This window comes from Adiantum capillus-veneris, chromosome 3 (assembly GCF_014529385.1).
Source record: "Adiantum capillus-veneris isolate H3 chromosome 3, ASM1452938v2, whole genome shotgun sequence".
In the NCBI taxonomy this organism is placed as follows: domain Eukaryota; kingdom Viridiplantae; phylum Streptophyta; class Polypodiopsida; order Polypodiales; family Pteridaceae; genus Adiantum; species Adiantum capillus-veneris.
The window spans coordinates 118366872-118438960 of record NC_140933.1 but is presented as its reverse complement, the minus strand read 5'-3'; the positions used below and the strand labels follow the sequence as shown (position 1 = coordinate 118438960).

General features: G+C 41.9%; 1 protein-coding gene and 3 pseudogenes across 3 annotated transcripts; all 4 read left to right on the top strand.

Moving 5' to 3' along the window:
- Nucleotides 1-32498: 32498 nt before the first annotated feature.
- LOC147461578 (uncharacterized) lies at nt 32499-62874 on the top strand. Of its 3 annotated transcripts, none has more exons than XR_015187621.1 (2): nt 32499-32860; nt 62688-62874. XR_015187621.1 is itself a non-coding variant. In XM_086509083.1 (2 exons), the coding sequence occupies exons 1-2, from the start codon at nt 32812-32814 to the stop codon at nt 59717-59719; spliced, it is 312 nt and encodes a 103-aa protein (XP_086365209.1). In that variant the 5' UTR covers nt 32499-32811; the 3' UTR covers nt 59720-60111. The 3 variants fall into 3 exon arrangements, 1 of the variants encoding a protein (XP_086365209.1); XR_015187620.1 differs by lacking the exon at nt 62688-62874 and adding an exon at nt 56143-56278; XM_086509083.1 differs by lacking the exon at nt 62688-62874 and adding an exon at nt 59457-60111.
- Nucleotides 50772-53834, top strand: LOC147461579 (uncharacterized; annotated as a pseudogene).
- Nucleotides 62875-69208: 6334 nt separating the features above from the next.
- Nucleotides 69209-72089, top strand: part of LOC147461576 (uncharacterized) — a 10788-nt pseudogene continuing 7907 nt past the window's right edge.
- LOC147461577 (uncharacterized) overlaps nt 71055-72089 on the top strand; it is a 5352-nt pseudogene continuing 4317 nt past the window's right edge.

Sequence of the window (72089 nt, the reverse complement as noted above, 5' to 3'; positions counted from 1 at the left end):
TGCGCCTCTAGAGCTTCCCGTATCTTCAAGGCCTCAGCTTCTGCACACATCCACTCAAGTAAATCCTTCGGAACCTCTGGGACTTTCTTTGTAGGATTCTTGGTCCTTGGACCCCTGATCTTCCTCGGACTCCATTGATTTCGAGTTTTCTCCTATAGCTTGGCGGATTCTTTCATGCGATTGTTTCTCTCTTTTCAAACCTGGCCCTTTTTTGCTGAGGTTCTTCTTGATGGGTTGCCATTGCTTTCTTCTTCATTTCTTCTCTTCTTGCCCTCGTTTATTCATTGTATGCTATGGGCTTTAGGCGAGCTTTTTGTTGATTCCTCATCTGATTTATATACCCTTTTCTTCATCGATCTAGTGGTTCCTGGAGAAGGTTGAGCTGATACTATCCATGTATTCTAATCTGGAACTGGCGACAAGTTATCTGCCATTCCAATAGCATGGTATGCAATTTGTTGTTAGAACTTCTGGAGCGCCCAAATAAGTTATCTTTCCTTCCTTCTTTGTGCTCTTGAGTGTTGTAAGCACGTATTGCACGTGATCTATTGCCTACTGTGTTGTTGACTTCAACACTTGCGTGAAAGTAGTTGCGGCTGCATGATTCGGAGTTGTGTATCTTGGTGGTCTCTTTGAGAGGAAATGGAAGTGTTGGTGATAAAGACGAGTTGTATCCTCCACTTGCCTTAGAATGAGATCAGACAAGGTGGCGGCAGATGCATCCTTGGTGAATGTACCTACTGCTTTCCTATCCCTGTCCCTCATTATCATATCTTATGTTGGCAGCTTCAATGCCTCGGCCACTATGTCTTTGTTGATAACCACTCCCACTTTTTGCCCCTGCTAATCCGTGATCTGAGCAGATCCATCTTCTTTGATTGTGGACAACAGTTCATAGGCTCTTTGGAAATCCACTCCACATGGCTCCTGGTCGTAGAATTCCCGAAGTCCAAGTCTTCTCTTGGCTTCTTTAGTTTTGGCCTTGCAGCTACATCATAAACTTCCTTGGGTAGCAGTTGTAACTCCACCTGGTGTCCATCTTCACTCTTGAACCTGTCGGTGAAGACTGTAGTGTTGTTTTCTTCAAGTTGTTCTTTGGATAGGTAGGTTTCCTTTGCTGTTTTCACAAAGCTTGGCTCCAACTTGTATGGTGGCAATTCTTGCATCTTTTCTTTCTGATACATCCTCTTCTTTGCCTTCTTAGCCAATAAGAGAATGCAGTTTTAAAGTTAGAAAATTCCACGAATTCCGCTCTAAAATGCCTTGAGTCTGAATTGCTGGCAAATGATGTCCATTTTGCTTCAAATCAAATTTGGAGCATACATAGATGCATAAAAACATGTAGGGATTAAATCATGCAATCCAGGTAAAATTTGCAACTAAAGTAAATAATCGCAATTATTTACAGCTGGGGAAATTTTCCAACTTTTTGCATTTTTGACATCATAGGCTTGAAACATGTGGCATTTGAAGTGTGGGCTCATTTGAGTGCACAGAGTGAAAATGGTGCTAGATTTAGGCTTCAAAATCTGAAACAGTAGATATAAAGGGATTTTAAGTTTTTGTGATCCAAATGTGATCAAACTTGGTTTGTAGGCTTGTCACATCATGTACTTTGGTCCCATAAGGTCAAAGTTGAAATTTGAGCTCATGTTGGTGAAAAGTAAATAATCATGATTATTAACTTTTTAATAAAATTGGACATTTTTTGTTGCAAGTTTTTTCTAGAAGTGATATAGAGCCTCTATGAGAGATATGGGGTGATTTGGATCAAAAAATATTAATGTTAACTCAAAATTTGCACAGAAGCGCCTTTAGTGCGTTTTTGACAAAATTAGAGATTTTCTTGATCTTTTGGGCTCATACTTGACATGTGGCATGTAGTAGATGTGTACAAGTAATAGGTGAAGTGACAAAATAATTTTCATGCCAAATGTGCAAAAAAGTAAATAATCGCGATTATTAACTACAATCACATTTTTGCATGAAAAGATACTTTTTTGACCTACACATCTTCATTACACCTAAAACAAGTCCTAAAATGAATTTGGTAAGGTTTGGTTGTGTCGGTATCACTTCATGCTGTTGTCGGCTCTGAAATCACCGGTTTTTGTTACTACTTGGTGTGTAGAGTGGTTTGGTCACTTTTGAAGCCATAGACTTGTCCACTACTAGTCCTGATGTTGCTCATTCAGTTTTACCTCATTCGGAGTCAGTTTGACTTCATAAGTCAAATTTGACACTTTGTAGTCTTCGAGTTGTTTCCTTCTGTTTGAGAACTTTCCTTGACTGTTTCCTTGAAGCCATCTATGTACATTGTGTATAGACCTTGTCTATAAGATGCCCATGGAGTCAGAATCCAATTCTGGTCATGTGGCAAAAACCTAGATTATTTACTTGGGACCCCCTCGACCCCTACCAAATGGTTATCTAATGATATGGAAGTGTTCTACTATCTAGGGGCATGCTACAGTTCAAGTCCTGTCCGACTCGGTTGAGGTGACAGGCCGCTATGATCATTTTTTGTGTCTAGGAGTTCGTGCACAGCTAGGATTCTATGGTTTTTTCCTGAGCCTAGACTTGCTACCCGACCGTATAGAAACGTACTTTGATGAGTTTAGAACTTACCCCTCATGTCTTATGTGAAACGACGCTGAAAACAGGCGACTGTGGACTCCAAAAATCGCGCGCGAAGAAGGTAGAAAGCTCTCTCCTCTAAGAGTGACTAGTGGAAATGAGGTGATTTTGGGCTACCTTGGATATCTATACTCGGATCTCCCAAACTATTTTTTTCCCAGATTCCCTTGTAAGTCCTACCAAGCCATGAAATCTACATTAGACTCAAAAATTTCCTCGATCGGATTCCATTAGCTCATTCTATCAAAATTTGCAAAAGTAAGCCTTGACGGCCTAATTTAGGCTTTCCACTTCTGTTTGTCGTTCTGATTGGTGTTTTTTGTGCCTATCCGCTTGTTCTTCTGATCATCAAAGTATCTTCAGTTTCTCCATCAGAGCTCATTGCTATTTATTATTAATTTTTGACCTGTTTATTGCAAAAATTAGAGAAATAAAAAATGCACTAAAAAAGCAATTGAAAAATCAACAATTAAGAAAATCCAGTAAGAAACATTGCTTTATTACTTTTTGGTGGATTTCTCTATTTTTAAGCTCCAATATCAAGAAAAATGATGAAAACACTGCTTTATTACTTTTTGGTAGATTTCTCTATTTTTAAGCTCCAATATCAAGAAAAATGATAAAAATAAGCAAAAAAGACACATACACTATTTAAACTCGTCAAGGAGATGTTATCAGCTGAAATTACCCTGTTGGTTATTTTTAAGGGCATTATTAGGTATTTTTTTGCAAAAAACCACACGTTAACATTCAACTTTTTCCTCCCTTTTCAAACATTGTCCTTAATTACTGAAGTTCCCTTCTACCCCTTCTAGATGGAGTACTCCAGGACGACTATGTGCATGGGTTGAACAATAGTGTCTTATGCATAGCCGTGGGTGTCTCTATCATGCTTTGAAGGTCAATGCATTTCAAACCAGCATGTTGTGCAAGAGTTGGGTCTTGAGTAGTTAACTCAAGGATTTCCATTGTCTAGGTTTCTAGTTGATGTTTTTTAAATAGCAAATTCTGTGATTTGTGTGCACTTTGTCTGATTGTACCATCTGGATGTTTTGGCACACCGATTTCTTAAGCTGTAGGTATCAATGATGAAGGTTGTTGAGCTTTAACTTTCGATTGGTATTTTGGTTTTCCATTGATGAGCTATTGTGGGTGAGTTCTTTGAGATTTAACTTTCCATTGCTTCATCGGCCTTACAGTTAGTGGAGAAGATAATTGCTTCTTTTTCCTCCAAACCCATCTTGTACTAGTTTCCCTTCTTGAAGATATTCTTCTCTGAGTCGTTAGATGTGAAACTTTCTTTGGTATGGTAGATGAGTTTTTAGGCACCCAAATTTGAGACGGCTTGTCCTTGAATTGTGCTTTTGGTACCCAAGTTTTCCTGACTCCTTGCATGCTACTTGTAGCATTTGCTTGTCTAGAGGATGAAGAACATTGCTCGTTTCTTTTGTGTGTAACCTCTTTGCTCAGTGCAATTGGAACGATGAGTTATCCTCTTTTAGGTGGTAGCTTGAGTTGATTGGTGTCCCAATTTGGTACTGCCTTGTACATCCGCATACATGAGATTCCAAGAATCATTGTTTCATTCATATGTTCATCTGGTATGCATACAAATTGATGAGGGCATGAACATCCATGTACTATCACATTCAAGTGGACTACTCCCAATGCCGGTGTTGGGTTTTTGTTGCATCCTTTGATAGCAGATATTCCCAATGCTAAAGACTGATTCATCGCTTTCTTGTAAGTGGAATAACTGACTGCATTCATTCGAGCTTTGGTATCTACCAATGCATTTGTGCTATGATTGTTCAGTTGTACTTTGATGCGAAGGTCTATTCCATCCAACCATTCATCATCCGTTGACACTCCATCATTCCTTAATTCCCATAGTCTTTCATCTGGTTCTAAAATGTTGATGGGAATAGGTGCATGTTAATTTTTGAAATCAGCTTTCATCTTGAGTACTCAAAGTCGATCTGGGCTTCATAAATAATCTGCTGTCATTTCATCTTTCTTTGCTTTACTGCATGCATCGTATCTAGCAAATCATTGGTTAGTGGCAAATGGTACTTCTTGAAGAGACATCCACTAATCTAGTTAGCCATTGGTTCACCATCTAGAGTAGACGACTTAATTGCTCCACTTGGAGATATGTCTTTAATGATAAACAGTTCTTTTTCCTTTTTCTTGAACTTGGGAATGTGTTGCTTAAGGGAATATACTAAAACTAGGTCCCCTTTTTTGAAGATTTTTGTGACTAGATGTGAATCAAAAAATTATTTTTGTTTTTTTTTTTGTGCATAGATGTGAGCTATAGCTGTTAGCCTTTGCTCATCAAGATTTTCTAAATCTTTGAGCCTCTCTGACAATTCATGTCCAGTCCACTTAAGATCTTTAGCTACCCTAAGTGTTGGCAATAGAAAATCTATTGGCAATATGGCATCAAGACCATAAGCAAGATTGAAGGGTGTAGCATTTAAAGCTATCTTGAATGAAGCTCTATAAGGTCAAAGAGTGGCATGCAGATTCATTTTCCAATCAGTTCGTCCACCACTTTACTCAATACTGAGATAAGAATTTTAATTGTGTGCCCAGCTTGTCCATTTTCTTGTGGATGATAGGGAGAAGATTTGTTATGGATGACCATAAATTCATTCAGCAGATACTCAATTACCTATTTGAGGAAATGAGTTCCCCTATCACTAACAATTTCTATTGGAAGTCCATATCTTATGAATACATTCTCATACAAGAATGCGTCTGTGGTTCTAGCATCATTCTTTTTGGTTGCCTTAGTCTCTACCCACTTGGTCAAATAGTCAGTAGCTATAATGATATATTGAGCTTGAGTTCTATGAGCAGGTGGTTGTATTGGCCCGACAAAATCTATGCCCCATTTTGCAAAAGCTCTAACCCCCCATCATTGGTCTTAAAGGCATGCTATCTACCCTAGTTACCATTTTTTCTTGTTGGCATGCATCACGCCTTCTACCATATCTTTGGCATCTACAAAAAGTGTTGGCCACCATATGCATGCCATTAAAATTGCTCTAGTGGTGGTTTCACTAGAAAAGTGACCTCCAGCATGTGCTTGTTCTAGAGTGAGGATGTATTCATCTTCATTTGTACAAAGACGCAAATGTTAATCCTTTCCTTTCCAATACAATTGGTTTTCAATAAGAGGATAGTCTCTTGCTTCAGTTTCAATAGCTCTTTGGTGGTGTTTACTTATATCCTCCAAAAATGTTATGCTTGATAAATAAGTAACTAGATAGTTACTCCACTTAGGAACAAGTGGAATTTGAAATAATTTTACATGAGGTATGGGTGCTTGTTTTGGCATTCAAGACAGTTTTTTAAAAATGCGTGAATATCACTTCTCACGGTTGGCCAAAAATACTCCAAATCTCAAGATCCGTTGCATAGTTTGGTCTTTCGCGAAGTGAAGTCCTACTATGGTAATGTGCGCTTGACTTAGGTATTGGGTTTTCTCTTCAAGCTTAGTACACAAAATCAATACTCCATCTCGATTTCTTTTGTATAGCCATCCATTTAGTAATTGATACATAGCTGATTGTCCAATTAATCCAGGTGTGATAGGAAGTGGTATTTGAGAATCCACTTGAGCTATGGTCATCAATGAAACCATATTTTCTGACCAACGGGCTATCATTTCCACATAGAACAGATATGCATGGGGTAGATCATTGTCTACCCCTTTTGGTGGTTCTCCTAAAATAATCTTGATAAATGATTTGCTCTTTGGTGTGTGGTGACCTTTTTTACAACTACAGTGAAATCAAATTCCAAAAAAATGATGAACCATCTCACTATTCTTCCTGTGTTGGATGGCTTGTTGACCAAGTACAATAAAGCTTGGTGGTCCACAAAGGACACAAATTTGTTGGCTAGTAGGTAATGTCTATACTTTTTTATGGCATAGATCATTCCTAATCCTTCCTTTTCAGTGGTTGTATATTCTTCTCTGCCACATTCAACTGTCTACTAGCATAAGAAATAGGAAAAGAAAAATTTTCGTCTCCTGATTGAGCTAATATACATCCAATGGAAAAATTGGAAGCATCAACATGTGTATGGAATATCTTATTCCAATCTAGTGCCTTCAATATTGGGGCTGAAACCCGGGGGATTCACTCTATATACAAAACGGGATGCCACCTGCGAGCGGACAGCTTTGATAAAACCCCTATATACGACTCATTTTAGGGAATATGACCCCCCTTTCTACGCTTATACAACAATCAATGAAGAAAACTATCATACCCCTATCTTACATATAAAATTTAGGTCTCAAATTATCTAACTGAGTAAAACTAGTCAAAGAGTGTGTAGCATAGTGACTGGAAACGTACTAAGGTACCACTTCTATTGATAACTAGATGTACCCTCAATGTGTCTTAGTTTGAATTTCAAACTATGTGCAAAATCAGCCTGCACTCTGGCTACTCGTCCAATTCTGACCTATACAAAGCTGGTGTAAATCAACCCTTGAACTGCTCCAAATCAGCCCTTATCTATAACCGGATTGATGCAAAATTTGATGTGGGACCTGATAAAAACACTTCCCCAAAATTCATCTGAGTTCTATTTTACACCCGTGAACAATCCTTAAAAGTAATCAACTTGGGTGAGGTCCCCCCCCCCCCCCCCCCCATAAATATGATACCCCCTCCCTTATTTTTTAGCTTGGGAGATAAATTATTGGGGGCCTGCCCCTAACTTATACGCTTATGTAACTTGTAAATAAACCCCCCTCCCCTGCACTTACGTGGTGCGGTAATTTTTCCATGGTGAACCCCCCGGGGGCTGAAATGAGAGCTTGATTAAGCTTCATGAAGGATTCTTCACACTCATCAATCCATACAAAGAGTGTAATCAGGCCATACATAGGTTTTGTGATTATAGCATACATGTAAATGAATCGTCTATAATATCCACAATGTCCCATGAAAGCTTGAACCCCTTTGACAGTTGTCGGTCTAGGCAGTTCAACAATTACATGAATTTTATCCATATCGATCACTATGCCATTTTTAGACACTATATGTCCAAGAATTTTTCCTTGTCTACCCATAAAGGTACACTTTTCACGATTTAAGCAAATTATATAAAGTCTACATTTCTCGAATACCTTTTTGAGATGTTCAAAATGATCAACCCGAATTGATGAATGTACACATAAACCATCCATATATACTTCCAAGAAATTCCTCAGATATTCTTTGAAGGCATGGCTCATCAATCTTTGAAAGGTGGTAGGAGCATTAGTTAACCCAAAAGGCATAACCCTATAGGGGAAAATACCCCATTCACTTGCAAAAGAAGTTTTATCTTATCTTTAGGATCAACCAAAAGTTGATTCTACCTACCCTGAAAAACCGTCTAAAAAGATGTACGCTTCTTTTCTCAACAACTCGTTCTAAAACATGCTTGGTGATTAGAAGAGGGTAGATATCTCTAATGGTGGCTGAATTCACTTTTTTGAGATTGACACATACTTTTAATTTTCCATTTTTCTTGTGTACCACCACAATCGAAGACACCCAATCTGTGTGTTCAATTTCATAGATGAATTTAGCTTCCTTGAGCTTTTCCATCTCTTCTTTGATCTTTTTGACAAATGTTTCATTATAAGTATATGGCCTTTGTCTACTTGGTTTCACATCATCTCTCATAGGTATGGTATGTTGACAGATTTTTGTTGAGCTTATATATTGAAACAAACTCCAAGGCTACCATTGGGACTCCCTGAGATCCCCTCTTTTGTTTCTTTGTTGCCTCAACATCCTCCTTTAGGTGTTTGCTGACTTCCTTAGTTGAGCATTGCTTGGCCGTGACATTGTAAGGAATTCTAAGGACATGTCCCAGGATTGTTGTTGTAGCTTGGATTTCTTGACTGTTGATTTTTGTGGATCTATTGTCAGGCTCAATGGTATCCACTACTTGTTGAATAATTTCTGCATCAAATTCCATCATGGTGGCCTCTAACGCCATCTATAGATCCCAGAGCTTTAGCAATGCACGTTCACTCTGACGGAAAACATATTTTCCAATATTGGTATGGGGCACATAGCAAACCTACTACGTCTGCTCTATCTGTTTCTCAATGAACTATGTGGCCTCATCTACACTTTCCTGCATTTTCTCTAACAACTTCTTTGTCTTATCCATAAATGTATCTTCTGAGTAATCCTATGAGGGTGACAATGCACCTATGGTAGTGGAGATAGAGGAGCCCGAGATCTTTGAAGTGTCAAATTTAGAATGAAAAGGTGTAGCAATAGAAGGTGAAGGAAAAGGTGTAGAACTTATTGTAGGTTGTGGAGTTGATGAAGGTGTAGAAGGCTCTGTATGTGGAGAGGTGAGTCACACGATATCTTGAGGAAGAAGTGCAAGATTTTTCACCCTGTGCATAGTTATCTTTATACACGCCATGAATTCTCCACGCTCTTGCCCTCTTGATTTTAGGGCCACTGTCAATGTGGCAGTCATGCATTGGTCTAGCCACATACTCATTGCCTAGGAGATTTTGGCTTTGATTGTGGATTGTGTGTGACCATTAAGGTTGTCGAGCTAGACTAGTTTTGACTTTATGCGAGTCTAAAGTGAAAGCAAGGCGTCTGCTGATTTCACCAATTCCTTGCAACTTTTCTTAACTAGACTCATGCAAAATAAATCCAATGGTTCACTTTCTAAATCTGCATGATTTACGATGTTGGTTCTACTGGGATTTCTTTTGATCTAGCATAATATAGTTTAATCTTGGCCCCATTGTAAAATCCAAGCAACAATAATCTAGATAAATATCTTAACCATATTTGTTCCATTAGAGAATACCCAGTCAACCTCATACGGTCACCCGTGTTTTGATTGATATAGCAATACCAAATCACCCGTGTTGAACTCTCTAATCTTGATTTTTCTATCATGTGAGCATTTCCTTCTTTGGTAAACAACCTCCTGTTCAGCATGGCTTGTTGCCTAAGTTCACCCAGCTGTTTAAGATTGTGATTGAAATCCATGTTGTGTCTACTGCCAGTTTGAAGCTTGGAAATGCAAACTCCATTAGAACTACTACCTATGTTGCATACACCATTCTAAATGGTGTCATACCAGTAGTAACCTTGTAGGCAGTCCTATAGGTCCATAATGTTGTTTGGAGTTTGGCATCCCACTGATGTGGCTCTTTCTAGATGATCTCCGTGAGAATGGTCTTGGTGGTCTTGTTGCTACTTTATGCTTGACCATTGCACCTTGGATAATATGGAATTGATTTCTTGTGCTTGATTGAGAAGATCTCAGAAAATACTTGAATTGTTTCGTTTATGAAGTGTGTTCCCTAATCTGAGACAATCTCAATTGGACATCCATATTTGCAGATGATATTCTCATATAAGAAAACAAATGTTGATATGGAAATGTTATCTAATAAAGCTTTAGCTTCCACCTACTTGCTCACATTGCAATCTGACATTATGATGTAGCTATTCTTTGGAGGAGTGACTTTCTTAAATGGACCCATAAAGTCTAACCCCCACTTCATAAATACTCTGAGTAGCTAAATTGGAGTCAGAGGTGTCATGTCAGCTATTGTTGGCCTACCCATACGCTGACAAATGTCACAAGTCTTGCAAAGTTGTTTGACATCTATCATCATAGTCTACCATTATAGGCATGCTTGTAAAATTTTATTATAAGTGATGTCAGTGGAGAAATGCCCACCTGCATCTCCACTATGAGCCTCAGTGATGACTTGCATCCTTCCTTGTACACACCATCAATACCCAATCTCTAAAAGGCTCCTCCAAGAATGGTAATTTTCAGACTCTTTAAAATGAGTGCCTTTTTCTTTGCTTTAGACCAGTCCTCTGGCTTGTTGAACACACTTAACCTTGTCACTGGCCATTTCAATACCATTTTTGAAAACAATGTGTCCCAAAAGTTGTCCTTTCCACACCTCTCAAAGATTTAGGCCATTTGAAAGGATTTAGGTATATTATTTTCTCCCTACACCTCTCAAAGATTATCTCCAAGAATAATAAATGCATTTCCTCTATGGAGAAAATGGTATATCTCCATCATGCATCTCTCAAAGGTTGTTGGAGCATTACAGAGTCCAAATGGCATTACCGAAAACATAAATGCTCCCCACTTAGTGATGGATGTGGTTTTGGCTCGATCTTCAGGTGCAATCTTAAGTTGGTTGTAGGCATAAAACTGTACACTTTGTGGCTTGCAATCTCATTCAATAACATATTTGTAAAGAGTCAAGGAAAAGGGTCCTTGATGGTCTAAGCATTTAACTTCCTGTAATCTACACATACCCTTAGCTTTCCATTCTTCTTGGGAACTACCACTATTGGAAATAGCCAGTCTCGCATTGGAGTCAGGGTGTCTGGATGATTGCCAAGAGTGGTTTTCTTAGCCAGATATGATTTGAGATGGTCAAGTTGGCAAAAATTGACAAGATTGCATCAGCATTCGGGAGTCTCATGTATGATACATTGATCTCAAGACCCGAGATTGCATTTGCAGTGGGAGTAGTCAGTTGTGTAGTGGTAGATACAGACTTTGAACATACGGGCACTTTGCGGTGTATGGTGAGATACCTGCGGATGTGTGCAGTTTTGGTGAGGAGTATGTGCTCAATCGCTCTATACTTCCTCTATAGTTAGAGCTAGATGCACACAGAGTTGGTGCGCTAGTGGGTGCTGGCTGAGGTCATACTTATGATGACCTTGTACATGTTTTGTATGTTTTCTCTCTCACGACCACATTGGCCTTTACGTGGGAGGTGTTGGGGTAAAGCCCTATAATGGAATTTGCCTATTAACTTGAGAGTAGCAAAAATTTATGAGAATACTTTTAAGAAATTACTTTTTGAGCATAGTGGGTGAACATAATTGAAGATAGCAACATAATCATAGCAATTAGTTAACTTGGCATAAACAATAATTGAGCATAGTGGGTGAACATAATTGAAGATAGCAACATAATCATAGAAATTAGTTAACTTGGCATAAACAATACTTTTGCAAGAGAGAGAATTTAGAGAACATGACAACGGTTGAGGACCGGATTTATGTGGAGCTGGTCCCCCCTCCAATAGGCATTTGTATTATGATTTCTCCCATCAAGAGAGACTTGTTACAGTACAATCTTTGTGTTCCTTATGACTTAGGTGATGCAATGAAGATGGAAAGATTCATGCATCACAAGCATTACATAAACTTTGAAGAAAGCTTTAACTATCCCAAGACCTCAAACACCTTCGAACGTGGAGAGAGCTAGCAGGGAATGAGGGTAGGGAAGAGGAAGAAGAAACATTTCATAGGAGAAAGAATTAGTTCTTCAATTATCATAGCTCTTCTTGCTAGCATACATAATAGCATAGTAATGAAGATGGAGAAGATGGAAACCTTAAGCATTGAAGCATGGCTCTTGGTTGGATTTGCACTCCATAGCCAAGAGTGTTGGTGTAGGCTCTCAACCTCTACTTGCGTGGAGAAGGAGAGGGAGCTCTTGCACTTTGCACTATGCATAATGAGAGTATGTTTGAGTGTGTGTGGAAGAGTATACCCCTTAAGAAACCCCCTAGATTGCTTTGGTTGACCCCCCCTTGTAGCTCATGCTTGAAGCTCATTGGACCCCTCCATGCCTAGCCAATCACAAGTAGCAAGCACTACAAGCAATAAGGGTAGCCTTGGGACAAGTGTCCCCCTTTCCCCTTTGAGAGAGAGGAATTGATGAATGCAAAGACAATTAATTAAACCTCCTAAATTATCATTGGACCCCTTGGGTGGCCAACCAATAAGCTTCAGGCATATCATGAGGGCAACATGAGGAGGAACTTGACAAGTGTCCCTTATGCTTTCTTTGTACCAAGTATGCCTTGTGTGAGTGTGTGGGTGTTCTCTCTCATCTACCCTCATGTAGGGCCTGCCCCCTCCTTGTAGGGATTGGATCTTTAACTTTTGACACCGCAAGCCCCTCAAGCTTAGGCCTAGTTCCCACTACAAGTTTGGCCCTTAAGCACTTTAAGCTTGGGTTGGGTTATCACCTCAAGTATAGCCCTAGCATCTCAAGCATGTCAAGCACCTCAAGCATCTCAAGCACCTCATTCATGAAGCACCTCAATCACCTTAATCTTGGGTCAGGTTCCCACCTCAAGCACCTCAAGCTTGGGCGGAGTTCCCACTACAAGCTCAGCCCTAGCTTACCTAAGGTCAAAGGACTTTTACACTAACTATTGGAGGTTTTCAATGAAGCTAACCCTAAGGTCTTATGCTCCATTGGTTAGCCTTGCTCTTTGATAGAACATCTCTCATTTGGGCCCCTTTACCATTGGCCCCGTGTTGAGATAGATCTATAAGCACATGTCTATATCTTAACCCTTTTTCCCGTTTATTCTCCCACATTAAATGATCAGTTTAATATGAAAAAATCATTTAAGTTGGTTAGATATTAGATTTTATGACAAGCCCCATGTGGCCGGTTAGGCTAGGTGCCTACCCACTACACTAGGGAGTTTTAGCCCCTGCAAACACATGTCTCCTCTTCTTCTTTCTTCCCCATTGATGCGCACACACACACACAAACACACACACATTGCTAGGGATAGTGTGTTAATTTCATTATACTGACACTGGTGCTGCTAATAATGGAGCTAGTTCTGGTACTGGTGCTACTTATGTACCGATACTGATACTGGTACTATATTATACTAGACTGATACTAGTGCTACATATGTACTAGTGCTAGTGCTACGTGTGTATTGGTACTATACTATACTGATACTGGTATTGTATTGTACTGAACTGGTATTGTTGCTACTTGTGTGATATACTGGTACTGTAACTGGTATTGGTGCTACTTGTGATACTGGTACTGGTACTGGTACTTCTTATGTACTAATACTGGTACTAGTACTGTTTGTGTACTGTAATATATTGGACTGGTGCTACGTGTGTACTGGTACTGGCGCTACTTGTGGACTTGTACTATACTGGTCTAGTACTGGTGATACTGGAACTAGTATTGTACTGAACTGGTATTGTTGCTACTTGTGTGATATACTGGTACTGTAACTGGTATTGGTGCTACTTGTGATACTGGTACTGGTACTGGTACTGGTACTGGTACTGGTACTGGTACTGGTACTGGTACTGGTACTGGTACTGGTACTGGTACTGGTACTGGTACTTCTTATGTACTAGTGCTAGTGCTACGTGTGTATTGGTACTATACTATACTGATACTGGTATTGTATTGTACTGAACTGGTATTGTTGCTACTTGTGTGATATACTGGTACTGTAACTGGTATTGGTGCTACTTGTGATACTGGTACTCGTACTGGTACTTCTTATGTACTAGTACTGGTACTGTACTGTTTGTGTACTGTAATATATTGGACTGGTGCTACGTGTGTACTGGTACTGGCGCTACTTGTGGACTTGTACTATACTGGTACTAGTACTGTTTGTGTACTGTAATATATTGGACTGGTGCTACGTGTGTATTGGTACTGGCGCTACTTGTGGACTTGTACTATACTGGTCTAGTACTGGTGATACTGGAACTAGTGAGAAAATAGGTTGACCCTTTACCCAACTAGGATAGTGTAAGGATAATGGGCCTTATGAACTGATACTATAATGCACTGGTATTGGTGTTGTATTGTACTGAACTAGGACTGCTGCTACTTATGTGATATACTAGTACTCAAACTAGTCTTGTTGTTGTACAATATTATACTGGACTAATATTGGTGCTACTTGTGATACTAGAACTGGTACTATACTAGTATTGGTACTAGTACGGTTTGTGTACTTTAATATATTGGACCGATGCTACTTGTGTACGGGTAATGGTGCTACTTGTGTATTAATACTGTAGTGGTAGTGGTAGTGGTACTGGGATACTAGAACTGGTGATTCTAGAAATGGTGTAAATATGGGTGGACCTTTTTCCCGACTAGGATAATGTAAGGATAATATGTTAAATTCCTTGTACATTATTTACAGGGGCTAATTGACCTAGGGAGTCCTGGGTGAAATATAGTAGGTAATTCAGTAGTTGATGTTTTGGAGGTTCCTTAAATGACACTTAATTGACACGTTAAATGCCACCACACACACACACACACACACATAGCTAGTTCTGGCATGATGGTATTTCTTTGGTATAATTTGATGGGACTATTGGTCGGGGGTGCCCTTGTTGTATAACCAGCTTGAATATTCGCTTGGTAAAATTATTTTTTAGTAAGGGGGTACCTTAATGGTATCTAACCCTCTGTGTGTACTTGAGAGTTGTTATCTGTACATTGGGATTGTGAAGGGGTTACCCGCAAGAGGTGTTGTGTTAAAGTTGTCATCTCTATGGCAAAAGGCAAGGATAAGCAGGCTATTGTGGAGCTAGTTGCTCCGACTCAATCTCATGTGACCTATGGCATTGATATGGACTACTTTTTGAACAATCTGGTTGTGATATGATTTACTTGTTGTTATGGTTATATACTTCATGCATATGCCAAAATATACATGAATGGCAACTTCTACTGTATCATTTACGGCATTGGTTTTTTTACCTTACAGGTTTAGGAAAGGCTCTCCAGTATATGATTAACTTATCATTGGCATATATATGTGCATCCTTTTGTCTGCGGCTGAGAAATTCCTTTTGAGGTTAGTGATAAATGGAAATACATATCTACGGGCTTTTTCATAGGCATGTTTTTAGGATAACTTAAAAAGTTGGTATCCTCTTGCAAACGCGGGATAAATGTTGCCTTGAGTTGTTGTTTTTGCTAAAATATAATGACAAAAGCTCTTGGGAATGGCGCTATATGATAGGGTTGAGGGGTTAATATATGGCCTGGTACACTCTGTTATGGCTAGCGTGGCTGGTATGATATTGATGTTGCGCCTCTGAGTTTGTTATCGAGCTTACCATTACCGCTCGGTTTCAATCTATATTGTTCTAGTGTTATGGATATAGAGCTTTAACATCTGCTCAATTGGCCATGAATGGGTGGTTGTGTACATTTTCTGCTCTTGGCTTGGAGGCCATGCCAAAGAACTTGTGTTAGCTCAGATGGCGTTTATTCAGTTTCACTCCCTTATGCTTTCTCTGCTCAAAGAACTGGCTGCAAAAAATCTTGGACTTCTTTTGACTACTTATGGTAACTACCTTGGTATTAAAAGTCTCCTAGGCTTGCTAAAACCTAATACGGATGTTGAGGATACCCCTACTCTTACAAGACCCAACTCGCTTATATCCCCCACTTCAAATTAGGGAAAATTTGGACTCACAAAGGGGCCTTATAAGGAGTTTGACTTCCTCTCTCATGTCCAAAACGGGCGTGCGGTAAATTTTTTGCAAATCAACTCTAAACTTGGTGGAGATTTGGCAGCTAGAACCTACTCTTCAAACTTTTTCTATTGATATATAGCACGGCACATGATTCCTCATATTTTGAAAGATTCTATTTTTGATTCTCTAGATTCTAGACGGAGTTGTCACATCACAAGAGAATAAAAAATAGAATCTTTCAAAATATGAGGAATCTCATGACATGCTATATATCAATAGAAAGAGCTTGAAGAGTAGATTCTAACTATCAAATCTCTGCCAAGTTTAGAGTTGATTTTCAAAAAAAATTACCGCATGCCCGTTTTGTACATGAGAGAGGAAGTCAAACTCCTTATAAGGCCCCTTTCTGAGTCCAAATTTTCCCTAATGAGGCTTTGTACACATCTTTTTGACCCCAACCTCTTCTTCTGCCGAGTCTTATGGAGGGAGAGGGAAAGCGAGAAGCATGATTAGAGGGAGAGGGAGAGGGTATCTTGTCAAACACTTGTTGGATTTGTAAATCCAGGTACATTGTACAATGAGTATTGAAGGCTTCGGTGATCCGTCCGCAAAATGAAAGGAGTCCCCAATAAATAGTGCTTCTACGAGTCTAAGGCATGTAAAATTACGAGGAGTTCCTTTTCATATATGCCTAGAGTTTGCTCAACAAGGTTGAGCCTTTGACTAGGCTATGGCGTGCCCTTCTTGGAGCAAAACAGCTTCAAGGCAATCACCACAGCGTCATATTGGACCTCAAATGGCTTTGAGAGAATTGGCAGTGTAAGCATAGGTTGAGAGATAAGCTTTTCTTTAAGCTTTTCGAAAGCACTGTTCTCCTTGGTAGACCATGTATACCTAGCATTTTTCTTTGTTAGGTCATGTAATGGTCCCGCGATTTGTGAGAACTTTTCTATGAAACATCTATAGTATGCACACATACCTATAAATCTTCTTAGTTCATGAAGATTCCTTGGATTCTCACTTTTCTTTCGGTTAATATAAAGTTTATTCTCCTGTAAGACTTGAAATATTACCTGAAGGTGTTTCTTGTGTTTGTCTAATGAATCAGAGTAGATGATAATATCATCAAAGAACACTCCAGTAAAGGTTCGGTGAGGCATGAATAGCTTCTTCAGTATAAGCGGTGAATGTGGATGGTGCATTGGTCAAGCCAAAAGGCATGACAATGTATTCGTAAAAACCAAACGTATTGCGAAATGCGGTCTTTACCGTATCTTGATCAACTATCCCTATTTGATGGTAGCCACTTTTTAGGTCAAACCTACTAAAGTAGGTCAACCCTTGCAGCTTATCAAATAGGTCTTCTACCTGTGGAATAGGAAACATATTCTTGATAGTGATCCTATTTAGTGCTCTATAGTCAACACACATACAATATGTGCCGTCTTTCTTTTGCACTAATAGCACATGTGAACAAAATGGAGATGAGCTAGGCCTAACCATGCCCTTCTCAACTAACTCATGCTCTTGCTACATAATCTCCTCTTGTTGAGCTTGAGAGACTTTATAAGGAGGTTTATTAGGCGGTGAACTTCCTGGAAGAAGTTCAATTGCATGGTCATCATTGCCTTGTTTAGGAGGTAGCTCAAAAGGAATGTCGTCAATAAAAACATCTCGAAATCCCTTGAAAAAATTGGATAACTCTAATTCCTTGTGATTTTTTATATTTTCTTTTGCTAAAGCATTAGGTTCATTTTGAGAATCTTTAACAAAAATCATGTACACGGAAATAGAGCTCTTTATTGACTTATTGAAAGCTTGCATATGTACAATGGGTATGGTGTTACCCAACTCCTTAGCATCTATGTACATATCTTTTTCCTTGAACCTAAACTAGATTTTCCTTTCAGGGAATTTAATGTTGGCAGCCATGCGATCAAACCATGGTGCTCCTAGGATTACATCCTAATGCTTGAGAGGAGAGATAAAGAAGTCCTCTTTGTCCACGTAACTCTGGACATGGAGCCTCAATTTCCCAATTAAGGGAGTGACTAAAGCTTCTTGCCCCTTGAAAGCACCATCAGCGGGTAGGACATCTCCCATCTCATAGGCTTGTATGCCTAGCTTGGTGGCCAACTCTTTGGATATAAAATTATGAGTAGAACCACGATCAAAGAGAATAAAAGCATCATGTTCTCTTACCTTTCCCCAAGCATGGCATAGAGGAGATCCTTTGTGGTGAGCTTCCTCTTCTTGGATTTTGACCAAGGTAGCTCTAGGAGGCTCGTTTCGTGTATTCTTGTGGGGGCAAGCACAATAAGCATGCCCTTGCTCCCGCACTTGAAACAACGGTTATCTTTACGATAACGCTCAAGCTCTTTAGGAGAGAGTTTATTTTTGCCTTTATAATCTCCCTTCTCCTTAGCTTTGTTGTTGTTGACGTTGCCTTTAGGAGACTTTTGGACATTGTCTTCCCCTTAGGCTCATTGTTACGGTCCTTGTTCTCCGTGGGCTTAATATTTCTCTTAGCCCCTGTTTGAAAATTGATTCGTGAAGCCACCATGGTATAATGTATGATCACAAATATGGTGCATGGCCTTTGGGAGTTGACATACTCCGCCATTTCTTCAGTTAAGCCCGCACAAAATTGTTGTTTTTGCTCTCCAAATTCCATCTTTTTGAAGACAATGGCTTTGAGATGTAAGTCCCAAAACTTGTCTACATATTTGTAAATAGATTTGTAAGGAGAGAGATTCAAGCTTCGCCATTTGGTGAGTACTTTGTCTTTGGCATCGGTCGCCAAAAACTGCTTCATGATGGAAGCTCTTAAAGCTTTCCATGTTCGTGCTAGACCACCATTGCCTAGCAGAATTTTGAAAATGCATAGCTACATGGCGTAGCTTAGAGGACTCCGTGAAGCCCTCATCTCCAAATGCCGCATTGAATTGTTGGATGAAAGCCAAGACTTTGTCCGTAGCACCAAAGGTGCCATTGTAGGTAAGAAAAGAAATGCTCTTTCCTCCCTCTTTAAACTTCGTGAGCTTGGACGATCTCTTCCATGCGGCATAGTATTTCCTATGGCCTCTTCTTTTTGGTGGTTCGAAAGTTACACCATTGCTTTCTTTAGAAGATGAAGAATCTGAGGAAGATGGAGAAGAGCGTGACCTCTTTCTCACCTTTTCTTGCCTTGTTCCTCCTCATCTACACCATCACTTTCTTCAGAAAAGGAAGAGGATGAAGAATATGGAGAAAAGGGTGACCTCTTTCTCGCCTTTTTCTTCTCTTTTTTTTTGTCATCCCTCTTTGAATTATGGCGTGGATAAGTGTACGTCCTTTAGGAAGTGATGGAGAGCGTTCTGGCTGTCGTTGAGGTGGTCCTGGGTGGGCAACAAGAAGAGCGGCCTCTAAACACCCTTTAAGGCTCCCATGCTGCTCAATTGGGGATGGGGCAAGCACAATCAAAGACAACAACAACCCACAGCCAGAAACCAAACAAGAAAAGGGGCACCACCTAGTTGTAGATGCGAACTAGGACGCACGCGATATCTCCTTATACTCAAACACACAAAGGGAGGGGAATGCAAGATAGCCACACACACCAAACACAAACATTCACCACACCAGAGAGAGGTAAAGAGCACAAATCAACTTGAGCAACTCAGTCTTAGCCTTAAAGACTAGATACACACAAAGCTTGGTGAAAAACAGAGAGACAACACAAAACTTGACCTTGTTGCCAATACATAAATTTTCTTAGGGTCACGGGAGCCCTCTCACCGAGCACCCTCTTACAATTGACTTTTAGGCAAACAATTCAACAAGCCTTCAAACCACCAAGCATGAAATGGCACAACAAACTTGAAGGACAATATACCTTCAACCACCCAATGAGCCAACTTATCAAGTCAATTTGGAGAGAAGAGTCATAGTTGATGCATACAATTGCACCCAAAAGTATAAATCTTATTTATGCACAAGAGTAGGCTACAAATGTGATGAAGAGTATGACATCACTCCACTCCTCTAGATGGCATAACTAACTTCAAGCTTCTCCATGCACCTATGTGTAGTGATGGAATATAGCACTCACAATGCACACACTCTACACAACTAAGCTTGAAGAGTGGTGTGTTATGTGTGGAGAATGGTGTGGTGTAGTGTGATCATGTGATCATTTACAAGGGAGAGAAGGGCTCATTTATAGGTTTTAGAAGCCTCGATTAGGATAAGACCTAATTAAGTTTATTTGAAAAAATCAAAGGTTATGCATATTTTTATTTTTTCAATGAGGGTGGGTCTCTCTTATCCTTTGAGTCACATGGATGTGGGCTCAAGGGAAGAGAACAATTGAGGATGAAAGGAGAGAGAATTGAGTGAATAATTTGGGAGTGCCTACTCTAATAGATAGTGGAGGGTGTATTTTTTACAATAAGGTTAGTGTTTAGTGGTTAGTACTAATCACTACAAAATATTTACAAAATCATTCACCAAATGGTGAGATATATGATGAGAAAATTTAGAGAAGGGATAAGCTTGTAAAGAGAGGTTGAAGCTTTGGAGAAGTTGAGATTCACCTCTTTACAGCACCGGTAGAAGAAGCGATCAGCATGGCGAAGTTGCACGTGTCGATGAAGCTATGTTATCTTGAAACCTTGGATAATTCATGATAAAAGCCTTCATTTGCAAAGGTTAAGCTTGGATTTTTGCCGATTTTTTGGAGTGCTTAGAAAGCTGAAGAGGATATTGTAATATGGACATATATATAGAGAGAAAGGGGAGCGCATAGGGGTGTAGAAATGGAGGATGAGGGCTATGGAGGTATGAGAGAAGTGGAAATGGTGAAGAGGTTGAAATAGGACATGGGAGTTGCAGGTTTGGGTGTGGGAAAGAGAGGGAGGAGTGTGTAAGAGTGAGTAGGTGTGTGGAAGGGTGAGAGGAAATAGGAAGATTTTTTGGTGTATGAGGTGGCAGTTTTGAAGTCGGCCATAAATTTCATGTAAAATCGTCCTTGACTTCAAAATTTTTGAAAAAATTATTAAAAATACTTCAGTTCATGAGCTATATTTTCTCTTTTGGAAGTATCCTCAGATTCGGATCAGAAAAAGGTGCCAACATTCGAGCAAAAAACTGTCTCTTCAGCACCTAATAAGGCTTTAAGTGGGCCACTATTTGATTCTTTTTCCTTTGTAGTCTTTCAAATGAGGCCCCCATACATCAACCATGACCTAATATTGCCAAGGAGCTTGCACACATGTATGGTATAGGATAAGTATCAAATATAATATATACTTGTGGGATAAGAAGATAGGCTAGCTAGTCATGAAAGAATGAACACATGGGATGTATGGTGGCAAAATATATAAAATAAAAGAAGGAAAATCATGAGGGAAGGGACCCTCAATTATTCTCTACTTTGAGTGATTTATGGAATTTATTTGAAGATGAAATTTATGTACTTGTGAATATTTAACTGGGAGGGATGGAAAAAAATATGACGGAGCCGATAAGGTTATTGGTGAATTTTTACGATGAAGTGACATAAAGGTTTTTCAAGGCTTGTGTGAGTAGAGCTTAAGGGATAGAATGATAGTAAAATATGTATAAGGAATGGCACGCGATGTAAGCTATCATACTTAGGCCTGATAACGCACACCTAGGAATATATATTTACATAATTATATTTTTTTTGAGAAAAACCCCTTTATACTTAGGTCCTTTATTTGATAGGAAATATTTACATGTAAAGAGGACCGTAATATTATAAATTTATTTTTTTGTCTCCTAGCCCAATGACTCGCTCAATGATTTGATTAAAAAATGTGATAAAAACCCTAAACACACGCACACTATTTACAATGAAAAAGCGAGCCTAGTCATTGTGCTAGGGTGTTTTTGTGGGGTGAAGTGGCTTCTGAAAACATTTTATGAGAGTCAAAAAATGGCTATCACCGTCTTCGTGGAGCCATCTCCGTCGAGGTGGCACGAGACTCACTTCTTTGTCGTTATTTTGGTGGGGGCTCTTAAGTTCTCCTTTGGGAAGGAGATGCGTCGTCAAGTAGTAAACTTTTGAGTCCTTCGTATGGATCCTCTTCTTCTTCCCGAATCGGAGAGAGGCCTCTTTTGGAAGTCTCACAAGGAGGCTTCCTAGGTACTCTCTCTTCTTGGTGGAGAGTTTGGAGAATTTTATGAGCATGAAGCTGCCATTGCACTTCACTTTGGAGAGATGGATTGCCCATGGCTTGTTGAAGCCTAGAAACAAGGTAGTTAACAAGCATAGGGGGATCATTAGTAGCCTGCTCATTAGCAAAGTCAAAGCTATCAACATTAATTTCACTCTCTTTACTATTGTCAGCCATTCTAACAACTTTTAGGTGTACTTTGGCACTTCAAGCCCTAGTTGCTACTCCTCTTTACCCCTTTAGAAAAGCACTCAAGCTCTTGTACCTGTGGCTCAAATATCATTACTTGCAAGGAAAAGAAGAGAGGGTCTTTCAACACCGAAACAATACTGGCTCCTGTCAAGATTTTAATAGCTCAATAGTGGTTAAGCCGTAGGCAAGCCCCGTAGGACTCCACTATTAAGACCATAGGTCTCGACGGTGATGCCCCGTTATCTACACGAAGCAGGCACACTGCAAGGCTGAAAAATCCCTATTCTACTTACTCAATTGCAATTAATAATACCAACCATTTATAGCTAGCTTTAGGACCTCCCTTCTTGAGCAAGAAAAGAAAAACCTTGTGCTCTGATACCAATGTAAACATTTAATGGCCTAGTAACTTGTGTGTAGCGGAAAATAGCATAAACATAGTGAGCATTTCACTAGATTAGATTCCTAATGAGCATAGCAAGAGTGCTTGGATGGAGAGAGCAACAAAAAGCATAACACATAGTTAGATAGGCATGAACAATACTTCAAAAGAGAGAGAAATTAAGCTATTGACAACAGTTGAGGACCGGATTTACATGGAGCCAGTCCCCCCTCCAAAAGGCTTTGTATCATAGGTTTCCCCGATCAAGGGAGACATTTTACAATACAATACTTTGTGTTCCTTCAATAACTAGCTAGTGCAATGAAGATGGAATCTTCAAGCCCTAAGCAAACACTTTAAAACACAACATCAATTCCCTCACGGTCTTAGACCCAAGACCTCGCACACCTTCGAAGATGGTGAGAGCTAGCGGAGTATGAGAGTAGATTGAGAGGAAGAAGGAGTTTTCTTACAAAAAAGAAGTGTATCTCCTCACATAATCACTCATAAAATCTTAGCATACCTTAGTAATTAGCATTGTAGAGAAGATGAGCATGCATTGAACCTTGGCTCTTGGTTGGATTTGCATCACAAAGCCAAGAGTTGTTGATGTAGGCCACCCTTCTCACAAACTTGGAGTAGATGATGAGCTTTCCGTTAAAGCTTGAGAAGGAGAGAGAGAGAGAGTCTTGTTTTCTTCACACATGAGATTGTGTGAGTGTATGTGGATTCATGCCTTGCCAAAATCAACCCCCCCCCTCTCTCTCTCTCTCTTGGTCGACCCCTCATGCATTTTATTCATGCTGGAACCCCATTGGCTCATGCCAGGCTTAGCCAATAAGAAATTAGAAGCATAATGGATAACCTTCTGACATGTGTCCCCCTTTTCCCTTTTGTGAGAGATTTAGGTAATTAAATAAATCAATTAATCTCTCATTGGACCCCTTAGTCTTCTGGCCAATAGGAATCAGGCTAGCCATTGGGCTGTTGTGGACCCCCTTGGGAGACTGTCCAATAGTCTTCTAGAGAGGTTAATTCTATTGGTTCTTTTATCAAGTGTTTTTAAATGAATGAAACTAAAAGTACTCTAGCCTAATTCTCATTGGTCCACCTCTATGGCCATCCAATAGGATTTGAATGCACCTTGGGGGCAACTGGGCTAGGGAGTTGACATGTGTCCCCTATTCCCTTTGTGTAAAGGGCTTGCAAGTGTGTGTGTGTGTGTGTGTGTTTCTCTCTCATCCCCTACTAAAAGGGCTCGCCCCCATCAAGATAGGGATGTGGGAAGACTTTTGAGTCTTCCCACAAGCATCCAAATTTACCTAGGGTTGGACCATTGGACAACCTTTGAATTTGGAACCTTAGCATTTTGGAAGTCTTAATGGGCTGAACCTCAGGGTCTTTGCAGCCCATTTTTTGCAAATTGCTCTTTTGCAGATGGCCCCCTCTTTGGATCCCTATTTTCCCTCCTTTGGATCCCTACTGTGGCCGGTTTTCCAGCTTAACCAATATTCTAGTTTTTTCTCCCCTGGTACTTTCCCATATTAAATGATCAATTTAACATGAGAAAATCATTTAGGAGAATTAGATATTAGTTATTTATGACATATCGAGCTTACCATTACCGCTCAATTTCAATCTAGCGGTAATGGATATAGAGCTTTAACATCTACTCACTTAGCCATGAATGGGTGGTTTTGTACATGGTTATGATTGATTGTGGGCACAATGTTTATTCTACTGATGTGTGCTTATGGGGTTGGTACCGAGCTTACCATTCTTGCTCGGATACGGTCTATGCCGACTTAGTGTTATGTATATTGATCCTTTGTAAAAGTGCTCAACTTGGCCGGATATGGTTATTAATGGTTGTGAACAAGGTTATGACTGATTGTGGCCGATTATGGTTAAGATAATGGTTATGAAAGGTTGTGGATTATGGTAAATAGGGTTGTAAATGGGCTGCTCATGAGGCTGTAAATGGCTATTTATTGGATCAAAGTTATGGACCTTGGCGACTCACTTTCCTAGCTTTTTGAACAAATGTGGAGCTATGGAATATCCGAGCTATATGTTGTATGTTTTAGGGGAGTAGCACTCATACTACTACCTTACATGTGGTTTCGACTCCGTCTAGGGAGGTGTAGGATTTAATTACTAACATCTTTTTATGTTACAAGTGTTTCCAAAGTATGGATTGATTGCACGTATGAGCACTGCCACCACTGACCCTGAAAAAATAGCGGCAATTAATGCCAAACTCTGTAAAGTCAAGAAATAGATATATGTGGCCCACTTCGAGGCTAAATTGCCTTATAAAACTCGTCTCTTGCTTTATCTCATGAGAGCCCCTTGCAAAGCTAAAGGGGCTCCAAATGTTTTTGTCCCTTGTAAAGGAAACCATCTCTGAATATATGAGTAGCTTCACATTTCTTATTATTTATCTTTGAAAACGTTTTAGTTGGGTGACATCTATAACATGTGCGATACCCATGCATCACCTACATACGATGCCAATGCTAACTGAAAGTTGTGTTGTTTCCATGGGTGCAGGTGAGGGTTACCTTCTCAACTACGATTTTCAACGTTCCTTGGAGCGAAGATGGTGGACTTTTATATCTTTAGGCTCTTAAATCTCTTGTACTTATGTATAAAGACCATTTTGTACTACGAATGGGAATTATACCACCTTTACACTAACATAGTTTCTAGTGTCTTTTGTAATTTGAAAGAATTCTTTGGTGTTTATGTTATTTTATTACTAGAACACACACACACACACACACACAAGCTCACACACACACACACACACACACACAAGCTCTCGCTCACATCTTCATTGGAAACCAGGCACCACAATCTTTTTATAACATATGAATTCACTCTTCACGTCTATTGACCGAGCAAGAAGTGCAGCCTCAAAACTTACAAATAGAGCTCCTAAATGGGACAACAAAAACTATTTTCTCCTTGTTGTCATGAAAGGGGAGATAGTTGTCAACAACATCAAAGACAATTGAGCCTATAATAGTGGGAGCAGAAACTAATGAGAGTGAAGATGCAAATGAGGAAGAGAAGACATTCAAAGGAGGTAAACAAGGTGAAAAATCACAATGGCCTACATAAGAGGATGAGAAGGAGTGTGTGTGACCCACTATTCAATGTCCCTCTTTATAGAAATAAGAAAACAAATGTCAACTATGTCTCCCATTGGCCTATATATACATAGGATAACACTTGGTTAATGCCCCTCTTAGAAGAAAAAGGTTCAACTCATAGAGCGCAGCTCAGCTGCTTGAACCTTTATGATGTAACCCCAAGGTTGCAGCATGTGATGGATGCCACCCACTTCCCCATAAGGGAAGTTGTTCAAACGGTATGGCCCCTTTGTGTTGGGGTATAAAGCCCAATGTGGTCGCCCAGGTAAGTGGGCGGGCCGCCAGGTATGTACACATATTCTTTTGTAAAAACCTAATAAGAACTCACTATGCTCTACACATTATAGTAGAGCGAGTTCACCATATCGTCGTGCTCTTCTTCTCGCACTCTCTCTCTCGCGTCACACTTCCGCTCGTACTCCTTCAACTGGTATCAGAGCTCAGATCGAGGCTCGGGGCAGCATTTGCAGGTAGCCAGAGTCACCTACTCAGATTGGAGTGAGATTCGACAGCGAAGACACGGCCCCAAATCTTGTGTTCTCAGAATTTCATTTTGAGGTCATCTCGGCCACCGTTCGGCTTTGACAAAGTTCTGCGCGGGCCATTTTCGACTACGTGGTCTCAGCGGGTGCAGATCTGACTCTGCAAATTTGGGGTTTCGGCCTACGACTGCAGGTGCTGAGGATATCGACACTCCCAGAGTGTTGATTTGTGGTTGTCTACACATCGAAGGACGACTCACAGTTCATGGAGGCGTGTCACATACGACACGGGCACATCTACACACAGACTGTAGGCGACATTCACTAGTTCATCAGGTAGCTTGTGTTTGCTGCTTGATATTCCAGATTTCATCATGACATTGCAGGTACTTCCACATTGGATGTATTGTCAGAGATGATGTATGTCTGTTGAGGGTTTGCTGGCTGTGAGTCACGCAGCAAACAACCGCCGCAGCGGTTACAACATATAGTGGGAAATTTTGGATGTTAGACTTTGTGGGAAGTCTATGTACTGTCACATTTACTGCAGCCTTTGTTGAGGGTCGAGTGAGGTTTTATTGAGCTGGGGGATTCTCGAATGTTGAGATCCTTTCGGTGATACAGGTCTTGGAGCGATCCCTCGAGCACCCTTAGATAGGCAGCTAGGATGTATTGACTGTGAGTTAGACAGTTGGGATTGCATCTTTGCTTTACTGCCGTTGAGGCATTGTCGCAGTCTATGCTTACAGGAAAATGACAGGACAGTGAGAGATAGTATAGGTGCAGGACAGATTTACCCACAGCTTACAGTGTTAGAGAGACAATGGTTTTTTGAGCTATTTTTTGGTCTGTTTTTAGAGTACACCAGAGCCATTTTACAAAGGAGACTCTGCCGAAATTTATGCAGAATCTGAAGCTTTCTTGGTTCATTTGACAGGTTGATATTGGTTCAAAGGTCAGTTTACAGGGGAAACTCTGCCGAACTTTTCCCAGGAAAGTAAACTACTATGAAGCGTAGCTATGGCTGGATCACAGGACACTGCTCTTTACAATATCAAGAAGCTGGATGGAACCAATTTCCCATTGTGGAAGAAGCAGATTTGGCACGTGTTGGTACAAAAGAAGCAGATAAAACCTATAAAGCTCAAGGGGATAAAACCAGAAGATATGGACGAAGATTAATGGAGCGAAATGGATGAATTGGCACTTTCTACCATTATGCTGACTTTGGCAGAAAGCGTTTACTTCAATGTAGCAGACGAGATGTCGGCTTATCAAGCATGGTTAAAGCTGAGTGATCTTTATGAGAAGCAGAGTGCAGCTTCACATGTATACTGGCTTAAGAAGCTTGTTGACTTGAAGATGAAAGAAGGGACACCTATGTCCAATCATCTGAATGAATTCAACACAATCTACAGTCAATTATCAGCTCAAGGTGTCAAGTTTGATGAACCTGTTAGAGCTATGTTCCTGTTGATCACATTGCCGGAAAGTTGGGACACTTTTCGCACAGCTTTGAGTAATTCTTCACCTCCAGATGGTTTGAACATAGCAAGTGTAGAAGGAAGTCTGCTTACTAAAGAAACCAATAGAAAGACAATGGACCAAGGCAAAGGAACAGCCTTAGTTGTCAGGGGAAGGACCAAAGAAAAGTACAAAGGTGGAAAGAGGAATCGGTCTCATAGCAAGTCCCGCAGTGCTAAAGGCAAGAGTGACATAGAATACTACCATTGTGGCAAGAAGGGTCACATGAAAAGAGACTGCAGAGAATGGAAAGCAGAAAAAGGCAAAGAGAAAGCTAAAGACCATGGTGAGAAGAACAAGTACTCAGTGAAGATTCAAGAAATAAATGTGACAAACACTGTTGCAGAGGATGACAGTCTAGTGTCAGGAGACATCTACTTCTTGAAGAATACAATGGACTCAGCTCTTCTTACAGCATCTGATGGAAATGCACTGAGTGACTGGATTATAGACTCAAGGGCATCACTTCATGTGTCTCCAAACAAGGAGTGGTTTACCTCTTATGTGACCACTAAAGATCATGTTCGGCTAGGCAATGGGCATACATGTGAGATCTTAGGTGTTGGCGATGTTCAATTGAAGTTTCAGAATGGCTCTTCTTTCACGCTAAAGAATGTGAGACATGTTCCCGTAATTACAAAGAGCTTGATCATCACAGGTTTACTTGATGATGCTGGCTACGTCACCACTTTTGGACAGAACATGTGGAAGATATCCAAGGGTTCTATGACAGTAGCACATGGAGTAAAGTCTGGAGGACTTTACATGATATATGTATCAAATGTCTCTAAAAATGTAATCAATGTAACCGAGCAGCCGAACATTTCTTTGTGGCATAGCCGGTTAGGACATATGTCCAAGAAGGGAATGGAAATCTTGTCTCGTTCTGGTTATTTGCCTGGATTTTCATTTAATGATTTTGAATTCTGTGAACATTGTCTGTATGGTAAGCAAACACAGCAGCCACATAAGCATAGAAGCAGTAGAAGAGATACACAATTGGCACTTGTTCATAGTGATTTGTGTGGACCTATGCCTAACCTATCTCTAGGGGGAGCTTCTTACTTTATGACATTTATAGATGATTACTCGAGGAAAGTATGGGTTTACTTTCTCAAGCACAAGGATGAAGCGTTTAGTGTTTTCAAAACGTTTGTGACACTTGTGGAGAATCAGAGTGGCAAGAAGCTTAAATGCTTACGCACTGACAATGGTGGAGATTATGTTTCAAAGGCCTTTCAGGACTTTTGTGAGTCAAAAGGTATAAAACGTGAACTTACTGCTCCTTACAATCCTCCTCAAAATGGTGTTACTGAGAGGATGAATAGGACCATACAAGAGAAGATCAGAAGTATGTTGTCTAATGCACAGCTGCCAAATGGGTTTTGGGCTGAAGCTGTATCAACAGCTGTTCATCTTGTAAATAGATCTCCTAGCAAGGTTTTGCAGAAGGATTCAGTGCCAGAGATGGTATCTCTCTCTCTCTCTCTCTCAGTTCAGTTCACTTCTTTCAAACGAAGTAAAGTGTCCCTTGTGTTTGTGCGGAGTACTAGACATGTCCACTGCACCTGACATTGGTATCAGAGCTCTGTGCGTGCTTCGGCTTTGCGAACTCAAGGGAAGTACCAAGAACCCCAAGTACCCAAGAAGAACAAAGAACCAAATGGCAAAAAGAACCTCTCTCACTTTTTTTTCCTGGAAGAATCTTCAAGTCCCGATCCCGGACTTATTAGCTCCCCTCTTCATTGCCATGTCTTTGAAGGAAGATCAGGCAAAATGCCCTCATACAAGCATCTCAGAGTCTTTGGCTGTGAGGCATATACTCACATTCCAAAGGAATTTAGGAACAAACTTGAGCCAAAGAGTAGAAAGTGCATCTTTCTAGGCTATGGTAATTCTGGTGAGATGGGTTGTCCGCAGCAATGATGTTCACTTTAATGAATCCAAATATCATTCTAAACCAGAGAGGGTTGAGGAGATTAGAAGAGTTGTCTTCCAAGAAGATGGACCTGCACGTGCAAGACAAAATGTCAGGGCTCAAGAGGAGCAAGGACAGGATAGATTGGAACCACAGGTTGTGGCTGAGCCTGAGCCACCTATTGTGCATAGATCTAGACGTATCACGCAACCTCCTGATAGGTTTGTTCCATCTATGAACTATGTCATGTTGACTGATTGCAATGACCTTCATGTTGCAAGGAAGTAGTGCAAATGAAGGACTCCGGGAATTGGCAATTGGCCATGCAGTCAGAGATGACATCTCTGCATAAAAACCAGACATGGAAGCTAGTTAAATTACCACAGGGCAAAAAGGCTCTACCTTGTAAATGGGTTTACAGGTATAAGATCACCGCTCATGATAGTCAGCCAAAGTACAAAGCAAGGCTTGTTGCCAAGGGCTTTAAGCAAGAACAAGGCATTGACTTTGATGAAGTCTTCTCTCCAGTGGTCAAGATGACTACATTGAGATTCTTTCTTGCATTGGTTGCCATATTAGATTTGGTGTTGCACCAAATGGATGTCAAGACATTGTTCTTGCATGGTGATTTAGATGTGGAAATTTACATGCAGCAACTAGAAGGGTTTGTTGAGAAAGGCAAGGAAGATTTGGTATGCCAGTTGTTAAAGAGTCTTTATGGCTTAAAACAATCACAGAGGGCATGGTACCATAAGTTCCACAAGTTTATGCTTTCTCAAGGCTACAAACGTAGTGAGCTCGATCACTGTCTATATACAAAGAAGGCTAAGGATGGCAGTTGGCTGATCCTTATTTTGTATGTGGATGACATGTTAATTACTGGCAAGCACTTGGAAGAAATTTCAGCTTTGAAGTCAAAGATGGAAAAATCGTTTGACATGAAAGACATGGGTGAGGCAAGTCATACACTTGGTATGCGCATTGAGAGAGACAGATCAAAGAAGTTGATTTGGTTATCTCAAACATAGTATATTGTAAGGTTTTGCAATGTTTCAATATGGAGAAGGGAAAGGCATTGAGTGTTCCATTGCCACCATATGTGAAACTTAGCAAACAAGATTGTCCTGTGTGTGAGGAAGAACAGGCTGAAATGGATAAGATTCCATATGCGTCTACAGTGGGTAGTTTAATGTATGCAATGATTGCTACTCGCCCAGACATTGCATTTGCAGTGGGAGTAGTAAGTCGATACATGTCAAACCCAGGCAAGAAACATTGGGAGGCAGTGAAAGGAATATTGAGATACCTGAAAGCTACAAAGAGTATGCGTATATGCTATGGGAGTCAGGAGCTAAGTGTAAAGGGTTTTACAGACTCAGATTATGCTGGTGACTTAGACAACCGAAGGTCTACGTCAAGGTATGTCTTTACATTGGCTGGTGGAGCAGTATCATGGCGTTCTAGATTACAAGATTGTGTTACTCAGTCTACTACAGAGGCTGAATATGTTGCAGCATCAGAGGCATGCAAAGAATCAATTTGGCTTAATCGACTAGTAACAGATTTGGGAATCAAAGAAGAGATGCCTGTGTTATATTGTGATAGTCAAAGTGCTATACAATTGGCTCGCAATCCAGTTTATCACTCAAAGACAAAGCATGTGGATGTGAAGTATCATTTCATCAGGGAAATGCTCGAGGATAAGCAACTTCAGCTTGTCAAAGTTCACACCACAGAAAATCCTACTGATCTACTTACAAAAGGACTTCACTCAGAGAGCTTTGCGCATTTTCGCAAGCAGTTAGGTGTAGGGTAGTACATCACTTCTCTACATCTCTTGTATATTAGCTTGTATAGTAGCTTCTCTCACACTTAAAGTACCACATTGGACTTTAAGTGGGAGGTTGTTGGGGTATAAAGCCCAATGTGGTTGCCCAGGTAAGTGGGCGGGCCGCCAGGTATGTACACATATTCTTTTGTAAAAACCTAATAAGAACTCACTATGCTCTACACATTAGAGTAGAGCGAGTTCACCATATCGTCGTGCTCTTCTTCTCGCACTCTCTCTCTCGCGTCACACTTCCGCTCGTACTCCTTCACTTTGTGGGTGTAATGTATATCAATGTACAATTGTAAATACATGGATTTTTTTTCTCTATACTATTTAACTAGTACGGTTGTCCGCCTTCGGCGGCCTCTCTCTCTCTCCCTCTCTCTCCCTCTTTATTGCGTGCAAAGGGACTTTTTTAGTTTTGAACTTTAGCCTTCAGATCGCAGATTGCGACACGTGTAAAGGGCTCCCCCTTCCGCCATATTATGTTAGTAGATGCACCTTTTGAAGGCCCCCTGCCCACAGGGCACAAGGAGAGGGATTGGAGGGGGGAGTGGAGGCCAAGGCAAAGAAAAGGGAGGTCTGGCTAGGGAGTTTGTAGCAAGAAAAGGGTTCTCGACGGGCCACACACTTGTTGTGTATAGAGTTCTCCCTACTTCCTTCTCCGCTCTTTGCCATGTGGCACTAATTGAAGATCCAATGCTCCACAATTGCTCCCAAGAGTTCCATACTTTACCATATGTAGGCCAAAAAGCTAGAGACATTGCCTATGAGTATCAGCTGCAAAATAGGACGCCTCCTAAAGTGCATTGGATGGGTAAGCTTTTTATAATTCCCGGTCTACGGTGACAAGCTCAAGAGTATGAGATGAAACATGCTTGAAAGGAAGGACCTCAAAGCCCAAAAAGAACGGCGGTCAATGCAGGCATACAAAGAAAGTCGCAGAAAGTAAATGCGAAAAAGTCTCTGATTCGTATGAGGGGTCTGCTTGAAATGCAGACGAACCGAAGAAAAGCTGCTGCCTAAAAGAGTGATGCAGCAGGCTAGCCAGTTCGAAGATGTTAAGGAAGCTTGGAGTTAGTGGCGGCTGCTGGCAAGAAAAGTTGAAGTTGGTTGCTAGTGGTAAGAAAAGAGGAACAATTGAGGACATTTTCATGCCATCTCCAACATGGGCTGCTCAATCCTGACAATGCAACCAGACATGTTCTTTGCAAAAGGTAACTTCGATTTCAATTTTGGTACTTGTATAGCTAGTTGGTAGGAAATAGTTGCATCAGAAAATTAGGCTAATGAACTAATGAACTTACAGCTGTCTAGGCTTATGATCGTTTATTCAAGAACATCATAACCCATAATAATAACTTGCAAAGTCGTCTTATTGGTAGAGCCATTTTTGTATCTCAGAACTCGTCTAAAATGGATTCCAAGATTTGCAATTGTGAATTACTTTCAAGCAATGTGTATATTCTTTGATGCCTAGTTTGTCGATCAGGAGCTAACAAAAATAACCTAGTATAGTTAGCCAAATTATGATAAATTGCCCTTCGTTACCACTTTTTGAAAATAATCTTGTAGCATTTTGAGAGTTGCTTCTGGGTGTGATCAGAGTAGTTCTCTCCTAGTAGGCAACCTATCATAAATTTGTCTTTAATGAAGATGGTATTGTTTTTTAACCCTTCTCTCATATCGCATTTAACTTCTTGAGCTCAATTTTAGATTGTGCGATTTTCCATTTATTTTGAGAGTTTAAGGTGCTCTATTTCTTTTTTATGGTTGAAAAAATTGTTGTAAATTTATTTTGTCTTAGTGATTTATCATATGACAAGTGCTCTATTTTATTTTTTGAAAGAGGAGAAAAATGAAGAAGACTCTCTTTCACTCTCATGCTGGGTATAACTGCGAGGCATGTGTTGGCCCCTTGTTCAGCTCTTATGTTTAATGCCTTCTTGAGGCTTGGGGGGAGTACACACCATGTGTGCCCATCTTGATATTGGGCGATCCTATGGACCATGGCATTACCACACCATTAGGAGTAGGCGCATATTAGCAAAACTGAATGCCTCTTCTCTTGAGTAAAAAGTTAAAACTTAGTAAGTGGGTAGAGACTTGTCACTGATCACAAATGGATACTAGGCTAGGTAGGTTTTCGCCAAGGCTATTTGAACTTGAACCACATACTCACACGTAGGGCTATCATTTCTTTTTGGTGCCACAAGTGTCACGTGACACATCCAACCCTATGTGTTCGTGGACAAGCTACATCACGACAAGGGTTCAGTGAGTCCAATCAGTCTAGATTTAGAAGCGATCTGGCACTTTTGTGAGTCTGTTCGCAGATCGTGCATGTCCAGACACTTAGTGTAGATGCATATCCTCTGGTTGCACACAACATGATCATAAGCATTCCCATCAGAATCCTTCAGGGGAATTTTCCAGTGCATTTAACCTATTTTCCCTATTTTTGACATTTTTCACTTATCATTTTTAAGTGACTTTTGTTGGAAAATAGGTAGGGCAAATTGAGTAAGTTTGTATATAAGCAAACCTAGGTTAGCACTAATTGGCAGAAGAGGCAACAGGAGCCAAGCTCAGCAGGCAACTTCTCCAACAAGACCTTGGTGGATTCCTGCAAAGCAAGACCCATCACTAGCGTTTTCTCCATCAGTAGATACTCGCTGCAACCCTACCACAGCCTGACGTTTTTGCATCAGGGCTCCCTGCCAAGGGAACCCATCCTCTAGCGTTTTTGCAGAGAAGCCAACAGCTAGCGTTTTTGCATCCCTGGCGTTTTTGCATGACCTAGCGTTAGCAGATTGCAACGTTTTTCAGCCACAACAGCCTAGCGTTTTCAGCCCATGAAGAAGTAGCAAATTCAGCCCCAGCAAGACCTCAGTTTTCAGCCATTAAACTGCAGATTTTCAGCAACAAAGACCCACATAAAACAGCCCCAAAATCAGCGTTTTTGGCTCAGTCGCAGATTTCAGCCCATAGCGTTTTTGGACAGCAGTAGAAAGATTGCAGATTTCAGCCATTAGGTCGACTTCGTCATCCCCGTCGTCATCGTCGACATAGCCTAGACTTGCATCAGTCCCATGCATACCATTTGTACCAGATTGTGCAATCATAAGTAGACCACTCTCGTTGATGAGAGTGGGGCCTTCGGAGGAGGGTTTTACAACGTCTTTGGTGTCGTATCTCTCTTCTCTCTATCTCTCAGTCTCATACACTTGCACGCACAGTGTCCACTCACCTTGTTCGTGATCATAGCACTCTCCATTAAAGAACGGAAGGCTCTCCCTTCCATAAGAACTAAAAGGAACCTTGAGCAAATATGGATCACTCATCTTGAGAAAGAACAACATTCATTCCGCTGCACCTTACAACAAGCTAGACTCATGAAGAAATGACATGACACAGGAGTGTCTATGGAGCTGACTCGATGTATATTCTTATTGTAGAACTGTGTTAAGGGCAGAGTGAGGACATTAGAGGAGAGACTCCAAGCTAATAAAGAGAACCATTAGGGTGAAAGTATCAAAAGTGCAGCAAAAGTCGCGGTGTTAAAGGAGCGCGCGCGCGAGAGAGAGAGAGAGAGAGAGAGAGAGAGAGAGAGAGAGAGAGAGAGAGAGAGAGAGAGAGAGAGAGAGAGAGTATGGACAAGCTTTGTAGGGCACAACAGAGCACAAGGCTTTGCACACTACATTGTGCCCCTCCCCTTCTCCCTATATAGGGAAGTAACAAAAATGCCCGACTCATATCTCAATAATTCATGTCAAATAAATGAAATTACTAAGGGTTAAAAAGCATAAAAATAGGGCGCCTAGCAAAAAGGCCACAAGTGGCACATCGGACAAAATTTGCGAAAAATCCCCCATGATGCCTAGACTCTCCAAAAGCCTCACTGGACGAGAAAGCCCCCACTCACAAGATCTAGATGGGGAAACCCATCAATAGCTATAGATTATAGGAAGAAATTGGAGATCAACCACACTAGCTTTGAGAACTAGTTGAGCCATCCTGCTCCACAGTCGGCTCATAGTGCCAGAAGCCAACATACACATTTCCCTTGCCGAGGATCACAAAACTATACAACCTTTGACTCATCTACCACACCATCCTTCAAAGGCTGAATAGAATCTCTAAGCTTTGTCGAGAAAGTAGGAGCCATCGCTTCAGCTTGGTGCTAAGAAAGAAATATGGCAAGAGTCCTATTCGTCTGCAAGCCTTGCAAGTCCTTGATAAAGATGAAGGTAGATGAACCAATGTGTGAAATTCGGAACAGGTGCAAGAGAAGCCGCCTCACCGAACTCGCAATCCGAATTCGACTTCTTCGGCAATTCCTCCAAATATGCCCGTGTTCTTCACACTTGTGAAATATCACCTCCTCCTTGGATCTCTCACCAATACCAGAAGTATCATCCTTCTGTGCCTTTTGCTTCTGCTTCTATATCTAGACATGTTGTCTGTGCAAGAGATACTAATCCCCTCTGGCTATAAAGCTCGGGTCACAAGGTAGTTGCAATACCTTCCCGATAGTATTATCATGCAACTGTTCCATTTAAGCATAGGTAACCGGATGATCCTCCTTTCTGAATAAGAATCTAGTACTACTACGCCAGCGGTAAAGAAGGGGATATGTAGGAAACTGGGACTAGATGAGAAGGTCCTCCAAGATCCACAACATGTCCCCACCTTTGGCTAAACGCTTCTCCACCTGACACCAAGAGGCCACGTATGGTTGGATATGATAGAACTCATCACCTTCACAGGAGAACGGTACAAGGGTATATGGACCACATCCAACAATCTCCAACAAGACATCCACTTGAGATGACCATGCAAGTTAGAAGCACCTCGTCTTTGCTAGTGTACATCAACATTTCTCTGTTTTCCATCTTTGACATATTAAGTCAATGCTAACGCACGAGAGAATGTCCACCATAGATAGGTGTAAACCAGGTTCTAAGGTTGCAAGCAGCCTCTTGTCGAAAGTGATGCCCAAACTCCTTGGCAAGGGCAAGTACACTGGCTGAAATCTGTCCAAAATTGTAATGTGCAGTGGAAGTGATTGATGGTGAATGCTCATGATGAGTGCTCAGTGCGTACTCAAGGTTCCTTTTACAGTTTTACTTCATGAGAGAATTCCTTTTACATTATGAGAGATGTGCAAAGACTCAAGAGAGAAGAGAGATGTAATGTGTAGTGGAAGTGAATGATGGTGTATGGCTCATGATGAGTGATGAGTGGGTGCTCAAGGTTCCTTTTAATGGCGGGAAGGGAGAGCCTTCCTTGATTTAATGAGAGAATGTGCAATGACCAAAACAACGAGAGTGGAATGCAAAATGTGAGTGTGCTAGAGAGAGAGAGAGAGAGAGAGAGAGAGAGGAGGAGGAGGAGGAGAAGAAGAGAATTTTAAGGTCGTAGGAAACTATCCCAAGAGACGAGAAGGGAGAGCCTTCCTTGACTTATTGAGAGAATGTGCAATGACCAAAACAACGAGAGTGGAATGCAAACTGTGAGTGAGTGCACGAGAGAGAGAGAGAGAGAGAGAGAGAGAGAGAGAGAGAGAGAGAGAGAGAGAGAGAGAGAGAGAGAGAGAGACCACACTAGATGGGGTCCCAAATCCCCCTGCAAGGGCCCCCTCTCTATTGCTAGAGAGGTATTTGCTTTAGGTTGCACAAAGTCTGGTACAATGCTTCTAGATGCTGTCACAAACGGGAGCGCATAACAATATAAATAACATTCGGATAAATAGGATTTATCAATTATTATTGAAGCCAGACGATATAGAGAGAAATAGATAGAGAAAGAGAGAGAGTGAGAAGATCGACACAGTACTCGGGACCAGAAGATGGGCTGGTCCCCCCCGTAATAGTATCTTTATTACTGAGGAGAAGTCTATACAAGCACTTGAACCGAATGTATTACCACACTCGTTCTAGAATAAGACTTGATGGTTCCCGGAAGCCTCGGCTTCCTATTCCTAGGGCAAAATCCTATTCCAAGGAACTTCCGTTCCTTATTCCAAATCCTCGAGAATCAAGGTTCTCGCCTCTGGATTTCACCTTCCAGACTCAGGGCATGGCATCCCTGCAACTCTTTTTTCCAACTCTGTTTCCAGAGTCCTCTTCCCACAGAACAACTCTGCTTTCCCGGACATGAAGTCCTTACTTGGGAATCCCAACTTCCGGATCACAACTTGAGAGACTACCTCTCTCCGATCCGTGGATCTACTTTCCAAACTCGGGTATGAAACCCTTGGGCTGATCTGGCTCTAGTTCCTCAGAGCGCTTTTCTCTTGCAGAGGCTCATGCCTTCCTCTGCTCCTACTCCCGCACGAAGAGAAAGTACACTTGCAATCAAATACTCAGAGATCATAACATGAAAATCGTTACCTTCAAAGTCTCGACGCTCGAAACGCAACTCGGTTCTCAAAAAGCAATTCCCCGGAAGAGATCTCTACATAGAAAATCCTCTCTTCCAATCCTACACACAAAAGAGGTGTGTTCTCGGGTTCCTTCTCGTAAATCAGCCCCGTCTACGACGTTTATGGGCTGAAAACAGAGAAAAACAGAAGCTTGTCGCGATGGAAACACGCTCCGTAGGCACTTCTTCACGAGGGAACTCGCGCACTGGGTCTTGACGACATCGGGTACACTTGGGACAATCATGGGCATCACCGGCAAACGTCTTCTTTGCGGGTGAACTCTGCAACAGCATCTCCTTCTTGCAAAAACTGATCCTCCCCTCTGAGTGAGGGCATGTGATGCTTTTATAGCTCCTGGCCACGGGCGCGAATAGCTGCTTGCGTAGAGATCGCGGCCGGTTTTTTTTTGTTTTCCGTTGTCCTGCCAGAAAAAGAGAGAGAGAAAACGCTGGCTGATCTCTTGCCTTATTTATCAGACTGCTGCCCACTGATTAAGTGGGCAGCCAGAGTATTTTTAAAAATAGTCTGAATCTGCTTAAACACTCAATAAAACCTTATAAGTTAAAAACAATGCTTTCACAGCACTTCCCAGACGTCCCTGGATGCAATGACATGCACAGTTGCAATGCAGACATAGGCTTTCTCGCGGGAAAGCATCTGATTTCCTGAAAAGCAATCCCGCTTTCTCAGAAAGCATGTGTTTTTCCTCAAAGTTTCCTCTGAACCCATCTTCATTCAAGTGCTTGCTTTTCCTTGTGCACAATTCTAACACAGTTCGGAATTTCCTCTTGACTATGGATATCCCCTTTCCGATGCACTCGTCACCCACCTTGTGACGCATCAGGAATACCCATCACCTAGTCCTTTCCTATCGAACTTACGGTACAATCTCCTTCGCGATGCTCTATGTCACCCATCCTATGACGCATCAGCGATGTTCGTTCCCGGATGGTCGGATACTTCTTCCCGATGCTCCCTGTCACCTATCCGATGTGACGCATCAGAAGTACCCGTTCCTGGTGGCCTTACAGATATTCCCTTTCACAGTGCTCCCGTCATTACTGTGAATGACGCACTAGGAATATATTGTACTCTGATGTCTCCAGTGAGAAAAACCCTCTCACTTAAAAATTCCAATAATTCATTTAGAATTATTTTTCCTGGTGTTCCAAGCGAGAAAACCCTCACTTAGAAGTCCAATAATTCATTTAGAATTATTTTTATGTCAAATAAAGCCAATTTAGCAACATCCCTCTCACTTATAAACAATTGTCTTCAACTGTAGAGGTCCAACTGAACATCCGAGGAGAAATCGGAAAAATTCCGAATCTTGCTCAATGGTGAGTTGAGCTGGTCCTTTCTTAGAAGAGAACTTAAAAAATAAATTAAACAAAAATTCAATAATTTCAATACTTACCTTACCGGTTCATGTCCTTCCTCTAGTACCTCGAGGATATCCTTCACCATTCATTAAACTTACGAGCCATGTAAGAACTCGTCATTCGCGTCTTTCCGAGAATGTGTTAACTCAATTCCGCCTTCTCAATAATCCTCCTAGAAATCAATCTAGGTGTCTGTCCTTGCGCATAATCCTACGTTGTTAGTCCAAAGGGTATTAAACCTCTTGTGTCCTCCCACATAGGGAATGTCGAGAGCATTAAGCTCATGTGAATCTTCCTGTGGTGGCAGACAAAGTGTGCCACCTTACCAAAGTAAGTTCTTATTCCGGGCCTTTGCTTTGGGTAGGCCAATTGTTCTGATCCAAAGTTTCCTTATCCGAGACTCTGTTAACTTGATTCCGTCTTCTCAAATTCGAAAAGATTAATCTTCCTAGAAATCAATCTAGGTATCTCTCCTTGCGCATAATCCTGCGCTGTTAGTCCAGAGGGTATTAAACCTCTTGTGTCCTCCCACATAGGGAATGCCCAAGTCATAGAGCATTAAGCTCGATGTCTTTCTTTCACAAACAAAGTTTGCGATCACCTTAAAGAAGGTTCTTGTTCAGGGCCGTCGCTCAACGTAGGCGGACGGTTCCAATCCGAAGATTCTTTGTGCACGGCGGCACTTCCTTCCAATCTTTTCCTCCTTCGAGTTATTACCACCAATAGTGTTTTCCCGACGCCCATTAGCGTCTCTTCCTTACAAAATCATCAAAAATGATTCACCTTGCAAGCATCAATGACGACTTGCAAAATCTCAGGCAGATAGGATTCTAGCCATAGCATTTTTTGAACGTACGTTCAAACCCGGTTCACAATAGAGCGAACCCTCTTTGATTCTCAGGGATGTTCTGCCATATGTAATCCTTACCATTTTGAAACGGTTGGCGAACTATATTCTTACGAACATAATAGTTCGAATTTATTTTAATAGCGTGTAAATGCTACTTGACCTTCTAATGGAGAAACATATACCGCAACCAAAAGTTGCTACTGTAATGGTAAAAGCACATAGCATACTCAATGATCAACGACCATTAGAAAACCATTTCTCCGTAGAGAAACTCAAATTCCTTCTACCAAACACACCTCAAATAGAGATTCTCGTGTCGGAATATCCTTGCGCGCAAAAAGGCGCTCAAGAGAGTATAACAAACTCTCATCCCTGGGAAAATTCCTTCCCTTCGTAAAATCCTTAGAGCGAAGACGCTCAACCTGACAATTCCTTGGCTCGTTCTTAGAGCAAAACCCGCTCATCAAATAAGCTAGGATTTCAATCCTTGGATTCCTCGAGCACAAGCCGTAGCGGTCTCTTGCTCCTTTACTCATAAAGAGAGTGTTCATTCACTTGTGCGAAAAGCACTACCATATCTTCCTGGGTAAGGAGTGTTGGTTCATAAGGTACTCAAGCATAGTGAAAGCTTGTCTTGCTTGAAAGCAGGTAATTTGTTGAAGAACTACCGGATACCAGATCAATAGTTGACCTTTCGCCTAGTTGAACAAACCAATTTATCTCAAAAAACAATGTTTCAAATTGATTCTACTCTCATAAATACTCGAGAGTGATTGTCTTGGTTAGACACATGCATATCTCGTGCATAAAAGCAATACGCAGTTTATGAATTTCTCAAAGATTTAACTTTGATCAAAGACCTGCCCTCTCACTTAAAGTTTGAGGGTCAAAAACTCAAGAGTTAGATTGAATTCCCTTACTCCAAACTTTCTCCGGATAGCAATGTATCCTTCGAGGAGAGGTAACTAAAATTTGTTGTTTCTGTGTTCAATGGTTCTCGTCCCACTGCGGGGATTGTTTCTATATACACTAAGGTGTACACTTTCAACTTTTATTGCTGACTCCACCATCTGCTGCAAAGTATCTTGCAGATGCGTTTACAAAATTCGGGTAAAAGTCCTTTGTTGAATTTGTTCATCTTTCCTTCCTCAGAGAGGATCAAGAGTAGAGCTACCTTCGCAAGAGTGAACCACTACTTGCTTTGACTCGCTCGTGTTCCTATTGGGCAAATTGGATGCCTTCCTCAAAGCAAAAATTTTGTCGGAAAATTCAGCCTTGAATTGAATCCAAGTCTTGTTGTAAGTTCCTTGCAGAGCCTTGGTATACCACCAAGTACTTGCAATCCCCTTGAGGTGTTTGGTCACATGCCTCACCTTCGACGCTTTGTAACAAACTGCTGACGTGTCAAAGCCTAAAGAATGGAGCCAACTCACAGATGTGGCCGAGGGGCCTAAACTGTCACAAAGTGATGACGTGGCTGGCTGAGAGCGGAAAGTCTAACCCTAATTTTTGCTAGAAACCCTAACCGTTGAAACCCTAATTTTGGAAAACCTAACCCTAAAATCTGCAAACCCTAACCCTAAAACTACAGAAATCCTAACCCTAATCCTAACCCTAAGGGCAGCAAGCAGATTTTCGAAATTTGCGTTTGCTGATGACGTGGCAAGCTGTATGGATTTCTATGATTTACGGTGGCAGTTTTTTGGCTTTGCTTTTGGGACGCCAAGTTTTGGGGCCAATACTCTCTGGGGTGGAATTTCGCCACTCCGTGTCGCGTGTCGTCTCTCTTTTTCAGTTCAGTTGTTATTGAAGTGCTGAAAGTCTGTTCAATCTGTTCTTTTCTGAAAGCATACCGGTCCTACAAAAGAGCAGACAAAGCTATTTTATTTGAGAGATCTTCGCCCTCGAACCCGGACCTATTAGCCACTCCCACGCTTACTTCATCGCGCATCGGGCGCGCTCCCGTCTTCACCGCTCATGTCTCACAGGGCATAAACCAATTAAGATCACTTGCAAGAGAAGGATCCAGATTTGTTTCAAGTCACTGTTTTTCTCAGAAGCAGTGCCATGCATATGTTGATGTCTACAGCTACCAAGCAACATACTCCAAGTACTTGGCAAGCTTTCAAGAAAAAAAATAATTTTTTTTTGCCCGAAGTTATATGGTTTCTGACATCTTCCTTCGGAGTGCAACTTCTGGCAGAGTGGGGTATCCTGAAATGCTTGCCATGGAAACCCTAGCAGATTATATCTTGAAATTTCTCGACATCTCTTAGTAGATGTCTCTTCACGAGCAGGTGACCTTGGAGGTCCAGTGCGATTGCTATTTTGGGACTACCATCGCCGTCAAAGAAACACTGTTTGTCCAAGAGCTGATGGACCATGGCGTGCTCGGCTACGACCTTATGGAACGAACCTAACCCTAATTTTTGATGCAGGTTTCAGGATGGAAAGTCAGTCGACTTTCGAGCTCGAGTGATGTCGAGATTGCTTTATAAGTTTGAAATCTGTTTGAAAACTTGTTTGGTGATCCTGTTTGAAATTTGTTTGAAATGGATGGTATTTGTTTTGAACCTGTTTTGGTGCCGATCTGAATTGTTTGACTCTGGTTTGATACTGGTTTCAATGATTGGTGATTTTACTCCCGGGTGGAGAAGTGAGAAATACTGTTTTGGTATTGTTTGAACCTCGGAACGACGCACGTCGATGCCTGGGGAGCGTTTCGTTGTATGTTTGAAAACCTCGGAACGACGCAGGCCGATGCTCGGGGAGCGTTCCGTTGTATGCTAGAAAACCTCCGAACGACGCAAGCCGATGCCTGGGGAGCGTTTGGTTGTATGCTTGAACCTTCGAGCGACGCAAACTGCGGTCTGGGGAATGTTTGGTTGTACAGTCCTCTGAGCTCATGGCCCGAACCTTTTTAGGTTATTTGCGGGGGTAGTGACGAGGTAGTCGTTGAGTAGCTTCATACCGCAGACCGTTTGTCTCGGGGGAGTGCTCAGCGGCGCTGTTTGTTGTGTCTTGTAACATGCATATGTGAGCATTTGTGTTGCATTGTGATGTGTCAATTACTGAATATTCCTAAATGGATGAGATTGCCTGGGTATGTAATTTTAGTGCATCAAGACACCCGTGGAAGATCAGTACGGTCTGGGTGTGATGGCTAATTTTACTATGCCGGAATATCAAGAGTTCCGATCTGGACGAAAGGAGAAGCTAACTCCTTGATCAAAAGAGCAGAAAGGAGAAGTTAACTCCTTGATCAAAACAGCCAAAAGGAGAAGCTAACTCCTTGATCAAAAGAGCAGAAAGGAGAAGCTAACTCCTTAATAAAAGGAGCAAACTGATTGTCCCTTGGAAAATTTTTTGAGCTAACTTGAGTTGTTTTGCAGGTATGCTGTAATCGCGGACGATTACTCTCTTTCAAGAAGGGGAGATGTAACAAACTGCTGACGTGTCAAAGCCTAAAGAATGGAGCCAACTTACAGATGTGGCCGAGGGGCCTAAACTGTCACAAAGTGATGACGTGGCTGTCCAAGAGCAGAAACCCTAACCCTAACTTCTGCCAGAAACCCTAACTGTTGAAACCCTAATTCTGGAAACCCTAACCCTAAAACTGCAGAAACCCTTACCCTAACCCTAAGGGCAGCAAGCAGATTTCCGAAATTTGCGTTGGTTGATGACGTGGCAAGCTGTATGGATTTCTGTGATTTATGCTGGCAGCTTTTTCGCTTTGCTTTTGGACTAGAAGCTTTTGAGTTTTGAAGGCTTTTCACTGTAATTGCTTTTTAGGCCAAGGGCCTTTAAATATGACGTTAGGGCTCATTCTCTGGCATGCTTCTTGGCGAAGGTGCAGAGTCTGGAGTATCGGCTTGTACTATGTTGATGCAGTATAAAGAAATACCGAAAGGGGCGCCAAGGTTTGGGGCCAATACTCTCTGGGGTGGAATTTCGCCACTCCGTGTCGCGTGTCATCTCTCTCTTTCAGTTCAGTTGTTATTGAAGTGCTAAAAGTTTGTTCAGTCTGTTCTTTTCTATTGGCACGTGGTGCCCGTCTTGTGACACGCTTTCCAGAAATTGCCGTTTGCAAAGGCAACTTCATACTGTTGAATGAAAGCGGTAGCTTTCGGAACATCTTTCCTTCCGTCAAAAGTATCAACCTTGACCGGAGTGTTGTGAGGTCTAAAGACCATCTTCATATCCTTCCCGGAATAACAGGATTTCATGGCTATGGTTTTGGAATGATGTTCATGGATATTTTTAGGATTCTGAAGGATCTTGAGCATTCCGCTCCTTGGATTCTCTAGGTTCTTGAGCATCATGCTCTAGTCGCCTTCTCAGAGAATCCCAAGTCTTGTGTCGACTTATGCAGAGAGAAAAAAAAATTCCAACTCTGCGAGCTTTTCGTGCAGAGCATAGGGTTCTGCCTGCTTACTTCTCTCTTGGCTTGTCATGGCTTCTTCCCGTAGCTTCCCGGAGTCGTCCTTCTTTACGGAGAAAGAGAGAAGACCATGCTCTGATACCATTGTCACAAACGGGAGCGCACAACAATATAAAATACATTCGGATAAATAGGATTTATCACTTATTACTGAAGCGAGAGGATATAGAGAGAAATAGATAGAGAGAGAGTAGAGAGTGAGAAGATCGACACAGTACTGGGGACCAGAAGATGGGTTGGTCCCCCCACGTAATAGTATCTTTATTACTGAGGAGAAGTCTATACAAGCACTTGAATCGAACGTATTACCACGTTCGTTCTAGAATAAGACTTGATGGTTCCCGGAAGCCTCGGCTTCCTATTCCTAGGGCAAAACCCTATTCCAAGGAACTTCCGTTCCTTATTCCAAATCCTCGAGAATCAAGGTTCTCGCCTCTGGATTTCACCTTCCAGACTCAGGGCATGGCATCCCTGCAACTCTTTTTTCCAACTCTGTTTCCAGAGTCCTCTTCCCGCAGAACAACTCTGCTTTGCCGGACACAAAGTCCTTACTTGGGAATCCCAACTTCTGGGTCACAACTTGAGAGACTACCTCTCTCCGATCCGTGGATCTACTTTCCAAACTCGGGTACGAAACCCTTGGGCTGATCTGGCTCTAGTTCCTTAGAGCGCTTTTCTCCTGCAGAGGCTCATGCCTTCCTCTGCTCCTACTCCCTCACGAAGAGAAAGTACACCTGCAATCAAATACTCAGAGATCATAACATTAAAATCGTTACCTTCAAAGTCTCGATGCTCGAAATGCAACTCGGTTCTCGAAAAGCGATTCCCCGGAAGAGATCTCTACATAGAAAATCCTCTCTTCCAATCCTACACACAAAAGAGGTGTGTTCTCGGGTTCCTTCTCGTAAATCAGCCCCGTCTACGACGTTTATGGGCTGAAAACAAAGAAAAACAGCAGCTTGTCGCGATGGAAACACACTCCGTAGGCACTTCTTCGTCGCAAGGGAACTCGCGCACTAGGTCTTGGCGACATCGGGTACACTTGGGACAGTCATGGGCATCATCGACAAACGTCTTCTTTGCGGGTGAACTCTGCAACAACATCTCCTTCTTGCAAAAACTGATCCTCCCCTCTGAGTGAGGGCATGTGATGCTTTTATAGCTCCTGGCCACGGGCGCAAATAGCTGCTCGCGTAGAGATCGCGGCCGGTTTTTTTTTTGTTTTTCGTTGTCCTGCCAGAAAAAGAGAGAGAAAACGCTGGCTGATCTCTTGCCTTATTTATCAGACTGCTGCCCATTGATTAAGTGGGCAGCCAGAGTATTTTTAAAAATAGTCTGAATCTGCTTAAACACTCAATAAAACCTTATAAGTTAAAAACAATGCTTTCACAGCACTTCCCAGGCGTCCCTAGATGCAATCACATGCACAGTTGCAATGCAAACGTAGGCTTCCTCGCGGGAAAGCATCTGCTTTCCTGAAAAGCAATCCCGCTTTCTCAGAAAGCATCTGTTTTTCCTCAAAGTTTCCTCTGAACCCATCTTCATTCAAGTGCTTGCTTTTCCTTGTGCACAATTCTAACACAGTTCGGAATTTCCTCTTGACTATGGATATCCCCTTTCTGATGCACTCGTCACCCACCTTGTGATGCATCAGGAATACCCATCACCTAGTCCTTTCCTACCGAACTTACGGTACAATCTCCTTTGCGATGCGATGCTCTATGTCACCCATCCTATGACGCATCAGACATGTCTGTTCCCGGATGGTCAGATACTTCTTCCCGATGCTCCCCGTCACCCATCCGATGTGACACATCAGAAGTACCCGTTCCTGGTGGCCTTACAGATATTCCCTTTCACAATGCTTCCGTCATTACTCTGAATGACGCATTAGGAATATATTGTACTCCGATGTCTCCAGTGAGAAAAACCCTCTCACTTAAAATTCCAATAATTCATTAAGAATTATTTTTCCTGGTGTTCCAAGCGAGAAAACCCTCTCACGTATAAATCCAATAATTCATCTAGAATTTTTCTTATGTTATATAAAGCCAATTTAGCAACAAATGCCGTGGTACTTGATGACGACGATGAAGTCGACGATGATGACGACGACGAATCAAGGCTGAAAACTGAAAACGCTAGGTGTTCTGCTGTGGATCTGTCGGAACTGCCATGCTACGGCTGATTTGCTACCGTTGAGGCTTGCAAGGGCTGAAAATGCAAAAACGCCAAGTGCTTATGGTTGAAAACAGAAAATGCTGGTTGATTTGGGCTGAATCTGCAAAACGCTGGCTGGTTGTGAGAGTGCGCTTGTGCAGAAGCGTGAGAGAGGAGAGGGGGGGAAGAGAGAGAAACACAAAATGCCAGAGTTGGGGAAAGGGGCCAATCAACCAGATCAACCCCCCACTCACTACCAGAGCAAGAAGACCCTGCAATACATTGTATGTCTGACTATGACTGTGGGTACCCCCCTGGCCCCTTAAATAGGTGCGCAAGGGGAGGTAGGGCAATGGAGAGAAAAATGCCTCACGACCCAACAAGAAAAAAGAAATATAGGAGGGCGCTCGGACAAGGTGGGCGGCCGGACAATGTAGTGGGTGGCCAGAGCCCGGAGACATACTAGCCGTACATGTATGCCCTAGACCTGAGTGAAGCAGCAGAGTGGTGTAAATCTAACACCCCCTCTCAACAACGGATGCTGAACAAACCGCATGAAGCCAAAGATTTGAGGCAAATGATGAAGATGTCCGCCCGATAGGATTTGTGGTGATTGTAGCCAAATTGTCTGGAGAAAATGGAGAAGCCCAAGAACCGTCATTAGAATGAATTGATGGGAAGGGAGAGCCTTCCTTGACTTAATGAGAGAATGTGCAATTGACCAAAACAACGAGTGGAATGCGAACTGAGTGAAAGTGCGAGAGAGAGAGAGAGAGAGAGAGAGAGAGAGAGAGAGAGAGAGAGAGAGAGAGAGAGAGAGAGAGAGAGACGACATCAGATGGGGTCCCAAACCCCCCTCCAAGAGCCCCCCTCTCTATTGCTAGAGAGATATTTTCTTTAAATTGCACAAAGATTGGTACAATGATTCTAGATAATGTGGTACTTGATGACGACGACGACAATGATGATCGACGACGACGTCGTCAAGGCTGAAAACTGAAAACGCTAGGTGTTCTGTTGTGGATCCGTCAGAACTGTGATGCTACGGCTGATCTGTTATACCGCCGAGGCCTGCAAGGGCTGAAAATGCAAGAACCCCAACTGCTTATGGCTGAAAACAAAAAACGCTGGCTGATCTGGGCTGAATCTGCAAAACGCTGGCTGGTGTGTGCTGAAAATAGAAAACGCCAGGCTGAAATGGGTGCTAGGGTCGTGATGGCGAGGATTTGCAATGGATTCTTGTGAGGCTAAGGGCTGAAAACTGAAAACACAGGTCTTCTTGCCAAAAACGCTGGTTCTCCTTGAGAAAACGCTAGGATGCCTAAGGTGCATCAGACGGCCGAACCTCCTTATGTCCTTCTGCTTCTTCTGTCTTCAACTGGAGCCCTGGGTTTGCTTATATAGCTGCCAGCAAGTGGGTCGAGCAATCTTCCCAACAACCCACGATTTTGATAAATAATAAAGTTACTTATAAATAAATGACTTTATAAGAAATGTCACTTGCTGCAGAAGTGGGTCAATACAGTGGAACATGCTCATGCTTGGGTTGTGTAATCAGAGGGTATGCAACTACTTAACTGCCTAGACATGCACGGCTTGCGTACAGGTTCACAAGGTTGCCACTTCCTAGGTTACCTAAACCCTAGAAGTAGGAACAGCTTGTCCACATGCTCATAGGGTTAGTTGTGCACGTGACGAGAATACTGTGAGTAAAGGTTCTATGTGAGAGAGAGAGAGAGAGAGAGAGAGAGAGAGGATGAACATCGAATGGGGTCCCGAGACCCCCTCCAAGGGCCCTCCTCTCTATCGCTAGAGAGGTATTTGCTTTAGATTACACAAATGTTGATACAATGGTCATCGATGCTGAGATGCTGATGGGATCTTGCTATAGATACTTGGATCTGTAAGGCTAAAGGCTGAAAACTGAAAACGCTAGGATTTATCTGGCTTGGGGTTGCGATCTGACGATGACGTGTGTGAGCCCTCGTGTTACAGGCTTGGACACGTTGTGAAGGATTGGGGGGCTGCCCTCTACAACACCTCAAACCAACACCATAGTTACTGGGGAACGCGTTCCCTAGGTCCTGGAACGCCGGAACGCCATTCCCTCCCCCCCTGCCAAGCCGGAACGTCCCGGAACGTTTTGCCGTTTAGAGTGACCAGCTGATATCGGAACGCCAGGCCGGAATGGCCAACTCTCAAAAATGGGGAGAAATGGGCAGTTTTTTGCAAATTTGTAGTGAACATTAGGTGTTTTTTAAAGTGTGCAAGGACTCAAAATGCACCCCCTCACACGCATTTCCTTCTCAAGCAAATCCACATGCCCTCTCCCTCTCACTCTTAAGCTCTCTCCCTCTCTCTCTCTCTCAAGCTCTCTCCCTCTCCCTGCCTTTCAAGTCTCTCCCTCTCCCTCTCGCATCATCCATGGCCTAGGGGTCTTCAAATCGAGTTTTTTGTGAGTCTCTACTAGCACATGGAAGGGCATTTGAAAAAAAGTGAAGCCCTTGGTTCTATAAGCAAAAGTGCAGAGATTTTCATGTTTTTTTCTTCACTTTTTTTCCTGGTTTTTTTAATCCCTTTGCTTCCTTTGATGCATCCAAGTATAGTGGGAGTTGTAGCGGTGTAGAGGGAAGCTAGTCGAGGCTGTCGAAATTTGTGAGCAAGGATCAACCCATATTATCTTTAGAGAGCTATTCCCTTCATCCTCTTTTATCACTCTCAACTCACCACACAAGGCTCTTGCAACACCCCTATATCAGAACCCCCACCCTTCACCGCAGGTTGCAGTAACATAGAGTGTCTTCTTCACAGCTAAAAACTCCCACACTCACGACCCCCAACTGATAAAGGTTCAGTTTTTCTTCATATTTTTTAAAGCACTTACTCACTCTTTGAAGTCTCGACACTTCTATGTACAAAAACAACAAAACTATGTACCCCGCACAACTGGCCCGCATGCATAGAGACAGCTGGCACACACCGCCTTTGTACACTTTGCACAAGCATGCTTTTTTTACATCCAAGCGTCCCAAAAGCATTAAAAAAACATCTCTCAAAGTCTTGGGGGTGGCCCGCACCATTCCGCCAAAATACGTCACATGTTGCTCCCCCAACAAGTATGGAACACTTTCAAGTGTTCCATATGCATTTCTTGCTTCATCACATGATTCTTGTCACATAAGGCTTGAGCCTGATCCCATTGACTCTTGCCTTACGCATCTTTGTGGCTGTAACTCGTCGTTTGCGTGCTCCTCCCGAATGTGCAAGAGTTTCAATGGATGAATACGTGTGTTTGGGTTCCCTTGCACCAAGGGGTGTTTCTTTCAAGTATGTGATGGTGTTGGTAAGCTTCTGGATGTGGGACTCCTTTTCTTGCATTTGTTGTTTAAGAGTTTTAACTACCCTCTCCGAAGAGGCAACACTCTCTTGTAATGCCGTCGTCTTGAGGTGAAGAGCTTGACATTCGTGCATCCACATATGCAAAGAAGCACTTGCACCCATACACAACCGCTTGCAATAGCCTAACAAACCTGCTTCTCCCCTCCCAAGAAATTGAAGAAATGTGGAAAGGCTATTAAACGGTGGATGGAAGCGGCTTATAGGATCGTAAGGGTACAAATGGCCATCCACCCAGATGTCAACATTGGTCTCACAAGCGGTGCGACGTTCCTGTGATGACCTTTGATCACCTTCACTAGTGGTCTTCGGTGCAAATGCCGTGGGTAAGCGAATATGTATGCTTTTGGTGTACGGAGTACGTGGTGGTGGAAGCAAACCATTTGTGATGTCCGTGAGCACCATGGAAGCTGTTGCGTGAGGAAGCAAATGATGAAAAGATAGAGGGGGAAGGGTAGAGAGGTTGAGGAAGATGGGAGGAGAGAAGGAGGGAGGTGGGGGAGGGAGAAATTGGGGAGGAGGAAGGTAGGGGCAGGGAGGGAGAGAGAGAGAGGAGGGAGGAGGGAGGAGGAGGAGAGAACAAAATGTTTATTACTTTTTGGGAGAAAAGAGTTTTGAAAAAATAGACTTTCTAAGCTTGTGGGTCAAAAAATGATTTTTGGATATATATATATATATATATGTTGGGAGGGAGTTTTAAGTTAGAAACAAGTAAAAATGAATTTTTTTTAAAAAAGTCAAATTTTGTCTCTTTGTGATTCACGTTTTTGCTGATGTGGACACACCCCTATGTTTCCTTCACTTTAAAAAAAAGCTAGAGAGAGAAAGTAACCCTTTAGGTTCACATCCAACATTTGTCTAAAAAAAAGGCTAGAAAAGCCTACTCAAAACTACCTTCTTCAATGCCCTTGCCCCCTAAACCCCACACAACATTAGCCTTAATTCCTAAAAATTAGGATTCCTTACAAGGCCCATGCAAGGATCATATTTCTCCTAATGCCTCAGCTCAAAAAGGTTGTACGCAGCTGGGATGTTGTTTTTAATGAGGCAAGGCTGCTTAAACACAATTGTGCCTCTAATGGTGACCATAAGAAGGTCAAATTTCAGCATGTACAGCCACCTATTAGGCCTAATATTGACCCTCGGGATGCACCACACATGGCTAAAAATGTTGATGAACCAGTGGTGTTTGAGCCAGATGACGTTGGACAGCAAAATGAGGCTCCTGAAGGGCATGTGCCGCCACATAACAATACTGAAAACAGGGTTGAAAATGATGTACAGCAGCCCTTTGTTGATGATATCATTGTTCCACCTGATGTAGACCCATTTCCAGATAATGTGGATCATTGGGTGAGGCGTTCTACTCGTCCAAGGCAGAATGTGAGTAGATATGATCCCTCTTTGCATTATATTATGCTGACAGATGAAGGGGAGCCTTTCACTTATAAAGAGGCTAAGACATGTGAGTCAAGCAGTAAGTGGGAGCTTGCAATGCAAGAGGAGCAAATGATACTTGGGATCTTGTGCCATTGCCTAAAGGGAGAAAGGATCTTCCTAACAAATGGGTATACAAGATTAAGATTGTGGATGAAAAACCAAAGTACAAGGCAAGATTGGTTGCAAAAGGATATGCACAGAAAGAAGGAATTGATTTTCAAGAAATATTTTCTCCTGTTGTAAAGCTTACAACTTTACGTGTCCTTTGTGCTCTTGTTGCGGTGCTTGATTTGGAATTGAATCAAATGGATATAAAGACAACGTTTTTGCATGGTGACATTGAAGAGGACAAATACATGAAACAACCTGAAGGTTTTGTAGTTCCTACACGCGAGGAACTTGTATGCAAACTGAAAAGGGCTTTGTATGGTTTGAGACAATCATCACGGCAGTGGTATAAGAAGCTTGACACTTTTATGTTGTCTCAAGGCTTTAAACGCAGCCATGTAGATCATTGTTTGTATACGAAAAGGGATGAAGATGGTAGTCCCATCATACTTGTTCTCTATGTTGATGACATGCTGCTTGCCGGGAAACATAAGACTAGTCTTGATGCTCTGAAACGTAAGCTAAATTCAACATTTGCTATGAAGGATCTGGGTGATGCAGAGCATATTTTGGGCATACGTATTAAAAGGGATAGAAAGCTGAAATTGTTGTTTTTATCTCAAGAAAGGTACATTGCAAAAGTACTTGACAGGTTTAATATGGCTGATGCTAAGCCTCTTGGAGTACCTTTACCTCCATACACTAAGCTTAGCAAAGGAGATTTCCCAAAGGATGAGGTGGCATTGAAAGCAATGAAGGGAATCCCATATGCATCAGCTTGTGGTTCTCTTATGTATGCTATGGTTGCCACTCGTCCCGACATTGCTTATGCAGTGGGATTTGTTAGTCGATACATGGCAAATCCTGGCAAAGCGCATTGGGAAGCTGTCAAATGCATTTTGAGATATTTGAAAGGTACACAATCAAAGTATATTTGTTATGGAAAAGTGACTTAAAGTTGCAAGGATATTGTGATGCAGACATGGTAGGTGACATGGATACTAGGAAATCTACCAGTGGATATATATTTGCCATTGCTGGTGGTGCAGTCTCTTCGTGTTCTAGGTTGCAAAAAAATTGTGGCATTGAGTACTACTGAGGTTGAATGTATTTCAGCCACAGAGGCTTCAAAGGAGGCCATTTGGTTGGGCAAAAGAACTTGGCATCCCTGCTCATACACCTTTGTTGGGTTGTGATAGCCAGAGTGCTGTCTATTTAGCCAAAAATGCCATGTTTCATGCGCGTACCAAACACATAGATGTGCGGCATCACTTCATACGTAAGGTATTGGAGGATGGTCTAGTCACCTTGACTAAGATCCATACACAGGATAACCCTGCAGATGTTCTCACTAAGAGTCTTGCTAATGCTCAACATGAGCATTGCATACAGATGGTGGGAGTTGGTTAACTTAAAGGCGTCATTTATGCCTTTAAGTGGGAGGTTGTTGGGTTAAAGGCCTAAATAATCCCGTTTTGTACATTTTTATATTTTGTCCAGGTTCAATGTTTCACATTGAACCTGGATACATTTTTTTAAAGTCACTTATAATAAAAGTGGAAAAACCCAAAACTCACTTATTGAGTTTTTCCCAAAAACGTGAGCTCTCTCTCTCTCTCTCTCTCCCTGCTTCGATCCCTAGTGCTTCCTCTCTACTACAACCGCCTCCTGCTTCTTGCCCCAATCCTGCACTACATCGCGACACGCACCTACCGGTATCCTCTGCTTCGCGCTTTCACTAGGCAGGTGCCTGGGGACCACCCTGAGTGCAAGGCTGTCGCTGAGGTCCCCGCCGTCGTCGACCACGAACCTGCTACCATCCCTCCTCCGCTGGAGCCCCAAGCTCGGAGGGTGGCTCTGCCTGTGTGCTCTGTGTCTCTGCCTGTGGCTGCTGGCCAGCCCTTGCAGGTTGGGACTGGGTCTGTGGTGTAGGTCGGGGCTCTCCCGCGGACAGGCCTTCGAAGATGGCCCATCTGTCGACAAATGAAGCACTGATTCGGGAGGCCCGAATACTCCACGCTTTGTCTAAACCAACCCCCACTCACCCGAGGAAGAAGGATGACCTTCGGGAGAGTGCGAGTGTCCCTAACCAGAACGCGAACTGAGGGAATGCTGGCCGCCTTGGCAACTACTGAGGCTTCTGTGCGAGGTGTCTCCAGGACAGTCCCAATCGTTGAGCCTACCCTGGACAAAAGTGGTGATACTCCCTCCGCAAACCAGGAAAGCAGACGGAGATGAGAATGTCTGCCTCCTCTACCAGAACATACGAAGCAGGGTCAAAACCATGTCTCCACTGTCGAAAGTGGGCTCGAACTGCTCGGATGGTCAAGGGACTCATGGCGATGACCTTGGACGAGGCCTTCAGGGCCGGGGGGGAGCGGGGGCTAAAGGAGCGCAAAGGATGGGGCGTGAGTAAATGAGGGGCAGAGAGTGTGGGGGCAGCGGGTTGGATAGCGCACAGGCTGGGTGCAGCACAGTGGCGCGCGGGACAGGGACATCGCGCAGGCAGGTAGGGCCGGCGCATTAGAAAATTTTGGAGGTCATTTGGAGGGCCTTGTAAGAAATTGTATTTCTTTCTCTAGAAACTTTTTTTAAAATGCACTTGCACCTTGTGAGTACGTCCAAAAGGACAACCAGACACTCTAAAAAGTAGATTTATATTCCCAATCGTCCTTGAAAACGGTCACTTTTTTATTTAATGCGAGCGTCTTTTTCAGGAGGCAGGTGCGACGCATTCAATGCATCTTACGTCATCACTGAAAGTTGAAAAGTCAAAAACTGTTAAATAGTGATAGATTTTGAGGCTTTTGACACCACCAATGCGTCCGGAACGCCAAATTACTCTAAAAACGAATGTCTACTTGTCTTATTCTGACATCCGGAGAGGCAAAAAATGTCAAAAAACCCCAAAAAATTGGACTTTTCACTTAAGGCGCGCGAGGAGGCATTTTAAAATTCTAGGATGTCCCCCTGCGCGGCATTAGTACAAAGCTCCTTTTAGTGATTTTTGGACACTTATTTTTCAAGAAAGCCCCTTTTTAGAGGTTTTTTGACATTTTTCTCTCAAAAAGCTGCCTTAAAAAAAAAAAAAAAGGGTCTTTTTACTAATGGCGCACGAGGAGGCATTCCAAAATTTTGGAATGCCCCCTCGCGCGCTGCTAGTAAAATGTTCTTTTAGGGGTTTTTGACATTTTTTGCCTCTTTGGATATCAGAGCGAGGCAATTGGACATTCATCTCTAAGATATTTGGGCGTTCCGGACGCATTGACAGTATCAAAAGTTTCAAAATCTTCCACCACTTGATAGTTTTGTGACTTTTTGAGTTCTAGTGATGACGTAAGCCGTATTAAATGCACCGCATCTACCTTCTGAAAAAAGTGCTCGCATTAAATGAAAGAGAGTGATCATCTTCAAGGACCATTAGATTATTAAATGAGGAGAGGGACATATTTTATATTTTTGTTAATACCAATATATTTTTCTACGTAACGTAGGCTCTTCTCTCATTGGAGGAGCTTATTTTCCTCTCTCTTCCAAAAGGCCCTCCAAAAGACCTCCGAAATCTCCTAATGGGGGTCAGCGTGCAGCGCGAGGGTGGAGGGGGGGAGAGGAGAACGATGGCGAGGGGGGGGGGGGGGGGGGAGGCAGGAGCAGCAACGAGCCGAAAAGCACAGGGTTCTTTATGTTCAATTAACTGTATACTTTACGCACCACCATCACGACGACGAGCAAATTAAATATTGATGTGAAGACAGGCGTCAATAGAACATTCCACTTGTTATTGACACTTCTTATCAACTGCAACCCTATGAGGAAAGCATTAATTAAGGAAATCTGAGTGTTCTGCTCCATGCCAAGCTTGGAGGAAGATGCCGAGTAGGGCCAAGTTAGCTTCTCAGTAGGCCATCTTTGGCCACCACCCATGAATAGTAGTGCTCTATTTTAGCCAAGTCTTTGAATAGAAGTTGTTTTGCCGCCATGCCATTCTTGTTGCTGCAGTGCAGTGGAATTTCAAGACAGTGGTTTCTTTTTAGCCAGTTTGGGAAGCCTACCATCATGGTGTTGTATGGTATGCATGGCTGCAGGTACTTCGGGTATTTGTGAGATATTTCCTCATCTCAATCTATGATGATGTCGGCGAGAATGTCATAGTAGCTGATCCTTGCTATGCGTCGTGGATTCTATGGTTTTCAACTTTGTGACAGTCTTGAGATTAAAACTCTACCCTGTTTTGTTTTCAGAGAACAAGTTTGGACATGTTCTGAGATTCAAACTGCACCCTGTTTTGTTTTCAGAGAACGAGTTTGGACATGTTCTTGCTGCACACAAATTTGAGCATCCGTCTATACAAAGATCTTCATACTCAGCACTCTGGAGGCAAGGGGGCAAAAATGGCCAATGAATGGAATGGTGCAAAAAATGCATAAAGAAGTAAAGCTGAGCAAAGGGACAAAGGAAAGAAAACAACACCATTGACAGAATACCTCCAACCTCCAACACCTCTACATCAATGTCGACCACAGCATGGTCTGCCATTGAAACAACAGACATGCCCCATTCATACACTTTATGCTTCAGAGAAATTATAGACCACCAAGGAGACATAGCCACTTTCCCAATAGAACTATGCAGTTTGTAAAACCAACTTTATTAATCAAAATTTACAGTTGGAAATTGACCAATTCTGCACTACCTCGAGGAGGCAGCACTAAATTAGAAGAGTAAGATAAAATCCTAAGCTGTCCCGTCTACTCTTACAACTGCATCTCCCTTTCTTTCTTCAACACTTCTGTGAGGCTTCGTGTTAGGATCGTCCTCTGTACCAATTGTGGAATTTATGAAACCATCCAACCTCTGTCGCTCATATATGTTGAGATAAATAGGGTAGCAAGTGGCAAAGATGAATCCTGCCATGGGGACACAGAAAGCATAGCGAGTGCTGTTGTGCTTATCTGCGGTGGCCCCTAAGATGGCGGGAAAGACGGCTCCTCCACTGACGGCTGCAACCAAGAAACTTGCACCTCGCTTAGTATGGCGACCAAGACCCCGGAGAGCGAGGGTGAAGATTGTAGGGAAGATGCAGGACTCAAAGAATAATATCAAGCATACCATGGCAATGCCAATTGCACCAGTTTGCGTCTGTGCGAATGCACTGAAGACTACTGTCATGGCTGCATAGAAAAGGAGGATATAGCGGGGCTTGGCTCCAAATTTCATGCCCAAGACAGCACTGAATCGGCCGACGGCGAAGCAGGACTGTGCGACGGAGAGGTAGTTACTTCCCTTGGCATTGCTGAGGCCTGGCTTTACTTCTGTCGCATAGTTGAGGAAGTAACCGGCAACGGCGACTTGGGCGCCCACGTAGCAGAATTGAGCAGCTGTGCCAAAGAGCAAGTTGCGCTGCTTATAGATGGGTTTGTCATCATCTTCAATGAGACCAGTTTCTTCCACTTGCAACTGCATGTCTGCGTCCGTAATCTCAGGGATTGGAGCAAAGTAAAAGGCCACAGCAAGGAGGAAGACAAAGATTGCAATTGCAAGATAGACATATTGCACAGTTTGAAGATTGTCACTCCCAACATTCTTGAAGAACACCTGAGCAGCCAAGAGGGGTGCCACCACCGTCCCCACGGCTTGGAATGCCTGCGACGTATTGAGTCGGATCTCAGAGTACCTGGGAGGGCCACAGATGGATATGTAAGGGTTGGCAGCAGTTTCCAGAGTGGCGAGACCACAGCCGATGACGAAGGTAGCAGCACAGAAGCCTGCAAATGATCTGTAGAGACCGCTAGGCCAGTATAAAAGAGCACCGATGCCATAGACGGAAAGGCCAGTCATGAAGGTAATCTTGTAGCCCCAGCGACGCAGGACATAGCCAGAGAAGGTGAGAGGAGCGAAGAAGTAAGCACCGAAGTAGGCTCCTTGCAGACCAGAGGAATCAGTTCGGGTGACATGGAGGGTGTCTTGGAAGTGCTTGTTGAGGACATCAAGCAGACCATAGGCAAAGCCCCACATGAAGAAGAGGATGGTGACGAGGGTGACCGGAAGCAGGGACTGACGGAGGGTGATATTGGATGCTGCGGCACGGTCATCGTGCTGCTTGAGGTCGTTGACGTTGCTGTCGTCGCCCACTGTCTTGGCAGAGGCGGGGGGATCATTGGATGGGATTAGGGAAGGAGAATCACTTGTTGAGCTCTGCATTGTTGCCCAAAGTATATCCTACAGACAGAGGTCTCCTGGGGGCCTGCGGTTCTACACACAAGTCAAAAGAACACACTGGTCAAAGTAAAACAAATGCAGGTCCGACAGGCCCCGACTCTTGACGGAAGTGCACGTGGAACATGGATCATAATACACACTTTCAAAACCATCCTGTTGATGACTTTTCCATAACGAGATTTCATTTTCAGTAATTTTCGTAATTTATACACTAATTTCCATCATCCTTTTCCTTCTTGCTCTCCGCCGCAAATTTTGAATCTTTTTGTAGCGGCACGAGCATTGCCGCTTACATGATACAATGAGTGTCCATGAGTGCTATCAAGGTCGCTTGGTCGCATTTGAACCCATGACCACTTGAACCCATGACCCGAGTCACCAAGGACAAGTGCACGATTACCTTCATTCTGAAGCCAACACTGATTGTATCTAATGCTTCTTCGTTTAGCACGCCTCGCTTTATTTTACTTTGATCAATCACTTTCGTTATTACGGAAATATTTCCCGATTTTTTTGGCAATTCCCAAAAATGCCCCTCAAACTTAAAAATCTCCAAAATACCCTTCTGTATCAATTTTGGATGGATTGTCCGAATTGTTGCGTAGTTTATACTTTTTCGCTTTCTAAGGCAAGGTTCGGACGAGGATGACGATAGCCCTCATTGGTTTTTTTATTTCTAGATGTTTGAAGCTTCGCTTTAAGTGGTTTTACAAGATTGCGCCCCCTCACCACCCCCACATGCCTCAAGGGTTGAACCATAGTGGGTGCGCTTAAAGCCCCTCAATAGTTTTTTTTGCCTCTGCTCTTGGTTCACATAAGGGGGCAGCACAGTCGATAGCTAAAAGGTTCAAAACTAAAGGAGCATATCAAGGATGGTGTGGTGGAATAGCTACTAGCTTTCACGATGTGGGCCAAGGTTCAAATTAGAAGCCCACATTTGTCATTGGAAAGTAGGGGCCCTAGGGTAGGTGAGGAGGGTGGGGCTCGCCCATAATTTGGCAAATTCGAAACTCGACCTCTCCTTTTGGTCCAATCGATGAGCGCCATGAACAAGTAACACCCCTTCTAGTAATTCAACCGTCGCCCCATATGAACCCAGCCTAAAACAAACCCTATCAATGAAAGGAGCTAGAAACCCATATGGAAATTTAATCATTTTTAATACCACTTTTGGACGTGAAGCCTTGATCTTATGCGTTTCTTATTAGTTCCCTTCATTTCATGTTTTCTTTGAATGTGGATCCCGTCATTTCATATCTTTGAGGTGTCATGAGATCATTTCAGAGTTTCATATCACTTCCTTTCGTTTTTCATTGTATTAGTTTGTCAATGATCCCTTTATTTCTTAGCCTTATACGACTTTCTTTCGTTTTATTGTTTTAAAATGCAGAGGTTCAATGTCGGATCTGGCAAATTTTTGTCTGTCGAGGAAGACCTTCCCGACTGATTCCCCATGGGAAGGTAAAGAAGGTCAGGTCTCAGCGTGGATGCTTCACGACAGGAAGAGGCCTTCTTGGTGGCAACGTCATGCGGTGGATGTTGGTTGGTTGTACCTTGTGGGTTGTTGCCGGTGGCAATGGCTCAGGGCTGCTTGTGAAGGTTCTGAAGGGGCTTGACCCCCCTAAATGGCTTGCTGACTGGTGGTTTGATTGAGTGTGCTCGTGTGGTGGTCGTTTGTTCTTGCCCGAGGCCGGTGATGGAGACTATGGGGTCCGCCCATGTATCTCCTTGGGCTTCTGGTTTGTATGTTTCCTTGGCGGGCTGGTTCGACATCTGATCTTCTTGGGGAGTTTGCGACCAGGTTCCCTTTACTCCTGGGTGGCTTCCCTGTTATCCATGTATTTATGATCCTGCTTGGTGTACTTTGGTCTGAGGTTGGGTGGCATTCATCTTGAGGGCAACTTTGGTCAAAGTGGAGTCCGCGTTGGGTTGGTGGCAACCTCACGATAATGTATCTATTGTCTAGCTGTTGTTACTGTTTGGGATCCATGGCTCGAGCGGAGCATGGAGATCTTTGTAGATTTTTTGGTTATATAATATATTTATCCTTCTATTTGTGGGTTTTGCAAAAAAGAAAAAGAAAAAGCTTTAAAGATAAGGAAATCATGGATTTAAGTGGATACCTTTAAATCATCGTTTCTTCTTTAATGCTAAATCTTGAAATTAAAAAAACCATGACAATTGCACTCATTTTTATAGCATCGTACCCGTAGACCATCTTAATTTTATTAACATTTTTCATGTTTGTTTTAACTTTGAAGATAAGCCAATGATGGCTTTAAGTGGTAATCTCGCAAATCATTCTTCTTTTCTTACTCTCAAACCTTGAAGGTTTGAATATGAGAAAACCAAAGCTAATCATTAAACCTTCACTCATTTCTTCAGTAATATTTGGAAGGCCAGGAATTTTGATGTCTTGGATAGTGTCCTCTTTGTGACTAGCTTCTCAGAGATAGTGCAAGAAAGCAACGAGTTCATATTTGTGTTAGGAAAAAGGCAAAGCTCGGGCGATTGGCTTAGGGAGACCCTCGCCATTCGCTCGAACCTTGTAGTGTGAAGGATTAGGCTTTTCGTAATAATACGTTAGTAGATACTTCTCTGATGTAACCATCTGGCCCTCAAGGCTCGGCATGAGCTTGAAGCTGAGTAGTAATTTTCTGGTGGCATTCTAATACAATCACTCACAATTGTGACTTTTGAAAAAAAAAGAAAGATCGCTCTCTCTCTCTCTCTCTCTCTCTCACACACACACACACACACACACACACACACACACACACACACTATGGTACTATTAAGGCTTTAGTTTTTCCTCCTCCTATTCCCCCCCCCCCCCTCTCCTTCTTCCCCCACCTTGAAGCACTCATGGGATGATAACTTATGACATTCAACTTATGGGACTAAGCCCTTGCATAACAAATCCCTCCTAGAATTGGGCGTGAGTAAAACGCAGAGCTCTCATTGTAAATGGTAGGCGGCCTGCGCATCTTGGGTATGGATCTCCCTAGCAAGGCTTTTTGTGCATCTCTTGAAGACGCTACACAGCAGGGCGGCTTGCCTCTCTCATCGATCACGCTCATGGCCGGAAGGCAGCTCAAAACTCTATAAATAAGGTGAGGGCGCACCTTGCCCCTCACTTAGCCTGTGTATGTTTTTGTTGTTCTGACTAAAGGCAATAGACTGTCTGCTTCACTGTCCGAGCTATGGAGCTCGCCGCTCAAAACACTCAGGTTTTTTTTCTAAGCTTTTTTGAAATCTGTTGGTTATCTATTGCTTCAAAAATCAGTTAGTTAATACTACTTGCAGTAGTCCTCATAGCATAACACAGAACTGAATGACATTCATTCAGGCTTTTTTTCTTTACGAAGTGGTCTTTGCAATACTCTACATAGACTGATTTTTTTCATAAAAACTGCTGCAGCCCTTAAAAATGGTAGCAATGTATACTAATGGGATTTAGTAGAAGGATAGGGGGATTTGCTGATTGATCTTGTTGAAAAAATATGGGTATCTTGTCTTAGCTTAAGCCGTTGCAGGTCCTGCCGTTTACCAACCTACCTAAAGTGTGTTAAAAAAAGATGGCTCTGTTTTTTAGCCGATACAGGCTTTTTTGATAAACGCTGTTTTTGTCGACACTGGTTTTTTTGGGGGGCTCTGTTTTAAGCGGACTCTGGTCATTTTTTCTGTTCAAGCCTGACAGTAACCGAACATTACAATGTTCTGGATGATAACTAATCACTTGGTTTTTTGGGGGGAGTAAGTATAGAGCTAATGCACTTTTTGCTCTGGCCTATAGCTAAAGCTAGTAACCGCATAAGAAGTGAATGGAACCTTGAATTTTCTTAGAGCTTATGATTGTTTTGGTAATAAAACTCTGTCTAAACACCAACAAGGAGACGTCTCGCTCTTTGGTGTTAAGAAATATGGCAACTCTTGGACTTTGGCATAATACCTTCCCCTCATGGTTTCATATGGGGAGAAGGTATTAAGGTTATCTAGCACCCAGGACAATGGAGGTATCTTGGAGAAAAACAGGGATGAAATCTGCCGAACTGTATTGAATACTTAAAACTTGAATTTTTTTGAAGGTACGTATATACTCTCAGCAAAAAAGCTATCCTTTGGCTCATGACATAAAATTCCACTTGATTGGTAAGTATATGGTTGCTACTGTTAGTATGAAGCATAGCTACCAAGCTCTGAAGAAATCTTTGGATATTGAAGGTAAGTATATGGCTGGTACCCTCAAAACTTGGCATAAATACCAAGATATGGCTCAAGAAATGAGGTTCCACTGGTAAAAAATGGTGTTTTTTTACTTTAGTGCTTAATAAGTAGATGGTTGTTATTATGGGCTCAAGCATAGCTACCAAGCTATGGCTTAACAAGTAAACCTCACTATTCTTAAAAACGTTTTTTGATGGTGGACTTCACCACTCATATTAGAAAGTATACCACTTATTTTTGAAGGAATATGTAAAGAGTACTAATAAACCTAAAAGCTTGTCTAAAGTAAGTAAATTCTGTAAGGTGGACATGGATAACAACTGATATAGTCCATTGATACCTGTAAAACACATCCAAGGCTAACTAAATTGTTGTCTTGTTTGGATGGATGCAGGTAAGGACTCTATCTTATCTTGGAGGGTTTTCTTTTCTTTGGCATGCAACATTACTATGATGAAATACCCACTGAGGAACGGGGAAGTCTTTTTTACTTCCAACCCTACTGAAAGAGGACCTCTTTCCTACAATCATTGTACCTAAATAATTCTGATACCGAGTTATTTTTGTACTTATCAGTTCATTGTTCTTTAGCCAACCTTTTTTTGAATGTAAAGATTCAATTATGTCTTATTAGTTAAGATTAAACAGCTACACACACATCCTATACATAAGGCTTCTCCTCTTCGGGGAAACCGGGATGTTGGCCTAGGAATTTATCGTAGGAATGGAGCTCTAAATTGGACACACAGTTGTTAAATCCTTCATTGGTAGACTGGTGTTAGGTGGCCCCTTGTAGACTCTCTTCTGGTTCCCTGCTCACGGCTACCATAGTCTCAGACTTTGCCGGTTGAAGGGTTGCAGGACAAAAAAGACTTTACATTTTAGAACACCTTACTAATTTGTTTATATCACCTCTGTTTCAGGACTGCTCACGTTATGGAATGAAAGCTCGCATGAGTACTAATCACAACCCTGAGATTCATGCAAAGATTCTTGATCAGATTAAGCTCTACCTTAAAGACCGTACACCAAAGGATACCTTAGCTGCTAGAACTAGACCTTTCCTTGCTAGGAAAGCCAAATTATGTATCACATACTATGGCAAGAAAAAATAAACCTGACCTCACTGTTTTTGCAGACTCTTGCTTTATCTCAAGGATTGGAACTTACCACGGAGCCCCTCTCTGTGGCCTCCTCTTTGGTCCTCAGATGTATTAACAGTTTGGATGCTTCACAACTTATTTATGATTCAACTCTTGTTTCGGACAAAAAAACTTTATGTCTTGCATATGCTATCATTTAATGATTGGGTAAAAATTCTGGCATCATTCGACAAAGACCCCCTAGAAGGTGTTAATCTGCTATCCCAATATAGTGCCCAACTTCTTGTCCTTGCTTCACAATATCAGCAAGAGCTTGCCCTATTCTCCTCATCTGGAGCTGAACTGTCAAATTTCCTTAGAAAACTCTGTGGGCTTAACCCCTCGTTTGTCTGCACCCCAAATACTCCCTCCATCCCTCCTACTGGTGGCCTCTTCTGTCGAGATAGTGCAGCTCTAGAAGCAGTAAAAGAGTTTCAAAATAATCTCTGCTCTCTCAATGAAGTTAACCTACTTGAGATGGTACCTAAAATCTCAAATGTCTTTCCTGTCTTACCAATAAGACAGATAGAAATTGAATCTCTCGGAGTAGACCATCAACTATGGGTTCTACCAAACAAAGCCTTCCTTGCTCCTATTCTTAGTGAAACGTGGGTATACTTGGCCAACCTCCCCGCCTCTATAGTGGAAGATTGTAAACTTAAGATTCTTAAAGGTGGGCAATTCTTGGACAAGGGAGAACTGATTAAAGCCCCCTTTAACCTTCATCTTATCGACCACTCCAAATGCCCCTCAAATGCTGGATTGTACATACGTACTAAGGGTAGCATGGAATTCGCGAAAAATAACCCAGATTTCTACACAGATTCAATCTGGAATATCTCCCCTATGTAAAATGTGCCTGCAGATTTCTTCACCCAAAAGCTACCTCTGAATCAAGCATCATGTGGTTTGATAATGCAATATGGTACATCCTCAACCATTTGGATCTATTGTTCCTAGAGAAACCAGTTTACTTTCATCTATCCCTAATCTGCTCATGGCTAGGTGGATAGGCTAAGCAGATTGTGATTGCACAAATCGCCTTCAATATCTTCCGAGGTCTGATGCATGATATTCTGAAAGAACGTAAAGCTGATGAGCCCGGTCTATACTTCACAACTTATGCTAACTACAAAGGAGTCAAATACATCACTAATCTACTTAAAGCTTGTATTGAAGATGATGATTCTGCTGCTCTAAAAAGAGCTAACTCTTTAGCTTCTCCCAACTCCTTCACCTCTTTTTTCACACCTAGCTCCTCATCTAATCGAGGAAAGTCTCGTAGCTTTACAAGAGGGATTGGCCAAAGGACTCAATCACATAGCCAACTATCCAAAAAACCCTTACCTTGCACTATCAGCTTTACTTAGCTGCCTCACTGACCTTGTCAGTCCTCTCCGACTGGAGATGACAGTCTTATCGGACTTAAAGGAATTATTGAAGGAATGCTTCCTTTACAAAATTTCTCTACTTCCTAGAAAGTGGCTTTCTTCTGAGAGTTCTTGGCTTACACCTCAGCTAGCTTTTGACTTTCAACTAATCTTAGATAAATGGTTTGTGGTCGGGCTTCATAAAAGCTCTAACTACCCTACTATTATGTGCAAATTTCTTGCTTGGAAAGCAGCTCGGGATCGAGTATCACGAAAGAGTTCTGTCATACCAACAAAACGCCGCAAGATATCTCTAACAAAATCTCTAAACATTTAGAAAAACTGGGTACTCTATTAGCAACACCAAGTTACCAATACTATTTCCTACATATAAATTCCACAAACATAAATGCAGATGGATATTTGATGCCTCTAACTGTATCTTCACAGATATCACCAAAGATATTACTCTTTGCCTTGATATTATTCTCACAGAATTAGAACTCATTTGTGCTAAGAAGCAAAAAATCTGCAAGGACTTCCTAAATATCCAATACAATCCCTTCTGGCTGGCAAAAAATGCCACAGAAGTCACACTTAACCTTCCTCAACATATTTTCCACATTTTTACAGTTGATATTACACAATGCTACGAAAACATCCCACTTAGTGGGGATCTTGGCCTTAAGACGGTTTTAGCCAAGGTTATTAACTTAGCTTTTACCAATGCTAAAAAAAGAAAGCATCATTATATCTCCCTAGCCAAGAAACCCAGGTGGATTCATGCATCTCACTCCGTACACCCTCTACACTTCAATGAAACAAAACTTTGCTCATATATTTTTTGGCTGTTAAATAACTGCACTATTGCAAGCGGTTGCTGCTTTAATCAATGCCTTGGCATTCCTATGGGCTTCTCTTGCTCACCACTGATGTGTAACATCTACCTGGCTTTTTTTGAATACAAATGGTGTCTCAAGAACATGGAAGCCAACCATAAAAAACTTCTACTATTCAATCATACTTTTAGATATATGGATGACCCGCTTAGTATTAACAACAGATTGTTCTCTACTGAGATTGATCAAATATATCCCCACTGCCTAAAAATTGAGCCTACTCCCATCCCAGATATTTTGACTCTTGGGAACTTTTGCAAATCAATCCAATTTCTTAACCTTTTTAAATCACTTCACTCCCCATCTACAGGTGGATATGACAGATTTATATGGAGAAAGGATCTTCTTAAGCTGCCTCATATAGAATTCATCAAAAGAAATAGCAATAGGCCATACAAAGCCTCTATCTGCTCCTGTATTGGCCTTCTTTACCTAATCTGCTACTCTTCATCTACACCCTCCATGGCATGGGAAGAAATCTATGTACTAATTAAAAAATACTGCCATAACGGATTTAATCGGAACTAGATCCGTAACACCATCATTCAAGCTCTCATTCAACATAATTGGCCGGGATTATTATTTCATAAAGAGAGTCTCATCTCTTTAATAAGGTAGTAGGCCCATACACAATGGGCCTACTACCGACCCATTGTGTGTGGTGCCTGGGTTAGGGCGGGTACACACACACACACACACACACACACTGTGGTACTATTAAGGCTTTAGTTTTTCCTCCTCCTATTTCTCCCCCCCCCCCCCGCCACCTTGAAGCACTCATGGCATGATAACTTATGACATTCAACTTATGGGACTAAGCCCTTGCATAACAAATCCCTCCTAGAATTGGGCGTGAGTAAAACGCAGAGCTCTCATTGAAAATGGTAGGCGGCCTGCGCATCTTGGGTATGGATCTCCCTAGCAAGGCTTTCTGTGCATCTCTTGAAGACGCTACACAGTAGGGCGGCTTGCCTCTCTCATCGATCACGCTCATGGGAATGCAGCTCAAAACTCTATAAATAAGGTGAGGGCGCACCTTGTCCCTCACTTAGCCTGTGTATGTTTTTGTTGTTCTGACTAAAGGCAATAGACTGTCTGCTTCACTGTCCGAGCCATGGAGCTCGCCGCTCAAAACACTCATGTTTTTTTTCTAAGCTTTTTTGAAATCTGTTGGTTATCTATTGCTTCAAAAATCAGTTAGTTAATACTACTTGCAGTAGTCCTCATAGCATAACACAAAACTGAATGACATTCATTAAGGAACTTTTTCTTTACGAAGTGGTCTTTGCAATACTCTGCGTAGACTGATTTTTTTCATAAAAACTGCTGCAGCCCTTAAAAATGGTAGCAATGTATACTAATGGGATTTAGTAGAAGGATTGGGGGATTTGCTGACTGATCTTGTTGAAAAAATATGGGTATCTTGTCTTAGCTTAAGCCGCTGCAGGTCCTGCCGTTTACCAACCTACCTAATGTGTGTTCAAAAAAGATGGCTCTGTTTTTAGCCGATACAGGCTTTTTTGATAAACGTTGTTTTTGTCGACATTGGTTTTTTTGGGGGGCTCTGTTTTGAGCCGACTCTTGTCTTTTTTTCTGTTCAAGCCTGACAGTAACCGAACTTTACAATGTTCTGGATGATAACTAATCACTTGGTTTTTTGGGGGGAGTAAGTATAGAGCTAATGCACTTTTTGCTCTGGCCTATAGCTAAAGCTAGTAACCACATAAGAAGTGAATGGAACCTTGAATTTTCTTAAAGCTTATGATTGTTTTGGTAATAAAACTCTGTCTAAACACCAACAAGGAGACGTCTCGCTCTTTGGTGTTAAGAAATATGGCAACTCTTGGACTTTGGCATAATACCTTCCCTCATGGTTTCATATGGGGAGAAGGTGTTAAGGTTATCCAGCACCCAGGACAATGGAGGTATCTTGGAGAAAAACAGGACTGAAATCTACCGAACTGTATTGAATACTTAAAACTTGAAGTTTTTTGAAGGTACGTATATACTCTCAGCAAAAAAGCTGGCCTTTGGCTCATGACATAAATTTCCACTTGATTGGTAAGTATATGGTTGCTACTATTAGTATAAAGCATAGCTACCAAGCTATGAAGAAATCTTTGGATATTGAAGGTAAGTATATGGCTGGTACCCTCAAAACTTGGCATAAATACCAAGATATGGCTCGAGAAATGAGGTTCCACTGATAAAAAATGGTGTTTTTTTACTTTAGTGCTTAATAAGTAGATGGTTGTTATTATGGGCTCAAGCATAGCTACCAAGCTATGGCTTAACAAGTAAACCTCACTATTCTTAAAAACGTTTTTTGATGATGGACTTCACCACTCATATTAGAAAGTATACCACTAATTTTTGAAGGAATATGTAAAGAGTACTAATAAACCTAAAAGCTTGTCTAAAGTAAGTAAATTCTGTAAGATGGACATGGATAACAACTGATATAGTCCATTGATACCTGTAAAACACATCCAAAGCTAACTGAATTGTTGTCTTGTTTGGATGGATGTAGGTAAGGACTCTATCTTATCTTGGAGGGTTTTCTTTTCTTTGGCAAGCAACATTACTATGATGAAATACCCATTGAGGAACGGGGAAGTCTTTTTTACTTCCAACCCTACTGAAAGAGGACCTCTTTCCTATAATCATTGTACCTAAATAATTCTGATACTGAGTTATTTTTGTACTTATCAGTTCATTGTTCCTTGGCCAGCTGTCTTTTGAATGTAAAAATTCAATTATGTCTTATTAGTTAAGATTAAACAGCTACACACACACACACACACACACACACACAATGCACATATAATGTGACACATGTCACACTCTCTTTAGAAAGATATTTATATGTTTCATTGTTTCTTGTGCTTATTTATCAAAGACTAAATTCGAAAGGCAAACCATCATTAATGATTTAGCATCAATGCTTGCTTACAATAGAGATTTATCTCTAATACTAGTTCTTAAATTAGACATTCAAGTGTTGACTGGCAGACACTAGAAGTGTCTTATTTTGTTAAACCTTTGGATTTACTGTGTGAAACTAGAAACAAAATTTTGAGGCTTTGTTGGCTATGTAGTTAGGTTATAACATGAAAAAATTGGGGAATTCTTTTAACGTGAAGATGATTACAGTATTAAGAGTTTTATGAGAAGTTTTAAGTTTTGAATTTCACTAAAAATCTAAGGGTTTTTTTTTTCAAAAGGCACTAAAATAAAATATCTATAACTGTTAAAAAAAATTGTTCTCATGTGTATATATTATTTTTAAACAATTAAATTTAAAGAAAAAATATCTTTAAAAACCTAGTTTTTTATGTGTACTGAGTCCCCCCCACCCCACCCCACCCCCTTTTCCTCCGCGAGTGAATAAATACCTCACATCAATGTGATTTGTTTTTGTATGAAACACTAGACATCGTGCTGCAAGGCTGCTTTAAAACAATTGTGCCTCTAATGGTGACCATAAGAAGGTCAAATTTCAACATGTACAACCACCTATTAGGCCTAGTTTTGACCCTCGGGATGCACCACATATGGCTAAAAATGTTGATGAACCAGTGGTGTTTGAGCTAGATGATGTTGGACAGCAAAATGAGGCTCCTGAAGGGCATGTGCAGCCACATAACAATGCTGAAAATAGGGTTGAACATGATGTATAACATCCCTTTGTTGATGATATCATTGTTCCACCTGATGTAGACCCATTTTTAGATAATGTGGATCATTGGGTGAGGCGTTCTACTCGTCCAAGGCGGAATGCGAGTAGATATGATCCCTCTTTGCATTATATTATGCTGACAGATGAAGGGGAGCCTCTCACTTATAAAGAGGCTAAGACATGTGAGTCAAGCAGTAAGTGGGAGCTTGCAATGCAAGAGGAGATGAAATCCTTGTATGCAAATGATACTTGGGTAGCACTCTGACTATCGCAATGAAAAACTGGAACCTATGCATTGATGCCTAAGTCTTCTACTAGTTGATTAAGCCATATTGCTTTTTTTGTTTGAATCTAATGTCGCAACATACTTTGCTTCCATGGTGGATTGAGATGTACAAACTTGCAAATAAGACCACCATGAAACTGCACAACAACTGAATGTAAAGACATAACCCATTGTAGACCTTTTGTTTTCCACACTCCTTGCACAATTTGCATCTTTCTAGCCAACTACACATGTGTCTTTGCCTCCAAAGAAAATGCACAACTCTTTCATAACATTCAAGTATCTCATCACACCCTTCATTGCCTCCCAATTTGCTCAACACCCACTACAAATGTGATGTTTAGACGAGTCCCAATTATGACGTACATGAAAGAGCTCATTAGTAACGATTTGAACTCAAATTTGTAAGAAATTCCATGTCAGCGTAAAGAGAGAGAATCAAAAGTGACATCTCTTCATTTTTTTATTAAAGACAAACGTATAAAAAAAGGCTTAAAGTTTATATGGATAGAAAAGCACAAGTGCTTAGAACTCAACGTCGCATTTCCCAAAAAAAAAAAAGCTTTTGTAAGGACTAGTAGGTGAAGAGTTACGACCAAAAAACACGACAAGACAATTGTGAAAGTTTTTCCTCCTTGTATGCTATCACAATTGAGATTAGGAGAAGGAGAAAAATAGAGCTATTGCAACATGGAGCACCATAGAAAATAAGTATGCAACACTATCCATGGCTACCAAAGAATCCAATAATTTGGTAAGCAACGATTCTTTATTGTTGTTTATCTTTGCGTGTTTGTATCTTTGTGTCTTTCTACTTGTGCATATTTGTCTCTCTCTCTCTCTCTCTCTCTCTCTCTCTCTCTCTCTCTCTCTCTCTCTCTCTCTCTCTCTCTCTCTCTCTCTCTCTCTCTCTCTCTCTCGTATTCTTTTCCTCTCTTCCCCTATCTCTCTGTTGCTTTAATGACTATAGGTGGTTACCTTGCCAAGCGACCATGCAGATAGCTAGGTGGTGCGTGGAACAAAAATCTCACTAGTCAATATAGCTTAAAGGGTTGTAGAATCTTCTTGCTAACTTTCTGTTGGTAAACATAGCATCCAATCCAAAGATTTTTTTCATAGTATGCTCACACATGCTTGCTCATTTATCTAGCAAGTTTTTTTTTTGGTTCTTGTACGCTTTGAAAAAAAGCCACTAGCAAAAGGGCTTTTGGAGGAATGCATCTGAGTAACTGCAGTGCATATATGTAATCGATCCCCTCACATGTCTTTGAAAGATGACATCCCTGGAGAGGTTTGGTCTGGTAAACCTGCTTCATATGATCACTTACGCGTCTTTGGTTGCGAAGCGTTTGTGCATGTAAGACCTGAGTTGAGGAGTAAGCTGGATGCAAAGTCCATTAAAGGCCTCTTCATGGGATACAGTGAAGAAGGTGAAATGGGCTAAAGAATTTGGTTACCTTAGCTCAAAAAGGTTGTACGCAACCGGGATGTTGTTTTTAATGAGGCAAGGCTGCTTAAAAACAATTGTGCCTCTAATGGTGACCATAAGAAGGTCAAATTTCAGGATGTACAACCACCTATTAGGGCTAATTTTGACCCTCGGGATGCACCACATATGGCTAAAAATGTTAATGAACCACTGGTGTTTGAGCCAGATGATGTTGGACAACAAAATGAGGCTCCTGAAGGGCATGTGCAGCCACATAATCGAAGAAGTACGAGCGGAAGTGCGACACGAGAGAGAGTGCGAGAAGAAGAGCACGACGATATGGTGAACTCGCTCTACTGTAATGTGTAGAGCATAGTGAGTTCTTATTAGGTTTTTACAAAAGAATATGTGTACATACCTGGCGGCCCGCCCACTTACCTGGGCGTCCACATTGGGCTTTATACTCCAACAACCTCCCACTTAAAGTCCAATGTGGTACTTTAAGTGTGAGAGAAGCTACTATACAAGCTAATATACAAGAGATGTAGAGAAGTGATGTACTACCCTACACCTAACTGCTTGCGAAAATGCGCAAAGCTCTCTGAGGGAAGTCCTTTTGTAAGTAGATCAGCAGGATTTTCTGTGGTGTGAACTTTGACAAGCTGAAGTTGCTTATCCTCGAGCATTTCCCTGATGAAATGATACTTCACATCCACATGCTTTGTCTTTGAGTGATAAACTGGATTGCGAGCCAATTGTATAGCACTTTGACTATCACAATATAACACAGGCATCTCTTCTTTGATTCCCAAATGTGTTACTAGTCGATTAAGACAAATTGATTCTTTGCATGCCTCTGATGCTGCAACATATTCAGCCTCTGTAGTAGACTGAGTAACACAATCTTGTAATCTAGAACGACATAATACTGCTCCACCAGCCAATGTAAAGACATACCTTGACGTAGACCTTCGGTTGTCTAAGTCACCAG

Bases quoted from the DNA above. Each gene is read 5' to 3' on its own strand.
- LOC147461578 (XM_086509083.1), top strand. From the start codon at position 32,812: ATGGGCTGCTCAATCCTGACAATGCAACCAGACATGTTCTTTGCAAAA. The intron at 32,861-59,456 runs GTAACTTCGATT...TTTAAAATGCAG, and splicing joins AGACATGTTCTTTGCAAAAG to AGGTTCAATGTCGGATCTGG.